We start from the raw sequence: 72,089 nt of genomic DNA on the forward strand, positions 1-72,089 counted from the left end.
ACACTGAATCTGTGGTCTCATCTCACCCAGACAGAAAGTCTTTGGCCCTCTATCTCCTATGCCAAGATGTCATCTTGAAAGAACAGGGAAAGTAGAAGATCTAAAAGATATAGCATTGGTCAAATCTAAATAGAAACAGTTTTAAACCAGCTCTGAAACAGAAAGGAAATCTGAATTCACTGGAATCACTGAATATTAAATACAAATAGATAATTTAATCGAGGAGTGATCTAAATATCATTAATGGACAAATTCAAGCTTTCTTGCTGCCCACTTGAGTGGAATGGGGATGGTAGACCAGTTAAGGAAAAGAAAAAGTCACCTTTTCTTTATACATAGTATAATTGTGTATGTATACTTGCATCCATGACATATGTGTTTATAACAAAATGTTTGGGTTTTGCTATTTGTTTAGACAATATACACACTTCTCAACTCAGTTCTGTTCTTACATGTCCATTTGCTTCCACTCATATGCGTGGGGTGTTTGTGTGGTTGAAAGAAATCAGTAGAGTACGGTGGGAGGATAAAGAGAAAGTAGAACCAAGAGGAAATGTAATGTCTGTTCTCTATCAGGTTTTTAAGTTTCAGTTGCCACGGCAAGATGGTATAGCGACAGAGATAGTGGGATCTGTTTGAGAAAAAAACTCATGAGACTCCAGGTATGAGGAGAGTTGTTACAGGTAAGGGATGAGATTCAGCACAGGACTGGGGGAATTGGAGGGGAGCAGGCCTTTTTTGGTGTTTCTCAGAATTTGACACTGAGACCCAGAATATTGGAACATTTGAGGCATCCAGAGCCAGGAAGCAATACAGCTACATAAGCGTCTTTTTTGATAGACCAGAACCATAGTTAGAGGTCTCCAAGTAGCCTCCAGGCAGCAGACTTGGACTGGGAGACTATAAAAGAGGAGAATAAAGAGCAGTGACCCAAGTAGTGGTTTTGTGCAAGCCTTTCCCTTATGTCCTTAACGTCACAAGACAGCACAAGTGAGTGGAGAGCTGAATTCCTACCACATGGTGATGGCTATGGAGCCAGAAGACTTTTAGATTATATGTAAAATGAATGAACATATAGAAAAACACTCTATGAGTTAATGTGCAAAAAAATAATTATAGTAATAATATTTTATTCTCACAGAAAAGGCCTAATAAAAAAAATTCCCTGTTTTTTTAAAATAGGTTCTTATGAGAAAAATAATATTGCCTTAAATTTGCTTTTTTTCCTGTACAGTTTTCAAATCATGTCTATACCTACTACCTCTTGATTTAATCCCCTCAGGAATCCAGCCTGTCTTATCTCTGATTCAAAGAATTAACATGAGTTGCTTAGGACCACCTGGCTATTGCCTCACATCATCCAGACTGGAACCTGAGCCTCCTAATTCCTAGTCCTGACTCTTTCTCCTAAGTCCTGTTTTTAGAGTCCTATTTCTCCTGACCATGTCTGCCCATAGCCACCTGGCATCTGAATTACTGCCCTGGGGTTTGAACACAGCTGGCACGTGATCTTTTATAAAAGGACTCCGTTTGTCTATGACTTCACAGACTCCTCTCTTCACCTTCTATTTTCTTGCTTCTATCACTCACAGCTGGGAGCAACCACATCTATCCACTTGATGAAATCTGAACGTATAAAGTGATTTCTTTTCTGTAAGAGCAGACCATTATGAACAATTTCGACTTTGGGTTGGGCAAAAGAGAATGCTGGGCTGTGAGGAATTTAATATCTCTTCAAATCTTCAGGTAAGGGCAGAGTCTCAGAGTTAGAACAGAAGACAAATTTTTTTTCCCCTGTAATATGATTTCAAGGCTGCAGAGAAAGCCCTTCACCCCACAAATGCTCCTCATCACATGCATATAATCTTTTTATCAGGGGACAAGACCCTTCCTTTCTATAAGAGAGAAAAGTGACATTCTGAATGTTCCCAATGAGGGTAACATTGTGGCCAAGTGCAGGGTTGGAATAATGAAAGAAAACTAAGACCTTGCTAAGTGCCATTCACTCCTTGAGGCCCTTTATGTTTATTATTATTCCTACTTTTCTCAACAACTCTCTGCAATAGATTTTATTATTATCCCCATCTTACAGATGAGGAGACAAGCAGAGAGAAGTGAAATGACTTGGCAAGCACAATGCAGTTAACTAGTGCTCAAGCTGAGATTCAGATCTAAGCAGTTTGGCTCCCAAATCCTCTTGCTTAAACACTACCCCCATAGTGCCTCTCTACAGCAGGATGAAAGAAAGAGAAGCATGGTTCTTGTCCTCAGGGAAAAAGGGCCCTAGCAAAAGAAAACAGGCTTTCATAACAGCATGTAATAATTACAGTGGGATGAATCATAGGCTTTCTGGCAAGAAAGTTTTGAAAGATGAGGAGGCCCAGCTCGGGGTTACATATCTCAAGAGAAGATGGCAGATTAAATGAGAAGGGGATAGTAGCAGAGGCAGAGTGAATAGTTATGGTGATCAGGCAAGGCTAGAATAATGGTTGTCTCCAAAATTTGCCAAATCCCTGTTCCTCCTTTCTAAATTCATTTTAAAAATAGGCTTTACTTTTCTAGAGAAGTTTTACATTCATAGAAAAATTGAGCAGAGGGCAGCCCGGGGGGCTCAGCGGTTTAGCACCACCTTTGGCCAAGGGCGTGATCCTGGAGACCCGGGATCGAGTCCCACGTCAGGCTCCCTGCATGGAGCCTGCTTCTCCCTCTGCCTGTGTCTCTGCCTCTCTCTCTCTCTCTCTCTCTCTCTCTCTCCTCTGTGTGTTTCTCATGAATGATAAAATATTTTTAAAAAAAGAAAAAAAGAAAAATTGAGCAGAAAATACATGGAGATTCCATATACCCCTGGTCCCCACCCTCATAATCACCCCCACTATCAACATCCCACACCAGAGCAATTTGTTACAACTGATGAACCTACATTGACACATAATTATCACTCAAAGCCTATAATTTAAATTAGGGTTCACTCCATGTTGTACAATCTGTGGGTTTGGACAAATGTATAATGACATGCATCCACCATTATAATACCAGACAGAATAGTTTCACTGCTGTAAAGGATCCTCTGTTCTCTGCCTATTCATCCCTTCCCCTACTCCCTATCCAATGGCAACTATGGATCTTTTCAGTCTTCATAGTTTTTATCTCTGTTAGAATATCATATAGTTGGGATCATATAATATCTAGGATTTTTTTCCCACTTAATAATGTGCATCTAAGTTTCCTCCACGTCTCTTTGTGAGTTGATAGCTCATTTCTTTTTAGCACCAAGTGATTCTCTATTGTCAGTTTTATTCATTCACTTACTGAGGGACATCTTGGTTGCTCCCACGTTTTGGCTATATGAATAAAGCTGCTATAAACACTTATATGCAGTTTTTTTTGTGTGTGTGAAATAAATTTTTTTTCATTGGCTTGTTTCTTTATTTGCGGTTCTAAGAGTTCTTTACATACCTAAGATAGAGTCTTTTGTCAGGGTATGTCTTTTGCAAGTATTTTCTTCCAGTCTGTGGTTTCTCATCTCATTCTCCTGATAGTGTCTTTTGCAGAAGGTTTTAATTTTAATGAAGTACAGTCTATCAATTATTTATTTCATGGATTGTGCTTTTGGTGTAGTGTGTAATCATTGTAAAACCCAAGGTCTTCTAGATTTTTTTCTATGTTTTCCTCCAGGAATTTTATAGATTTGCATTTTACATTTAGGTGTATGGCCCAATATAAGTTAATTTTTATGAAAAGTGCAAAGTCTGACTCTTAGATTAATAATTCTGCATATTTATATCCAATTGTTCCATTACCATTTGTTGAAGAGACTTTTTTTTTTTTTCATTGTATTACCTTTGTCAAAGATCAGCTAACTAAATTTTGCGGGTCCACTTCTCAGTTCTTCTACTCTGTTCTGTTGGTCTATATGTCTTTGTTTCACCAATATGACATTGCCTTGATTATTGCAGTTTTATAGTAAATCTTGACAGCATAGCATCATTCCTTTGACTTTGTTCTTCTTCCTAAATATCCTGTTGACTAGTCTGAGTATTTTATCTCTTGGTTTCAAAGAATGATTTGGGAAGTATTTCCTCTGATTCTATTTTCTGGAAGAGATTGTAGAGAATTGGTGTAATTTCTTCCCTAAAGGTTTGGTAGAATTCACCAGTGGACCCATCCGAGTCTGGTACTTTGTGCTTTTTAAGATTAGCAATTATTTATTCAATTCCTTCAATAGATACAGGCCCACTCATATTGTCTGTCTCTTCTTGTCAGTTTGGCAGATTGTGTCATTCAAGGAATTGATCTGTTTCTTTTTATGTCCATAGAATCTGCAGTGGTGTCCCTACTTTCACTTCTAATGTTAGTAATTTATATCTTCTCTCATTTTTCTTTTTTAGTTTGGCTAGAACTTTGTTAATTTCATTGATGTTTTCAAAGATCCAGCTTTTGGTTTCATTGCTTTTTTCTACTGATTCTGTTTTCAATTTCATTGATTTATGCTCTGATATTTATTATTTTCTTTTCTTCTGCTTACCTCAAATTTAATTTGCTCTTCTTTTTCCAGTTCCGTAAAGTGGAAGATTAGAATATTGATTTTAGGTATTTCTTTACTTGCAATGCATGCATTCAGTACTTTAAATTCCCCTCTAAGAACTGATTTTGCTATCTCCCACAAGTTTTTGTTGTTGTATTTTCATCTTCATTCATTTCAAATTATTTTAAATTTCTCTTGAGATTTCTTTTTCTGAAACTTGGATTATTTAGAAGCGTGTTGTTAATCTCTAAGTATTTCAGGGATTTTTTTTCCAAGCACTTTTTTGTTGTTGATTTTTAGTTTGATTCTATTGTGGTCTAAAAGCATACATTGTATAGTTATCTATTCTTTAAAATTTTTTAAAGAATGGGTGTCTTATGGCCCAGAATGTGATATATTTTGGTAAATGTTTCTGTGAGCTTGAAAAGAATGTAAATCCTTCTGTTCCTGGATGAAGTAATCAATCTAAGGATATAGAATATATACCTTTGATTGATGGTGATACTGATTCCTATTTCCTTACCAATTTTCTGCCTCTTCAATCTGTTGACTCTGATAGAGGAGTTTTGAAGTCCCCACTACAATAGTGAACTCAACCATTTCCCCTGTAGAAATATTAGTTTTTGCCTCATGCATTTTGATGCTCTATTGTTAGAATTCATCTTTGATGTTCTGGAGTCTAAATATGATATGACTAGCTATAGTTTTTTTGTTTGTGTTCTCCTCCTATCTTTGCAGTTTGATACTCAACATTATTTTGAAGAAATTCATTGTCACTGTTTCAAATGCTTCTTCTGTTCATTTCTTTCTTCTGCCTCTGATATTCCCATTATGCATCTGTTAACATTTTTTTATAGTTGTCCCACATTTCTTAATATTCTTGGCCTATTTTTTTCACTCATTTTTGTTTGCTTTACAACTTTAGAAATTCCTGTTGACATATCCTTAAGCTCAGAGAATCTTTGCTCAGCCATGTCCAGTCTACTGATAAACCCTCAAAGGTAGTCTTCATTTTTGTTAGTGTTTTTTATCTTGAGCATTTCTTTCTGATTCCTTCTCAGAAATTTCCTCTCTGCTTACAATATCCATCTATTCTTGTATGATGTCTGTTTTGGCAGGGGTTATTGTTGTTGTTAGAGCTCTTCATTTATTAATCATTCTTATTTTAAAATCCTCATCTGATAAGTCAAGAGCCCTGCCATGTCTCAGTCTGGTTCCGATGTTTTCTCTGTCCCTTCAGTCTGTGTTGGTGTTGTTTTCCTTTTAGTATGCCTTGTGATTTGTTGCCAGAAGCCAGACATGTTTATTGTGTACATGGAACTGTAGTAAATAGGTCATTAGTAATATAGTGGTAAGGTGTGAGGGGAGAGGATGTTCGTAGAATTAGTTCTCAGTCTTCTAGTGATCTTATGCCCTGGATGGCTAATCTCAGCTGGACAGGATGGCTAGCATTGGGTATCACCCTTCTCCAACATGGAAGGCTAGAGGAGGCTGAGATATTTCCCTTTCCTGTGTAGAAGGCTACGGCAGGCTGGAGTTAGGTAATTCTCTATCTCTACATAGGTCTACATAAGGTCGGGTAGGCTCTTATAAACCCCAATAGATTAGGCTCTGATAAGAATTTCTCCTAAGGACAGGCCTTATTAAGAACAGAATGCTCTGGCAGATTTCAAAATGGTTACATTTCTCTCCTCCTGCTGGAAGTACAAGGGGATTTTTCTCTGATATGCGCTGACAGTTAAAACTCACAAAAGTGAGTCCTTTAGATTGGGACCCCCTAGAGGTCATAATGCTCAGATTCACCCTTCACTGAGCCATTACAATTCAGGTTTTCTTACTTAAATATTGGTTATAAGTCTCCACTCTGGGAAGTTGTGAATTTCTTTTATATGCCTGTCTATTTCTCCAATTTTGGGTTCAGCAGTTTCTCCAGTGACCTACGTTCTCTGACATATCTAAAAGGAGTCTTTTTCTCTCTCTTTTTTTTTTCCAGTTTGTTCAGCAATTTACTTATTGTTTTCAGTTTGTTCAGCTATTTACTTCTTAGCTCCTTACATGCTGGACCCTCTAAATTTCCAATAAAAATGTGCTAACTGTAGGTCATATATCTTTCTACTGGTTCTTTTCTCTCCCCTTGGAAAGACCAGGATTTCACTAATTTGTACTAAAATATCTGGAAATTCCTTAGCCCCCAATCATGTCCACTAGATATGGCTCAACTAAAACAGTAGGACATTGTTGTCACTAGGGCAGTCTTATTCTGAAACTTGAAGGGAAATGAGTGGGGTTCTCTCCTGATGGATCACTAAGTCTCTCCACATGGAATCATATAAATCATGATGAAAAATGGACTGTGAGGCCCACTTCATAAATCCTTGCCCAGTTTCCAAAGGTAGCATCTTGCAATCTCAAAGTCAGTGCTCAGCATTTCAGATGCAAACCTGCAGCCTGACTCCTGCAGGAGTTAATGTGTTAGCATTTTAACAAATTGAACCACTTCAGTGGCCTATTTATCAGTTCAAGCTATTTGGAAATGTTGCGACCATATGTCGTCCATTGAAATGAACACTAAACACTGCATTTATAAATGGTAATTTATGACTCATAAATGTCTTTGCTATTAGAGCCATTCTGCCACTGTGAATGGAATTGATAGCAGGTTCTAAGCTCTGTGGTATGTGTATGTTTTTTTCCCTTTTTAGGAATGTTGTAGATATTAAAGCTTTAGTGCCTCATGGAAATGTTATTTTTAAAAAGCTGTGCATATCAAAAAGATTGTGTTTTATGCTAGATTTTCATATTCATAAATTTGACAGGCAGGTTAAATATATGTGTGCATGTGCATATGGTGAGGATTTTTTACATGCTTTTATAGACAAAGATTTATGGAATTATAACTCTACAATGTGGAAGTTATACCTCACTATCTGCCCAGGCCTTAGATTTAACTCATGTAGTTGCAACTGCTCATCATATACTAATATGTCTTCTCCCTTTCTTCCTTAGAAAATAGAATGCCTGACTTCGAATTTGACATGTGATCTCCTAATACTGTATTTCTCACTTCTCTTACAAATAGCATGGTAAAATGTTAGGCCAACACAGGCAGAAAGATTATGCAGATGCTTCTGAGAAACCACATTAAGATATAGCTGGCTTACTTTGCACATTTTATTGTTCCTTTCTTTGCTACCTGGAATATAGATGTCAAGGCAGGAACTTAATCAATGACACTGACAACTATGGACTGACCATATTACGCCCAGAAGAAGCCTAGGTCCCTGAAAAACACATAAAGCCATATGTTGGCCCTGGAAAGCCTAGCTCCAGACTTAATTTATGTAAAAAAGAGAGAGAGCAAAAAAAAAAATCTGCCTTCTTTATACAGTCATACTTATTTTTTGAAGCATGAATATATAACTTAATTGATACAATGAGGTAAGATATATTATTCTGATTTAAGGATTGAATCACACAAGGTCTACATAACTTATTTCATATGTTCAAAGTTACAGAGTTTGTTGTACAAATTTCCAGAATCCATACTTTTGAGCTTTGGTTCATTATTCTTGCTATTTATATCATGCCTGCAGCATTTAATGAGGTCTGTATAAGAAATATCATGCTTTAGTATAGCTTGTAGCATTTGTAGTTGGCAAACCTAGGCACCTGGCAAGTCAGAATACCTTCTAGGAGTAACTCTTGAGGAATTTGCTGGTAGCTAGGAGAGAAATTCATATTTAAGAGTAGGAGTTTTAACAGCTCATCACATGTTATAATTTATCCTACATACATCGAAGCCCAATTATATCTGTAACTATTACATAACCAGGTCTGGATCATCAAAAGTGAGTATGATTAAATATCTATAAATATAAATATACACTCAGTACATTTTCCACAGTGAGATTTTTGGTGTGCTGTTATGACGTTCTAATTCTTTGTGAAATTTGTAAGTGTTGTTTTTAATATGCATGGTTAATACCTTGACATTTATTTCTTAAGATTATTGAGTATTTGAGATTCCAGCAAAGTGGTGAGATGTGAGAACCAAAAGGTTACAGCTAATGAACTTCTAGAACAGGGCATGGAAAAGAAGTCCTCATTGTTAAAAGGTAATGGAATGTTCCAATCTTTGGAGGGGACGATTCCAAGCATCAGAATTAGAATAGACTTTTATCATTGATTTTCAACATCAAAATGTGATCCTTTATCAAATCCCTACCCACTTCCACCCCCCGCCCATACACTTGTCTTATTCACAAAGGAATTTTAGTCTTCTACTGCACCTTCTTACCAGATGCTGGGAACCCTCTTATGGCATGTAATTAATTTGAAGAGTACCTATTATATGAGCATTACTGTTTCAGGAGCTATGAGTTATGAAAATTAAATAAACCAAGGCACTTTGCCTTCAAGAATTTAGTTTAGTACCAAGGAAGACACAGGCACTGTTATTAATGAATTAGATGAAGTGAAAAATTCAGTGTTTCAACTCAATCAAACTTCTCCACTTGTGAGAATATCAGAAACTCAACTAGTGGGTCACACCTTGTTTTTCAACTTTGGACTATAGATATTCATACCTTTCTTACAGGTTTCATATATTGATTAGTGGCAACATATGTAAGTGGCATAAAATGGTCCATGACATGCATTTGACGTTCAAAAATGATTGTATTAACTCTGATGATAAGAGTTATGAAAATGCCAAGAGGCTGTGGTTAAACAAGAATGAAAAAAAGGTTGAAAATGCTCAGCTAACTGGGTGATATGCTATACGTTGGCAAATTGAACTCCAATAAAAAAATAAAATAAAATAAAAACATTTACCAAATCTTAAAAAAAAAGAAAGAGAAAAAAAGAAAATGCTCAGCTAAGAGGAAGGATTTGAAATGAAACTTGAAGACAAATTTATTTTTATCTAATTGGGAATATTCATATATAAAGAAGATAAAGAATACTATAATGGACATCTATGTGTTAAGTACATAACACAATTTCATTTTAATAATTTGCTATATTTGCTTTACAGTATTTGAGGAAAAAATATTGGTATATTTCAAGACATCTACCTCTTAAAATAAATATGTCTGTTTCTAACTATTCCTGGAGTAAATATTCCTGCAAATATTATTACTTGGTTATCATTCTACTGCATGGTATGGGCAGAATTCTAAGATGGTTCCCAAGGTCTCCAGCATTTGCTGTACATTCACCTCCTCCTATTATTCAAACACTAATTTAGGTGCTGTTGTGACTGGATTTTGCAGATGTAATTAAGATCTCAAGTTAGCTGACCTTAACAATAGAAGTTTATTTGCAAAGAGCCTGATCTATTCAGAGATCTCTTAAAAATATTATTCTTGGTGAAAGACATTCAAAATATAATGACAATTCAATTGTCATTTGACAATGATGACAGGGAATTCTCTATCCTTGGCTGTGAAAATAGAAGGGGCCATATGACAAGGAATGCAGGCAGTAAGGACTTCAGCTAATAGGGCAAGAAAACAGGAGTCTCTTTATATACTACAAGGAACTAAAATTTTCCTTCAGATCTGAATGAACTTGGAAAAGAACCTCCGACCTCAGTTAAGACCCGAGCCCCACCCAATACCTTGATATCAATCTTGTGAGACCCTGAACAAAGAATGTAGTCATTCTGCACTCATATTTCTAACATATAGAACTGTGAGCTACTATGTTTGTGGTCATTTGTTATGCAGAAAAATTAAACTATACATGTTTTCAAAAAAACTGTGTGTATATATGTATATATGTGTATATATATAAAATGTATTTGTACAAATAAGTATTATAAATAATGTTTATTATGTATTATGTTATATTTATATGACATATTTATTATATAAATATAATAAAACTACATATGTAATATTTCTCAAATATCTTAAAAGTCCTAAAAATAGTATAATATTTTGCAACTGTTTTCCATGGGGCATTTTGCTTTTTCCATTTTCATGTGGATATATGTAGCTCCACTTTCATAATTTTTTTATGTAGCAGGGGTCTGCAAACTTTTTCTGTAAAGGGCAAGATAGTAACTATTTCAGTCTATGTTATGCATTTGTGTTGCAGCTACTCAGTTGTGCTTTTATAACTAAAAGCAGTTACAGACAATACATAAATAAATTGGGGGCCATGTTACAATAAAACTTAATTTACAAAAGCAGACAATAGGACAGATTTGTCAATTCCTGGAATATAATACTCTATACTGTATATATGCATAGTACAGTTTGGTCATTTTTCTTTAGCTCCACATTTGTTTCCAATTTTTCACTCTGACAAACAAACCTTCCAATTATTCTAACCTATTTCTTTTTTTTTTTAACATGTGAAAACTTTTATTTATTTTTTATTATTTTTTATTTTTTTTAATTTATTTTTTATTGGTGTTCAATTTACCAACATACAGAATAACCCCCAGTGCCCGTCACCCATTCACTCCCATTTCTTAAAAGTGCGAGAACTTCTCTAAACAATTGATGTTGACACCCATCCTCGATAATATATTTGACAACAAAATCCAGTACATACAACAGTGTGGTGTACAAGCATGCTAAGTTTCTCACTGCTCAGATACAGAGACACAACTCACATAAAAGTCTTGGGTGCTTCCTGCCTCCTCTAAGTGTGCCCAGTTGTACGTGCTGGCACAGTACACACATACATAAATTTTATATTCACAAAACAATTCTGTTACTGTAATATGCTTTGACATTCTCTTTGCTCTTCTATTCTCTCCCATTGTTCTGTTCTGAATTCTCAAAGATTCTAAAGTAACCACTAAATCAATTTAATTACCCATTAATGGATTACAACTCAAAATTTGAAAATAATTCCCTAAAGTATATGCCTAGAAGATATTGTGTTGGGGAAAAGAGCATGCTTATATTAAACTTTACCATATGTTATAAAATTGTTCTTGAAACTCTCCAACAATTAATGAAAGTTTGTTTTTCTACATGTCTTTCATTATTTCTTTTTAACTTTTAATTTTGAAATAATTTTATACTTACATAAAAGTTGCAAAAATATTAAATGAGAGTTTCCATATGTTTTCATCTAGCTTCTTTTAAGGTTAACATCTTATATAACCATGGTGCAATTATTAAAACCAGGAAGCTAACATTGGCACAATACAATTCTCCAAACGTCAGACTTTAACTCAAATTTCACCAGTTTTTCCTCTAATTTTTTTTTTTTTCCGTTCTAGGATCCTATTGAAGATCCCACATTGCATTTAGTTGCAATTTTTCCTTAGGCTTTTCCAATCTGTACCATTTCCACAGTCTTTCCTTGTCTTGACAGTTCTGAAGAATACCGATCTGTTATTTTGTAGTACATCCCTCAATTTGGGTTTATCTCATGTTCTGTCAGATTGAAATGAGATTATGTGGAGGTTTTGTGAGGGGTGCAACAAGGCTACAGACATGACATTTCCATGGTGCATGGAATCAAGAGATTTATGACATCAACATATGTTGTTGACCTTAATCACTTAGCTAAGGTGGTGTTTGGGATTCTCCACGGTGAAATTACTCTCTTTCACTTTGTAGTTAATAAACACTTTGAGGGAAATCTCTAAGACTATGCAAAACCGGTTTCTCTTCAAAATTTCAACTACTTTTAGCATCTATCAGTGAGTATATCTTGTCTATAACAGTTATTATTGCAGTGTTTGTCTAATAATGATCTGTTCCCCTCTTCCTATTTTTGTTTGACTAAAATAATGATCTGTTCCCCTCTTCCTATTTTAGTCAAACAAACGAATATAAAGTGGTATCTGTTGTTTTAAAATCATTTAGAGATTACAAGGGAAGCTGAATATCTTTATTCACATTTATTGGCTGTTAATAACATTTTCTTTGAATTGTCTCTTAAATTTCCATCATTCTTTTTTCTATTCAGTGCTTAAATATTTTAAATTGGTCAGTTGTTGCTCTTTATATGTTGTGGATTCTAATATTTTGCCATATGAGTACATTGTAAATACATTTCCCTTGCATGTAGCTTGCATTTTAAATCAGGTATGATCTTTTGTTGTACTTAAGAATTATATTTTTATGTTATAAAAATGTGAAATTTTGCATTATATTATATAATATTTTGCATCTTGTTTTCATAAATCCCTATCTGAGGTTATAAAGTTATTTTATATTTTCTTCTTTAAGAAATTTTATTTTTGTGTTTAGATATCAATCCATCTGGAACTTATTCTTGTATATATGATATAAGGTAAGGATATACTTGTGTTTTTCCCACTGGTCAGTCTATTTTATCAGAATAGTCTATAATTTCTCCTACTAATGTAGGAGATATTTTGATATTTTATCAAATATGCAAAATCCATACTATGTGGATCTACTATTATGTCCTCTACTTTGTCCAGTTCTTGATTTTGCTTCCTATTGTCAATAACAAATAACTTATTCAGGATCTACTATTATGTCCTCTACTTTGTCCAGTTCTTGATTTTGCTTCCTATTGTCAATAACAAATAACTTATTCAGCTTTATTATAACTCTTGACAGTTTGGGAAGCCCTCCCTTTTTGTTTCCCTGCTTTCGAAAGACTCTGTGATCTTCCATATTATAGTTGGATTCAGCTGATTTACTGCATAAACTATTCTTTCACAATTATTTTTGATATGTATCAAAGTTACAGATTAAGTTAGTGAAAACAGAGTTTTAGGATACTTAAGTCTTTCTACTTTTGAACATACTAAAGCTCTTCATTCATGCATGTATTCTTTTATCAAAGGAAATTAAATATTTTCTATGTCAAATGTTGTGGAACTTTTGTAATACTATACTTTAAAATAAAGAATTCATTTCTATGTCACTTAAAATCAACATGCATTTTTATGTATGTCCGAATGCATAAGAAAGACATTAAAAAAAACCTATTTCATCCATAGTATAAAAACTATGAGAAATCATGAGGTATTTTATGAAGGAATGTCACTCTGTAAAAATTCCTTGTTTTTTTCCCTTCAAAGGTATTGTAGCTAAGACAGAAGAGTTACCTTGTCAAAGAATAAAAATATAGTAGTTCTATTTCTGCATAATTTGTGTTTATAAATTAATATTCAATTCAACTCCAGCTGCTTATATTTAACAGAAAACTTGTATTGAGTTTGGGGAAACAATCAGAAAAGAATATATGAAGATTGTGCAAGAGTGCAGCAGGTAACTTATTCTTGGTGATTGTGTAATTGTAAATAGCTCATTTGGATCTATCTGTCTCTCTGTTGGAATAACTGGCCAGATCTCCATGAATAAACGACCTCCTATAGGAAGGTATTTGTGAAATGAAGGAATTTGGCATGGGGGCATGACCTTTAATTTGACCCTAAAGCAAAAGATCTATTTGACCTTACACAACTAATATTTGCAATAAATTAGGAATTGTATGTTACACTGAAAACAATTGAAAAATAGTGTTTTAAGGATAAGGTCAATAACAATGCAAAGTAAACATACAGTACATGGAAAATTATGAAAACAAGCTCTTAAATGAGTAGTTGTGACAGTATATTAGTTCTAGAAATGGTCTAGAAGAGTAAGTAATCCAATCCTTCTCATTTTACTTATGTAAAATCAAGTAAGAAGATAAATGCCTGAACAAAGACCACAGACAACTACACTTTTCCAGTTACCATTTTTTTGTTGTTGCTGCTATTGTTTTTTAATTGCAGAAAGACTATTGTCCTTATCAGTAGGTCTTTATTTTTCACTGAAAAGTACAGTAATTGGTAAACACATGCCTGACAAAACTAGCCACAGAAATGAGACAGTTTTGTACATAGTAGAATGTAATTGGGAGCTACTCTATTATAGGTCTATTTCAGGAGCAAATGAGTGTGGTCAAAAAGTCAAGAATCTATATATAGTTTCAGAAAATTAGGAGCAGTAGATGTTTGTTTTCTAAGTGAGTAAGAAGTATCCCAGAAAGGGATAATATAGCTGGATTGTGGGGGTTCAAGCAGTGAAGGTAATTTAAATTCCAAGACTGTGAACAAGGACAAAGAAGAATTTATAAAACAATAAAGAAAGATCACTACTTATAGAGTTGAATCTTCTTATCCTTAGCCTGAGATAGCTCAATGTCCTGCTTCAATATACCATTGTTTATGGATACACAGAATTTTAGTTCTAATCAGCTAAAAAAACTGTTGAGCACCTACATTGTATGGTCACTCCACTCAGAATTTTGGCTTTTCCAAAAATGCCCAAACTACTGCATCGGTTCTCAAGGAATAGAAAAAAATGTAGATGCAAAACAAACAAACTATGATATAGTACTTAGCTGACCTGGACTCCTCTTCTGGAAAACATTCACATTCATCAAACAATAAATGAATAGAGTTTTTAGAAAAAAAATTTATAGTTCAGTCATGAAGGACACAAATTACTTATTCTGTTCATTGTCACTGCTACTTGAAAAAGACTAACCAGCATACGATGATCTTTTTTTTCTCCATTGGTGGAATTACACATAAAATTTACCCCTAAAATTTTCTCTAGTGGTTCTGTAACTCTTACATTTGAATAGTATTTAATTTTTTTCTTCTCTTCAGGGTATCAAGAATCAACATTGTTAATGTGCTTGATATTGCTGACTTTAGTAATGAATGTTTGGATATTAATCTCGTTTTTATTAAAAGGATAAAAGTAATACATGCTCATTGTTATTTAAGGAAAATCTTCATGGAGATATGTACTAAAATAAAATAAAAGTATAATTTATCATTATTTTCCTATTCTTTTATCTCCAACCCAAATCGATACATTTACACCTTAACAAAGTAAAATCTAGATGTCTTAAAAACCTAACTGTAAAATAATTGAAAACTTTAGAAAATACATAAGATAACTTATAAGCATATATCTTCAGAATGATCACATTCAAGACATTACTTACATATGCCTAATCATATAGAAATATTTTGATGTATTTGCATTAAAATGAAAATGGTTTCTATGACAGAAGACAAATACCAATGTGAAAAGATATACCGCAGAGGGAAGTACATATTTGTACATGGTACAAAGTGTTAGTACAGACTCTACACAGGAGTTCTGGAAGTCAGTAGTGAACAATAGCACAGTGTAAGTTGGCAAAGATTATGGATAGACAATTCTTTTTTTTTAAGATTTTATTTATTTATTCATGAGAGACAGAGAGAGAAAGACAGAGACATAGGCAGAGGGAGAAGCGGGCTCCATGCCGGGAATCCGATGTGGGACTCTATCCTGGGACTCCAGGATCACGCCCTGCTGGGGCTAAAGGCAGATGCTCAACCGCTGAGCCACCCAGAAATCCCCTGGATAGACAATTCTTAATATATAGATAGTTATTGCCAATATATATACAAAAGTGCTAATCTTCACTTATCCTGCGTGAAATTCTTACTAAGTAATTTACTAACCAATAAGATTAGTAAATTGTATTATTCACCAGGCAAAACAATTAAAAATCTAACTATATAAATTCTTGGCAATGACCTGGAGTAAGGGAATGTTTATGTATTTCTTGTGGGAGTTTGAATAGGATCAATCTATTTGGAGATCTCTTTGGCAATATTCAATATTGATTCAGCAATCCCCTTTCATGTACAGAGTTATGACACAGTCTCATACATGAGGTACTTGCTTTTAATGATGATCTGAAAAGAGCTATCAAGAACTGTCTTAATGACTCCCAGGAAAGTGTCTACAAACTCAAATGAGAAAGATCAACTCTACATTAAGAATAGAAGAGAGCGGGATCCCTGGGTGGCGCAGCGGTTTAGCGCCTGCCTTTGACCCAGGGCGCGATCCTGGAGACCCGGGATCGAATCCCACGTCAGGCTCCCGGTGCATGGAGCCTGCTTCTCTCTCTGCCTGTGTCTCTGCCTCTCTCTCTCTGTGTCTATCATGAATAAATAAGTAAAATCTTTAAAAAAAAAAAAAAAAAAAGAATAGAAGAGAGCAACCAAATGACTTCCTATCAGTATATAAAGCCTTGTGGCCACTCTAGATATATGCAAAAATATCTCTATATATACACAAAGAAACAAGTACAAAATGTTTATCCCAGCAACGTTTGTAATAGCAAAATGGAACAAAAAGAATCTTTAATGTCCACTGATACAGGAATGGGTAGGTGTGATTGAATTCATATGTAGATTTAAAATTAATGATCCCTTTTATCATATCAACCTATACAAATTAGTAAATAGGTTTCACAAAAAAGCCATTTACAAAGTACTACGTACAGAACCTCTTTATAGAAATAATTAAACACAGACATCAATATTATGTATTTAAGGGTGTATATATACACGTAAATATATATGCACACACTCATATTATATTTATTAGACACATATAGACATACGTGTAGGCATTCAGAACATAGAACACATAGTCCATTACTTTTAAGTAGAATCATTTTAGGACAGTGGTTTTCTCTGGGAAAGCAGGAGGGTTTTGTCATATGTATATGTTTTTTCCTAAAAGATATATCTAAAACAAATATAAAAAATGTTAGTGTTTGTTGGAGCATAAGTGTTGTTATATATTTTTTCCTCTACTTTTGTAAAGTGTTATAATTTAAGAAACAACAACAGAAGTCAGAAGGTGAAAGATATTATTAAGTGCTATAAAAGTACAGAGGAAAGCACTAAATTTTGGTGAAGAGAAAACAGGGTGTTTACAGAGTGGATGAAACTCACTTTAGATCTTGAATGATGCAGAGAATTTCAGCAGATAGATAAGAGGACCGGCCATTCTAAGCTGAATCAATGTTTGATTTAGGGTAGAGAAAAATATTTACAATGATATTTAAAGAGTGATGAGTGATATTAGAAGCATATTCAGGAAAATACCGCTTGAGAGAAATTTTATGGATTTTAGGAATATGAAGGCAGTAGGAAGAAGGAATTGGGTCAAAGTCAAATGTTGATGAAGTGTAAAACAGAATGGAGGCTGAGAGTAAAACATTGAATTTGAACTGATAAGAAAAGAGTCTCGGTACAGTTTGATTTAAAAGTGCAATGGGTGGGGAAGTGGCAGCAGCCATCACAGGCCTTCTTTGAGTATGCTTATTAGAGAAGAAAGAAAAAGACTAAAGTAACACCTCAGCTGGCTAGATAAATTTTGTTGTTGCTGTCATATCTTTTGTTTTTAAGCATATGGGATACGGGTATATTTCTACTCTGAGGGGAAATAATCAGAAGAAATAATTATGAGGCCAAATCCTAGAGGACCTGGAGGAGATGGACAAGGTTATTATTATCCATAGTCCATAGCAAGGGTGGAAGAGTAAATGGGAAGTACAAATGGGAAATGACTGGGAGTGATAAAGTGATAGTCAGAGGGAAAGAAGAGGATTGAAATGCTTGTAGTAGAGGACGTAGAAGTTTGCAGTAAAGTGAGAAAATAAAAAGAGCAGAGTCAGGGTTGCCACCTTGGAGAATTAGAAGTAGTTTGGAAAGAATGCTAAAGGGAATGAAAGAGGACATTGAGTGCAGAGACACAGCCTCCTTGACACACCAGACCTCATTCCATCCTCTACTGAAGTTCCCCTCTGGTTTGTGGTGACCCAAGCTGCACTACATTGTGACAATTTGTATACCCACTTTCCTTTCAGAAATGCTCACCTACATGTGCCAGGAATATAGTATGTACTTAACAAACAATTCTCAAATGGATAAACAAAACATTGCTTTAGTTCATAAATTATATTCAAATTCTCTGTCTCTGATCCATTACTCGGGCATCAGGGACAAGCTCTCTGAATTCCCATAAAAATATTGGGGGAAAACTATTAGAAATAGGTAAGAACCTGAGCAGATGTACTGCTGGCATTCCCTATTCTAAGAGGGAGGCTTCAAAGGAAGGTATTTTAGAGTATAAAGCTGAAAGACTGTTACCTCCTAACAATATAGTGACATTGGTCAAGTTGACTTTCATCTTTGAAAGGAAAAGTAGGCTTGTCATGAGGACAGTAGTCTCTCATAGTCAGTGTTCATAAAATCTTAGCTGTTTTACTATTATTTGAAATAATTTTATTCCCTTAAGCTTTGTCCATCAGATGCAGTGTATAATCACTGAGCACTTCCTGTGTTCATAGTACAGCTTGAGGTATACCTCAAGGTTACAAGGTTAGGTGAAGGTAGTGAAGTGTTATGTTATATCACTAGGTTGCTACTTGGAAAGCTCTGTATATTTTGGAATTGAACTTATGTGTATATTCAGCTAGTGACATGAATTAGAACTAAATCCCCTTACCCTGTCAATAAGCTTTGTCATGCTGCCTTTTAAAGAGCTTATATGATGTACAGGATGCGATTTGCAAAAGTTTAAGTGAAAATTTAGGCAAAAGAGTTAGACATTAAAGGAGGAATACAGTGGCTAACTAAAAATACTCTCAAGAACTAAATTGAATATTTACTAGATGGATGTGCCAGGTTTAGCAAAATTAAATTTTAAAACCGTGCCTATAACAAATCTATGGTAGAGAACAGGAACCGGGCTCACACAAAAAATCAAAGGGTGGAGTGAAGGAGAAGCACACCAGAAGCACTCAGTTTATATTTCCAATTATGTATGTTCCATTCTAAGAGATCTAACAACTTCAATCCTCTGTGACTTTTGTCTATTCCTGAAGTAACAAGAGGCCACCGGTGTGGTTGGTAACTATTATATGATTTTCCTTGCAAAACTCTTACGAGTCTTAAAGGAGTTTGGTGCTCCTTTACTCAAGAGAATGAACTCCAAAACATAACCTTAAATTTTCTTTGTCCTCCATCCCCCAAGAAGGAATTCTCCCCTTAAGCAGAATAATAAACGTGGGTGTCGCTTCACTCAGATATCTAAGTCAAAAGGAACAATATTTTGTGATTCCATGACAAAATCAGAAGCAACTTAAAAAGAGATCAGAATATGAAATAAGAAAACAAGAAGTTCAAATGATTTATTTGCCTATAGGAGGTGTAGGTGAAAATATTCTCTCACACAAAGGGAAAAATCAGTTCTCAGAAAGGATGAGATGAAACTTTCACAGAGAGAAAAATCCTTGGAGCACAAGTGTGGAACAGGACCTGTCCTAAGATGACACTCCCTGGAAGACAGCCCCAGGGGAAGATGTAGAAATCAGATGTAGAAATCAATCCTCTCTCCCTCTTTCCTAACCTGCACAAGTGACCAGTCAGTGACATCAAAGCCCTGATCATGTCTCCTTTGGAAAGTGGGTCAAGTCACACTTGACACACCTACCTAATAAGGCTGTCCTAACACAGAAGATAAGGAATCCTTGGAAAAGTATAAAACATTAATGAATTGTGCGAGTGAGGATTGATTTACGTGGTCAGATCACAGGAGCGATGATAACAAAGCTAATGGCAGTGTTTACACAGCAGAAAACAGGTAGATGTAAAGTGAAACACTCACTGTTCAATCAACCTGATGAAGGAACTGCAGAGTGCCAAACAGCTGGGTATTTGGAAACATCTAGACGTTGATAGCACAGTTCCTCAATCTTTTTAAAAAATGAATTTTTCTTCAGAGCCAGAACATATTCCCTACAAGGAAAGCGGTTTCTATCAACACCTTTCCCTCTCCCTCACTTTTTTTTTTAATCATAGTGGGATTACTTTTCCTTTTATCTGAAATGTCTATATTGAAGGAACTATCTATTGTTTAAAAAAAAAAAGCAATGACATCTTCAAAGAGTCAAGATTTGTCTTTCTTCAGGATATTTAGTAACATCAGAAGTGACAGGTTCTGGGGAGCACAATTATTAAAGGTGTCCAATAATGGTCCAATGATGAAAGAGACATGCAGCTTCAAAGGGATGGTTAGGAGGACAAACTCATTTGGCTATGTAAGTTTGTTTCTAAAAAAACACATTACCTCTGAGTTTTGTCACTTCAACCGAAATATAAGATCTATATTTTCAGGAAGGGATAATCTTGATTATTATCATTGTACTCAACCCTCTGCCTCCTATATACACATAGAATTAACTTTATTGAGACATACTCCGTACTTGTCTATGGATTCAATGGTGACCTGAATCTCTTTCTAAAATGTATTAGAATAAAGCTTGCGCAGGAACATCTACCATCTGTAGGGGGGGAAAAAGAAACAACATTTTAATTCCAGAGCATGTGGCTACTGGAACTGAAGGTCCTTAATTGCGTCTTTAGAATAGGCAAGGGCATCTCTATTTATTAGGCATTTACATTCAATGCACTGCAATGTCTCTTCTCTTTGCACTTTCCTCAGTAATTGGGTGTTGACTCTGTGCCTTCAGGCTAATTCAATGCTTATGTTGTTAAGATATAGACTGGCTGCTCCCGTGTGAATACTCCCTGGCTTTAGTCCATTACCCATCCTTTTTCCAGATTTCAATAATAAATAGAGTCCTTCACTCACTGAAAGAATGTCCTTGGACTTGTTTATGCTCCATGATGCTCATACACTGCACTGTTTCCTTGGCCTTTGACTTTGCAGCCTGCAAAGTTGTCCAGCAACTGGTTTCCTTTACAGGCAGCCATGTGCTGTGGTTTTGTAGAGCAGCAATCCCTTCCTACCACAACCTAATTCTAGTTTCTACACACACCCTTGCAACTGCATATACTTATCTAAAACCATTGCTTTCACATGATACTTCCTGTTCAAAAAGCATCTGTGGGTCTTATTTTGATAGAGTATTGTAATATAAATCTTCTGCTTGGTTCTCAAGAATTTCTATAAACAAAATTTGGCATCCTGCACTTCTTTATGTCTGAAAGTACTGTCACAAGCTTCTGTCAAATATAGAACTTCTTCTTCACTTTCTTGGGAATATATCAGAAATCTGATATATATACACACACACACACATAGACATATACATACATATGTATATTCTGTTAATAAATGTTAACACTCATGAAAATATTTGTATCATTTTTCCATTAGTTTTTTTAAAAATGAGGTATAATTTGCAAAAGTGAGGTGCATTGATTTTAACTGTATAATTCAATGAATTTTGATAAATGCTTACAACTGTATAATTCACACTGCTATCATGATATGAAACATTTCTACCACCTTTGAAAGCTCCTTTATTCCCCTCCTAGTATGCTCACCAAAAACTGCTCAGCATTCTAACACTGCAAATTAGCTTTACCCGTTCTATACTTCATACACATGAGTTATTAGAGCATGTATCCTTCTGTGTCCAGCTTGCTTTCACTCAGCATATTTGTCAATGGTGTTTCATCAATCAATAGGCTCTTTTTATTGCTGAGTATTATTCCCCTGTATGAACATACTATAATTTGTTTATTCATTCCCCTATTGATGGACACTTGAGTTGTTTTAAGTTCTGGCCATTATAAATAAAGCTGCTATGAACAACCATCAGCAAATCTTTGTGCAAATATACATTTTCAATTCTGGCAGAAAAATACATGAGAATGGAATTACTGGATCACAGGATAGGTGTAACTTCTCAGGAAACCAACTAACTCTTTATTTACCAAAGTGGTTTTGCCACTGAGAGTCCCAACTCTACCACTAGTAGAGTCCCAATTCCTTCCTACCTTCATAATTTGGATTTGTGTTGCTTTATAGCTTTAGCAATTCTGGTGGATGTGTAATGCTACCTCGTTGATTTTATTTTATTTTTTAAAAGATTTATTTATTTTAGAGAGAGAATGAGGTAAAAGGGTAGGGAAGAGGGGAAGAGACAGAGTGAAAAAGAGAGAATCTCAAGTATATTCCCCACTGAGCACAGAGTCTGATGTGGGGCTCGATCTCATGACCCTCAGATCATGATCTAAGCTGAAATCAAGAGTTGTATGCTTGAATTAAGCAAAGTGGCAGGATATAAAATCAATGTACAGAAGTCAGCTGCATTTCTATACACTAACAATGAAACAGAAGGAGAAATTAAGGAGTTGGTCACATTTATAATTGCACCAAACACCATAAGATACCTAGGAATAAATCTAACTAAAAAGGCAAAGGATCTGTACTCAGAAAACTATAAAACACTCATGAAAGAAATTGAGGAAGACAAAGAAATGGAAAATCATTCCATGCTCATGAATTGGAAGAATAAATATTGTGAAAATGTACTGTGCTGCCATTGCATACATTCAATGCAATTCTTATCAAAATATCATCTACTTTTTTCACAAAGCTGGAACAAATAATCCTAAAATTTGTATGAAATAGGAAAAGACCCCATATACCAAAGGAAAGTTGGAAAAGAAAACCAAAGCCAGTGGCATCACAACCCCAGACTTAAAGCTCTATTACAAAGCTGTAATCATCAAGACAGTATGGTACTGGTACAGAAGCAGATGCAGAGACCAATGAAACAGAACAGAAAACCCAGAAATGGACCCCCAACTCTATAGTCAATCTTTGACAAAGCAGGAAAGAATATTCAATGGAAAAAAGATAGTCTCTTCAACAAATGGTGCTGGGAAAATTGGACAGCTACGTGTAGAAGACTGAAACTAGACCATTTCCTTCCTTACACCATACACAAAAATAGATTCCAAATGGATGAAAGACCTAAATATGAGACAGGAATACATCAAAATCCTAGAGGAGAACATAGGGAGCAACCTCTGTGACCTCAGCAACAGCAACTTCTTGCTAAACACATTTCCAAAGGCAAGGGCAACCACAGCAAAAATGAACTACTGGGACTTCATCAGGATAAAAACTTTTGCACAGCAAAGGAAACAGTCAACAAAACCAAAGACAACCAACAGAATGGGAGAAGATATTAGCAAATGTCTTATCAGATAAAAGGCTAGTATTGATAATCTATAACGAATTTATCAAACCCAATGCCCAAAGAACAAATAATCCAATCAAGAAATGGGCAGAAGACATGAACAGAAATTTCTCCAAAGAAGACATAAAAAGGGCCAAAAGAGGGATCCCTGGGTGGCGCAGCGGTTTGGCGCCTGCCTTTGGCCCAGGGCGTGATCCTGGAGACCCGGGATCGAATCCCACGTCGGGCTCCCTGCATGGAGCCTGCTTCTCCCTCTGCCTGTGTCTCTGCCTCTCTCTCTCTTTGTGTGACTATCATGAATAAATAAATCTTTAAAAAAAAAAAAAGGGCCAAAAGATACATGAAAAATGCTCAAAATCACTTGGCATCAGGGAGACACAAGTCAAAATCACAATGAGATACCATGTCGCACCAGTCATAATGGCAAAAATTAACAAGTCAGGAAACAACAGATGTTGGTGAGGATGTGGAGAAGGGGAATCCTCTTATATGGTTGGTGGGAATGAAAGCTGGTACAGCCACTCTGGAAAACAGTATGGGGGTTTCTCAAAAAGTTGAAAACAGAGCTACCTATGACCAGCAATTGCACTACTGGTATTTACCCCAAAGATACCAATGGAGTGGGGGGTACCTGAACCCCAATGTTTATACGGTAAGGTCCACAATAGCCAAACTATGGAAAGAGCTGAAACATCTATCCATAGATGAACAGTTAAAGAAAATATGGTATATATACATGGGATACTACTCAACCATTTAAAAAAATGAAATCTTGCCATTTGCAATGATATGAATGAAACTAGAGGGTATTATGCTGAGCAAAATAAGTCAATCAAAGAAAGACAATTATGATATGATCTCACTCATATGTGGAATTTAAGAAACAAAACAGGATAATAGAGGAAGAGAGGAAAAAATAAAACAGTATGAAATCAGAGAGGGAGACAAACCTTAAGAGACTCTTAATCATAGGGAACAAACTAAGGGTCACTGGAGGGGAGGATGGAGTAATTGGGTGATGGACATTAAAGGGCATGTGATGTAATGAGCACTGGGTATTATATAAGACTGGTGAATCACTACCCTCTACCCTTGAAATTAGTAATACATTATATGTTTAATGTAAATTTAATCGAACTTAAATTTAAAAAAAACAAGGAAAAGAAGAAAGAGTTGGATGCTTAACTGACTGAGCCACCTAGATTCCCCATTCTCATTGTGATTTTAATTTACATTTCCCAGATAACTAATAGTATTGAACACATTCATATATGCTTAATGACCATTCATATTGCATTCCTTCTTCCCTTTCATATGGATAAAGTGTTCTGTTTTTCATTCCCTAGAATGTTATAGGCTAAAGGAGTTTTAGATGACCTTTATCAGATTGAGATATTTTCTTGGCTTCTTGAGGATTTTCATCACAAGTGTGTGTTGAATCTTGTCAACTGCTTTTTCTGGATCTGTTGAGAAACTAATATAAGTTTTCCTTTTTTATATTAATGCAGTAAATTACATTAATTGATTTTTCAAAGATTGATTAATCTTGCATTTCTGGGGTATACAACACTGATCAGGAAGTATTTTTTTATATGTTGCTGGATTTAATTTGCTAGTAAAGTTTTGAGGATTATTGTGTCAATGTTCATGACATATATTAGTTTGTGATATTCTTTTGTTGTAGTGTCTTGTCAGGTTTTGGTATCAGGGTTATAATTATCTCATAAAATGAGTTGAGAAGGGTTCCCTCCTCCTGTATTTTCTCAAAGAGTTTGTTAAAAAACTTTTACTACTTCTTTCATAAATGTTTGATAGAATTTGCTGCTCTTTTGTCTGGCACCTGATATTTTTCCTGGCTTTATACCAGTCTATCTTTACTTTGTAACTACCACCATTTCACCTCTTCTGGTTGTCCTACAGTTTCCATTCATCACAAAAGTGTTTTTGTCGATCAAACTTTCCTTAATGCTGTGAGCTGAGAATAATAGTTCATATCCAAACTTTCATAGCCCTTTATCCCATTGATTTGGTGCTTATTCTTTTTGACCTTTGCATTTCAATGATTAATCTTCGTGTTTTATATTCCTTACAAGAGAGTAAGCTTCTTGAATGTACCTTTTTTTCTTGAACATATCTTAAAATTGTTTTGAATCAGCAGTACACAATACAAAATTTTGCATTGAGTTAGTAATTAATTTTTTATTTAGTTAAAACTAATGGAAACTACTTCTAACCAATTTAAAGTACTAGGGATAGTGTTTACCTTATGACCTGAAAAAAACTGTACTTCCCCATCCTAATGGCAAAATATATGAAATAATAACTTTTAAGACACTGCAGATCAGCATTGAAGGTGCAGGGATCCTCATGAAATGGAAAAGAAAATGAATGTCCCAGCTGACTGCCCTGGATACTTTCTAATTCACAGCACTGAAAAGGTGGAACCGATGCCGAGTCCAGTGAATTCCCTGAGTTGAGACAGATCCGAGAGGTCCAGGGAGGCCGCAGTGGCTGAAGTTCACAGCAAGAGAAAAAAGAACTTCAGAGGGAGAGAACTTTGGAGGTCTGCAGAGGACTCCCCTCATGTATTCAGTGGAGAGTTGCTCAGTGAATCTGTGTGAGGAAACTATCCAACATCAGGAAGGTAAGAGTGACTGGTGCTGACACAGGTAGAAGAATCACACTTGTTCCTCTAAGTCATCCTGGAAATCTTCATTCTTCAACAGGGCATTGGGTAAAAAAACCCAGAAGGGTCTTGCTTCAATAATGAGAAATAATTAGCCCAAGTCTAAATGCTGCTCTGGTTTTTAGGTTGGTTTACCTAACAAATTACTGTTCAATTATACTACAGTAAAGCTGTTCAAAAAAATTAAGGCAGTTGAAATCATTCAGTTGAAAATACTTTGGAAAAATTCCTCTGTAATGTAATCTTTGACCTAGTGGATATTTGGGAGTGTTTCGGGTTTTGGGTTTTTTCCCCAAATGTTTGTGCTTTGCTCTTTTTTCATGTATTCTTTTCTTGCTAATTTAACATTTAATTCTGCTTTGTCAAGAGAACTATTCTGTACATATTAATTCTTTGGATTTCATTAAAATGATACTATTATCTTAACTGAGGGATAATTTGCTGTCATTGTTTCTCATTTCAGGATTCTAAACTTTATACTAGCTCCTTCTGTTTTCAGCACTCACCAGAAAGTGACCCTACCCAGAATCTGCTTTCATTCCTCGCTTAATTCTGATGTCAATGTTCAAATTAGGTTATTCTTTCCCTTTAGCTATGCCCAGCTAAGTTTGTAACAACACCAGTACTCTTCATGTCTCATATGTCACTCCACAGAGCAATTAACAATAGAGACATTGAAATAGAACATTTGGGGGTTTACTTAGCTTAGGTGTGATTGACATTGCATAGGATGTCCAAATTGCATTCAAGCCCATGTATTCAAATCCATCAAAGAAGGTAAACTCCTTTTGGGGAAACTTCAGCCATTAGAGCAAAATCATGTTACTTGTAGATTTCTCTTCTTCCTTTCCTTACCCACCATAGATTTTTGTGATGTCTTTTATTATGCACATTTTTATGTTCTAGGCCATAGAATAGAACCATATTTAGCAAATTCTTTGTTAAGATGAGTAAAAAATACAGGCCATTAATAATCACTATCTTTGTTTTAATTAAGTTCTGCTAAGTTCATTTAGTTTATAAGTAACTGTAAGAGACAAAAAGACCATATGTTTCTCTTTCCACATATACATATCTCTACATATTTAAGAACTTCCCCACACTTCTTCCCATACTTAATTTTTCAATAATTAACAATAGCAGCAAGAACCTACTTCCTGACAGAATGCAAATCTTCAAATAAATGAAAATTCATTTACCTTCTCCTACAAATGGATGGCCCAAGCTCCATCTATATTATTCCTTCCAGGAACTGGAATTAACTTCCATCCTGTCTTTATAACCAGTAAAGTTTGCATTAAGTTATAGTTAGTCACAATCACCCTGCTATATGAAAATGGTAAGAAAAAATAAATTATACACACATACATATACACACATATATATTAGATAATTTATTATCTAAATCTATTTGCATATTAAGATCTATATATAATTAAGATATTATAGATAATATGTACATATATATATGTCACACTATTCTTATATATAGAGAGATATAGGTCTATAGATACACATCTAGATGGATAACTGGATAGAGAGAAGGAGAAAGAATAAAAAAGATAACAGGTATGTCCTAGAATTCTCATTTCTGCAGCTGGCCACATAGCTGGGTTGATATATTTAACTTATTTTCTTCACTGTTCATTCAACATTCCACTTGTTCTCAACCAATATCCAGTTCATCAGGAGTCCTTTACTAGTAGGACAATCTGTATCACAAATCCTGAAGAATCTGAGTCTCTGATGGTTCACAATGTGATTAAGATCACTATACTTATACTTAACCTGAGAAACTTTTGAGTATGAGAGCTCTATTAATAATTATGCTAGTAATGGGGTACCTGGATGGCTCAGTCAGTTAAATATCTGACTTGATTTTGGCTGAGGTCATGATCTCAAGGTCATGAGATTGAGCCCTGAGGCAGCAGGCTCTGCATTCAGTGGGGAGCCTGCTTGAGAGTCTCTCTCTCTGCCCCTCCCCCTGTTCATGCTCCGTCTCTAAAATAAACAAACAAACAAATAAATAAAAAAATTAAGTACCCTAACTGACATAGGGGCATGGAAGAGTTGCCCCTTCTATGTCTGATGGCTCAATGTCATGAGAAGCCAAAAATAGCTATGTGGCAATTCAAATATCCAATTAAAATTAAGTATTGTATTCTAAAGAAAGGTTCCTTCTTGGGTATGAAGATTGCTAAACCTGAAATTTCTGAATTCAAATTATTAGTATGTAGTACAGAGAAGTGCGTATCACACTTCCATCCTATGTTTCTCCATCACTGTACTTCGATTATAGGAAAGAAACATCATATATTGGAAAGTATCTCTTAATTGGCTTGTAACTAATTTCTCACAAAAGTAGATCACTGTTTTTCAGTTCAACTTTTTCTTAGTGACGATGAAGACAGTGAATTGCATCTGCGTAAGCTCATTACTGGACATTTTTGCTGCAAAGTAAGTGCCTTGATCAGAAGCTATGTAGTCTGGGATGTTATGGTGGTGAATAAGACACTCTTGAAGAATGTCAGTATTGTTGGCAGATGTGTGTTAGGAAGTCAATGCAAATACATATCTAATATAAGTGCAGTTCAAATGAGGATGAATCATTGGCCAGTCCATAGTGAGTGGTCTCTAATATAACTGTCCTGGCAGCAGATAATTAGCTAGTCTCCCTGGATATACTGATAGATTGGGTACTCAGTAGTGGTAACCAGACCGGCTTTGTTGGGATCACCCATGTTTTTGAACCTATAAATAATTTGTCTCCTCTTCATTTTGGTCTCTTTTTTTAGGATTCAAATGAACCAGCACAGAGGTGGCTGAGTGCTAACTAATAAGATAGAAAGATAGATCCCCACTTCCTGAAACAAGGCTCCTAAATCACTTGTAAATAAGGATGTTAGGAAAACCTCTTGTTCTAACATTTAGTTTTCTACCAGTTCCCGTCATAGAGCTCCTAAAACTCTTTATTATTTCCTAAGTGATAAAGGCACTACGAGCATCTTTTGTCCTAATATTTTGTCTTTGACCTTGGTTCCTGATGCAGAGCTCCTAAATCCCTTGGAATTTGCTAGGTACCTTTTGTTCTGAGACTACTGAAGAGTTTCTGGATGGTTTCTGGATGGAGGCTGGTCACCAGCAAGATCAATCCATGATTAAACTTGGAATTTTAAGCCCTTTCCTCCATTTTCCAGAGAGGAGAGAGGGGTTGGAAATGGAATTAATAATCAATCATGCCTACTGAGAAAGCTTTCATAAAAATCCCAATAGTATGGGGTTGGGGGAGCTTCCAGGCTTTTCATATGGATATGAAAGCATCCATATACTGGGAGAGTGACATATCCTAACTCTACAGGGTAAGAAGTTCTTGTACTTCCAGATCTTGTCTCACAATTAATGTTATCATATCCTTTGTTATATAATAAACTGGCAAATATACGTGTTTTTCTGAGTTCTGTGAGCTGTTTTAGGAAATAATTGAGTACAAATGAGAGGTCACGGGAACCTCCAATTTGTAGCTAAGTCAGGCAGTTGTCAGTAAACTGGGGACCTATTACTTGCAACTGGCTTCTGGAATGAGGAGGGCAGTTTTATGGAACTAATCCCTTAATCTGTGGGGCTTGCACTAACTACTGTTATGTCAGAATTAATGTGAATTGTAGGGCACCCAGTTGATGTCACAGAGAATTTTTTGATGTGGGGCAAGAAACACTCCACACATCTGATGTCAGAAGTGTGGTATGTGTGGTAGCAATGTGAGAGAAGAAACACAGGAAAAAGACTTTGTTGTTGCTATATACTGAGAAGAAAGTCTCAAAGAGTTATCTTGTCTACCAGATTATTGAGAAACCAGTGAACATGTCATGCAAAAATGCATCATTTATGTTGTCATATATTGGGATTATTATCGCTACTTTCAATAAATTATTTAATAAATATTTTAACTTTTCTCAATTTTGGTTTCTAATGTAGCAAGTATCAAAATATACAACTCATAGACACATAGATCAATGGAACAGAACAGAAAACCCAGAAATGGACTCACAACATATTATATGGAAAATATCCATATAATATTGGAAATAATATCCAATGGGAAAAAAGGTAGTCAAGATAACAAACAAATGATGTTGGGAAAACTGGATACCAACATGCAAAAGAATGAAATCAGACTGCTTTCTTACACCAAACAAAAATAAATTCAAAATGGATTAAAGACCTAATGTGAGATTTGAAACCAGAAAAATCCTAGAGGAGAACCCAGGCAGTAACTTTTTTAACATCAGCCGTATCAACTTTCCAGATAGTCTCCTGCCACAAGGGAAACAAAAGCAAAAAGAAAAAACAACAAAAAACTATTGGAACTACATCAAAATAAAAAGCTTTTGCATAGTGAAGGAAACAAGCAACCTATAAGTATCTAATAATGATTGGGGAGTCCCAGCAAGCAACAGGACCAAAAAGAAGCAGGAGAATCTGGACATTGCTCTAGAGATAGATGGGCTAGAGAAGAAGATGTTGCAGTGTCAGAGAGACCCGGAGGGTATAAACTCCAGGCTCTACAGGGCAAAGCTAAGTTCAAGAGGCCAGGAAGTCTCTGGAGAAGGAGAAAAGCAACCCGATGTACAAAGCCTCCAACTATGAGAAGGAGCTAAAGTTGCTTTGGCAGGAGAACCAAAGGAAAAGAACATGCTGCTCTCTGTGGCTATCTTCATCCTCCTGACCCTCATCTGTACCTACTGGACCATGTGAGCCTGAGACTTCACAGTCAGCACAGGGTTCCTCTTGGTTCCCTGGTCACAACCAAACAGGCTCTTTAAGCTTCAAGACTACAAAGGTGCAGGCGCATTTCTCTCCAACCCAGACACTGGAGCATGGCTTCCTGACAGCCTAGCCCCTCTTGCCTCCTGGTACAGTTGTGGGGCCTGGGTCTCCAGAAAGACTTTGTGCTGGCTCCTCCCTCAGCCTAAGGGAAAGACAACAAAGAACAACAAGGCTTCTCCTGTCTGGAAAATTTTTTAAAAATTTAAAAATTAAAGGAAACCAATGGAATGGGAGAAGATATTTGCAAATGATATATCTTTTATATCATTATAACCCTTTTATTATAACCCATCTTATAACCCTTTGGATAAAGGGTTAGTATCCAAAATATATAAAGGACTTATAAAACTCAACACCCAAAATACAAATAATCCAATTAAAAGTGGGCAGAAGATATGAATAGACCTTTTTCCAAAGAAGACATCCAGATGGCCAACAGACACATGAAAAGATGCTCAACAGCACTGATTATCAGGGAAATGCAAATCACAACTACTAGGAGATATCACTTCATACCTGTCAGAATAACTAAAATCAACAACACAAGAAACAACAGGTATTGTTGAGTTTGTGGAGAAATGGGAATCCTCTCACATTGTTGGTAGGAATGCAAACTGGTGCAGCCACTTTGGAAAACAGTATGGAGGTTCCTCAAAAAGTTAAAAATACAACCACTCTATGATCTAGCAATTGCTCTACCAGATATTCACCTAAAAAATACAAAGACACTAATTCAAAGGGATATATGCACCTTGATGTCCATAGCAGCATTATCTATAATAGTCAAATTATGGAAGTAATCCAAGTGTGTGTGTGTGTGTGAGTGTGTGTGTATTTATAGTGGAATATTACTCAACCATAAAAAAGAATGAAACCTTGCCATTTGCAATGACATAGAGCTAGAAAGTATTATGGTAAGTGCATTAAGCCAGTCGGAGAAAGAGAAATATCATATGATTTCACTCATATGTGGAATTTAAGAAACAAAGGAAATTAGCAAAGGGAAAAAAGAGAGAGAGGGGCAAACCAAGAAACAGACTCTTAACTATAGAGAACAAACTGATGGTTACCAGAAGGGAGGTGGGTGGGAGATGGGTTAAATAGGTGATGAAGAATAAGCAGTGCACTTGTGATATGCATTGGGTGTTGAATCACTATACTGTACACTTGAACTATTATTATACTGTATGTTAATTAACTGTAATTTAAATAAAAACTGTAAAAAAAGATACAGTTCACATAAACACAAGCTTTTGAAGGATTTCAATAAATGTTAAAAAGTTTGGGGCCAAAATGTTTGAGAACTCCTTCTCTAAAGCATAGTAGTTATCTGCTGAGGGCAGCAGAGTTTTGCTCTAGGTACAAACTGCTTGGCACCTACATTGTGATATTCTTGTCAGGGCTTTTCAGGGCCTGCTTACAACACTCTAAACTGCCATTGCCCCGTAAGAGCCAAATGGCAGAGATGCTTGAATTGAAACCCAGGCCAGGTTAAAAGCCTTATTTTTCTCTGGATCTTACCCAAAGTTGCCAGTTTTGGGGGCTTCTGAATAAATAGTTAGAAGCAAAACAACCAGATATATTATATGTGGCCTCTAAAGTCCTAATATCCCTGCCCATAAATTGATACTTTCTATGGTAGTTGTTGCAAGGTATAACAGTTTTTTTTTTTTTTTTGCTTTTAAAGGGAATATCACAATAGACCACAAATGAATGATTTCTAAATATTTCATCAAGTGGCAGGCCCCTGAATTCTAATGGAGTTTATCTCCTGACCCCTGGATGATCCTAACAAATGCAAGTTACTAGAACACAAAATTCCTTGCTACTTTCAGCTTACCATGTCCTGTCAGCATGAGAAAATCAATGTAATAGACCAACGTGTCCTGTGGGATGGAGAATATCAAATTTCTTGCAGACTAATTACAGCTGATATAACTCTGATATAAGAGAATAATGTTGCACCATTGCCAAAGTCAGGTGAAATCTAAACTATGCACATTTATATACAGTAAAATGTGCTCAACATATCAATAGCTACATATCAGATGTTACTGACTTGCTGGTTTGCTCTACTGAGGAGGCTACATGTAGCTCAGCTGCAAGTGACGTCACTGACTAAATTTATGGTAATTGTTCTCATTCTTCAAGATCCATCTATTTTCTGCACAGTCCTCATTGGTAAGTTAAAGAGAGATATGATAAGGATAACCACTTCATGTCTTTTAAATGATTGATTATGGCACTAATCTCCAAGAAGCTCTCATGAATGAAGGATTGCATTTGTTTTATTATTTTTCATAAGAATAGGGAGCTTCTGGGTTTTTTTTCCTTACTTAGCCTTTTCCAAAGCTCCAACCTAATGGGTCAGAGACTCAGTATAGGAATTTTGTCACTTGCTAAGTGCATCCAGTCTAACTATACACAGAAGGACTGGGGAACAGTCATATGGTAATTCTTCTTTGAAGTAAACTTGAGCCAAAACTCCATTTACCTCCTAATCTCATAAATTCTCGTTCTGGCCAGTAGATCACGAGGGCTTTCTGGGTCCCCAAAGATTAATAGTAACTCAGATTCTGGACTCAGTTATTCCAAAAATGTTGGGTATTTTCCTTTCCCTAGCACAAACCACCCTGCTATGCCTATAACCAGCATTATGTAAATATCGATTACGTTGTAGAGGAAAGTTTAAGCAAAGAGGAAAATAGAAGCACATATTTGGAAATTATTGCAAAGGTCTTCATTAAGCTTCTCCAAAATCCCTCTGCCTCTTTTTTTTCCTTCCTAAGAAAAACTGTTCCTTATCATTTTAAGATATAAATATTAAAAAAAAAGATATAAATATTGCTGGAGAAGAATTGGTTAAGGAGCTACAATTCAGATTAAGTTGGATTTTATTTCTAGGGATCTCATGATCAATGAGACATCATAAAAACATTCTGATTGCCACCCCTACTTTGTCTCTGACAGTTAAGTGCTACTGCCTTCTACCTCCTAGAATTTCTATCATCTGACCTACAATCAGTAGTCCTATCATGATACTAGCATCTTTTTACTTGCATCTATAGTCTGCAGAGAATAAATTCAAGGATGCTAGAACTTCTCTCAGAAGTTTACTTCTCAAAAAAAAAAAAAAAAAAAAAGAGGTTTACTTCTCATGACTTTGTGGAGGGAATTTCTATAAATGGAGTCCGGGCTGGATGAGCTGGTCACATGCAGTAAATCCACACTTGTTCCTCTTGATTGAAAGAATAATAATGATAAAAAATATATATTTAAAAGAATAATTTTCCAGGGCACCTGGGTGGCTCAGTCAGCTAAGCGTCTGTCTCTAGATTTTTGGTTCAGGTCATGATCTTAGGGTTGTGAGATTGAGCCCCTTGTTGGGGTCTGCATTCAGCAGGGAGTCTGCCTAAAATTCTCTCCCTCTGCCCCTCCTCCTAACTGCATGCTTGCTTCCATGCTCTCTCTCTAAAATAAATAATCTTTAAAAAAAAGAATAACTTCCCACTTACAGGGTCTCTCTGGTTGGCCCTTCCTTTCGAAAGATTGACTACTCATGATGCTTGATTGGTCTGTCTATCCAAATGAGCAGCTGAAGAAATAAGCAACAATCAAAATACATTTAAGCATAGAACTGATATTGGTCAAATGGAGACCAGTTAAAAAATAAATGTGTGCCATCTCAACCCAGACAATTTTTAAAAGTAAACTTTTAATTTTTAGAGAAGTTTGAGTTCATAACAAAACTGAAAATAAGGGTCAGAGATGTCCTATGTCCCCCTTGTCCCTACCCATGCACAGCCTCCCCCAAGACCAACAACCTGGACCAGAGTTAGACATTCATTGCAGCTGATGAAACTTCACTGACACATCATGATCACCCAAAGTCCATGATTTACTTCAAAGTTCACTAATGGGTTGCACATTATATGGGTTTGGACAAAAGTATAATGTGATATCTACTATTATAGTATCATACGGAATAGTTTCACTGCCCTAAAATTTCTCTGTGCTCTATCTATTGCCTCAACCCTACTCCTTATTTCCTGGCAACTACTGATCCTTTGACTGTCTTTACCATTTCACTTTTTCCAGAATGTCATATAGTTGGAGTAATACAGGGTGTAGCCTCTTCAGATTGGTTCTTTCACTTAGTAATAAAGCTAAGTGTCTAAGCTTCTATGTCTTTTTATGAGTTGATAACTCCTTTTTTTTTTAAGTGCTGAGTGTATACCCCATTGTCTGGAAATACCAGAGTTTGTTCATACTTTCACCTACTGAAGTTTAGGCAATTGTAAAGCTGCTATTAAAATATGTGTGTTTCCAGATGTGTGCTATAAACATCCGTGTGACTTTTGATGAACACAGTTTTCAACTCTTTTGTGTCCAAGGAGCACAATCTTTGGACCATAAGAGAAGTGTATGTTTAGTCTTGTAAAAAGCAGCCAAAATGTCTTCCAAAGTGGTTGTGACATTTTGCATTTCCACTAGCAATGGACGATAATTTCTATTGTTCAACATCCTTACCAGCCTTTGGTGTTGTCTGTTTTGGATTTTGGCCATTCTAATAGGTATGTAGTGGTATCTCATTGTTTTTTAATTTGTATTTCTCTGATAACGCATGATGTAGAGCATCCTTTCATATGCTTATTTGCCATCTGTGTATCTCTAGGGTGAGATGTCTGTTAAGGACTTTGGCCCATTTTTTTTTTAAAGATATTTGGAAGTCAGAGAGAGGGGAAGGAGAGAGGAGAGGAGCAGAGAAAGAGAATCTTTCAAGCAGACTCCTCACTGAGCACAGAGCCGACACCGGGCTAGATATCACAATCCATAAGATCATGACCTGAGCTGAAACCAAGAGTCAGCTGCTTAAGTGATTAAGCCACTCAGGTGTCCCAAGCCCATTTTTAAAATAAGGTTGTCTCTTATTCCTGAGTTTTAAGACTTCTTTGGATGTTTATTTTCCAAATATACAAAAGATGCCCAATGAAGATACTTTTTATCATATCTATATTTGCAAATATTTTTTCCTAGTCTATGGCTTGTCTTTTTACTTTCTTGGCAGTATCTTTCACAGGGCAGAAATTTTTAATTTTAATGAAGTCTGGCTTACCAATTCTTTCTGTCATAGATTGTGCCTTGGTGTTGTAATCCAGGCCATTGTTGACTGAAATATTCAGTTAATTAAGCAAATGAAGAACATAATTTATCTGAATTATCATTGCCATAGTCATATACTATATGCCAGTGATATATATATATTCCTGTTTCTGTATTTCAGCAAGGCCAATATTAGCATTAAATTCCAAGTTGTTGAAATAATCCATATAAGTAATGGAATGTCATTGTTAAGAGTACTTTATAAATTAAAAATATAGGCTAAATATATGTCTTCAGAATATTCAAGCAAGAAAACATAAGCACATTTCACTGTTTACTCACAGGTTCAATTTCACTTTAGGGAACCTCTCTGCAAATCCCTTTAAAGTGCTGAGTTGAAGGAAGAGAGCTTGTTAGGAGCCTAAAGTTGGCTAAATTTAGATATGTAAATGAATCAGCAGGGTTTGCTTATACTCCATAGGCAGTCTGTGCAACCTCTCTGTCTTTTTCCTCCTTACTCCATCCTCGATTAAAAGAGTAGTTCAGTTACTGGGTCAAATTCCCTGTGTTGACCTAGCTTTTTGGCTGCTCTGAGAGGGTAGAAGCCTGTACATCACAGAGAAGTGGCAATTATCTCTCTTGTAATTAAGAAGTGAATGAGACTACTGAATGGAGGTGGACATTTCTATTCTGCTGAGGGGAAAACACGGGATGAATTAAGGAGAATTTTCTTAGCATAGTATCCCCTAGAAATAGGTCCACCATTTCTCCTAAAATGGCATACAGTCCTGGGATGATGCCAAAAAAAAATTACTGGAGTTTTGAGTTAGACTGGGAATTGGAGAAACTCACACAGACCTACTCATAAAGAGAGGCCCTTGGAACAAATTGGTGCCATTTGTAATGAGATAAAAAGGTCTGTCAGCCACCTAGAATAGAATTTTAATATACTGTCGGGTGTTATTTTAGAATCAAAGATTATTGGGTACAGAAATGTATAAATGAAGTTATTGTTTTTAGCCTTATTTCAAATTGCCAAGTGGTTAAATAACAGAGGGGTTTGTTTTGTTTTGCTGCAGACAGCAGAGAACCAGTCAACTTATTTAAGTAATGGAGATTTTTATTGACAGAATAAATAGCAACAGAAAAGTATCAGGAACCCAAGTAGCTGTACAGGTTGTCCAGTAACTTCTCATTGTGTATCTGAATTTTTTTTTCTGAGTTGAAATCTCTTCTCTCTTCTAATCAGCTCTGTCTGCTAACTCAGTGTTTTCAGTCCATGATAGCTTTGACTTTCACAAGGTTCTCAGCTTGCCATACTTCTAACTCTAGGTCCTTCCATTGGTTGCTGCTTTCTAACTAACTGGTTCCTTCACTTTCATATTCCTATGAGGGAAAATGTAAGGATCAGCTAACTTTGAAGGTCAATATATCCTAATTTTATATAATTGACCTGCCTCAATTTTTCTATTATACCAACTTCTGTTTTATTCCAGTCTGTACCTATCTTACTGACTGGAAAGAGGACTGAATGGGCTGTTTTTTATATCATCATAAATATTGCAGTTTTGTTCTTTTAGCTTCAAAATAGGAAGCAGGTTTTGACCAAAACTATGAAAAATGTCTTTCTTATTTGTTACACAGCATTCTCTAATTTCTCTAGAAATCTTTAAAAAATACTGTTAAGAGCTATTAGACTTCCCAAGTTGCACGCGCACACACACACACACACACACACACACACACACACACACTGTGACTTACATTGTTTTTCTTTTTTGTTTTCAAAGATTTTATTTATTTATTGAGGCGGGGCGGGGGGCAGAGACCAGGCAAAGGGAGAAGCAGGTCCCATGCAGGGAGCCTGATGTGGGACTCCATCCCAGGTCTCCAGGATCACACCCCAGGCTGCAGGCGGCGCTAAACTGCTGCGCCACGGGGGTTGCCCTGTTTTTCTATTAGTAGCCTAATTGACCTGGAGGAAGCTTCCCCCTTCCTCATATTTATCTTTCTTGGCTACAGGGAAACACTTGGGTCTTTCCTCACCATACTGGCAGCTGGAGTACATGGAGATGGTTTGAGGCCAAATGACCAGACATCTGTACTGGTCTGCTGGACAACACTCAGTGACTTTTGATGATTAGCATTTACTTCTTGTATGTGTGTGGGGTCAGCTATTTTACCTAGAATAAAAGTCTCACAGTCAATGTTAGTTCACTGCTTCTCACTGTACACAGCTTCTGAAAGACTGGCTACCTTCCAGAACTACCTTAGGGAAGAGGGCTGTGGATCTCTATTATTCCTTCTCTCCACCTTACTCTATTGTTTTCCCTGACCTACATCTCCAGGAGTTTTAGAGGCTCAAGAGGGAGACTGTTCAGCCTCCTCTTTGCCTTCCCCACTCAAACACAGCTCTCTAATTTAGAGGTATCTCTTTTCTAGCCCAGTAGGTAGATATGTATTTAAATTCTTGGCCTCCTCAGGAAGCTGTTAATTTTGTTCTATTTTTCTTTATCATTTTGTTTTTAAATTGTTTTCTACAATGAACATGTTATTTTTGTATTAAGTTAAAAGAAGAAAGCCCACTTGATTTTTATATAAAAAATGCTTAGTATATGATATCTGAGTCAATATGCCCATGTCATGAATCAAAGTTGGAGAAATAATTTATTTTATAAATAAATCCATGAAGATGTGACATTATGCATTTAGAAAATCCCACAGATAATCTAATGTCACTTGACAGAAGTCACTTGTTTTTCTATTTCCTGACTGACAATGAAGTAGTCCCCTCATAGCCATCTGACCACCTCCAATTCCATCCAGCTACTATTGACCTCTGCCCTGCTCACAGGATTCACATCATCTTATTAATAATGATGCTTTATAAAACATCAGTATATACTATTGAGAAAAGGCCTAGTATATGCCCTAATGCCTCAAAATAAATGTGAGTTACTCCATTGCCCCTCATAGAGGGAGGACTCATTTTGTACTCACTTCAGATAGTGAAAGTAAAGACTTTATTTTCTTAAAGAGAACTGTAGTCAGTATTTATCCCCCTAAAGAGGTGTTTTGTGAAGTCCTCAGTCATCCTAGCACTTTGGAAATTTCTCCCTTAGGGAACCTCTCACTCTGTGTATGTATGAGCGTGGCTCTGTTACTATAATTAGCCAAAGGAAAGGAAGGTAAATGCTTTAAAACTAAGGAACCTATAAAAGTAATGTTAATGTAAATAGCAGATTTTTGGCCATCAATGTTTTAGCAATTGGAGGTATACTCTTGGCAACTGGCAATCACAGATCAGCTTTATACTTCTCTCTTATAGCCACTCCTCCAAATGGATGTAAACAGATGATGCTGAAGCAATGGTGCCCAAATGATAAAAACAAGAATATATCCCCAGCATCAAATTTCTAATCATAGTCATTTCAGACATGAAAATGAATTTCCTTGTTTAGCAGCTACATTGACTTAATGATTTTATGGTAAAATAGTACATAGATACCTTAGTTATGTAGTTGAATAAATAAATTGAAATACAGAGTAAGTATGGGTTGAAAACCAATCATTGGAGATATACATAAGGTCACATCTTATAGCAAAAATACTAACAACACTCATAATGAGACCTTTGTCCTGAAATTATGCTAAATGAACTTGGGAGCCAATTCTGTAAGTTTTGTGAGTTTTCCTTTAGCTTTCAGAAGAGAATAGCAAGTAGCTACATACCTACTAGGAAAAACCACAAAGACATATGTGTATCTGTGCCTACACATGCCTATTGATACAAACTTGTATCTACATAAGCAGTCTAATGCATAAATCAGAAGTCATCAGTTCTTTTAACTCCACCACTTGACTGGAAAGAGGACTGAATGGGCTGTTTTTTATATCATCATAAATATTGCAGTTTTGTTCTTTTAGCTTCAAAATAGGAAGCAGGTTTTGACCAAAACTATGAAAAATGTCTTTCTTATTTGTTACACAGCATTCTCTAATTTCTCTAGAAATCTTTAAAAAATAAATATGCAATGAAATAAACAAGCAAGCAAATAAATTTTACATTTTACACTATGTAATGCTTTTAAAACTAAAAAAAAAAAAAAGTTTTCATACAACACAAATTTCATCAACAAACCAGCAAACTCCAAGAGGGAAGGGACTTGGATGGCTGCTTGTTTGGTTAGTTTATTTTATTGCTATATTCCAAGTACCTTAATCAGTTTTTAGCATATGGTCTAACACTCAGTAAATATTTGGTGAAGGAATAAATCCCTCATGAATGAATTCTTTATGATATTTTTTTCACAAAATTCATGGTCAAGAAAACCCTATTTTTGGGGGGGCATCTGCATCAGCTTTCACCACTAAAAAAATGTATTTCCCAAACCAGAGAATGGTAAGAACTGTGTGCCACTGAGTCAGACTGTGACCACACTTTGATAATTCAAGCAAAGCAAATGGACACTTGGGGTTATTTGGATCAGTAGATTAGAAGGATATTTAACACTTTTAAAACTAAGGAAAGTTTTCACACATCAAATATTTCATCAGCAAGTAGCAGGAGATTAGAAGTATATTTTCAATCAAGATGCTTCTTCTAACTATGGAAAGAACACTGTACCTGTGAAGAAATTAAAAATTTAGAGGAAGTAGAGACATATGTAAAATATGTTAAATATAAAACCTTTAGCTAAAGGACAGTCAGTATCAGGATTTTAGCATAGAGATCATGGGGAAAATAGCAAAAAGAAAGAGAATATAAGAATATGGGAAATCATCAAAATAACAGCAAGGGGCAGTCTCACCTCACTTCCACAAGTTGCCAGGTTGATTGGTTCTCAAAAGAAGTTGACGGGCACTGGGGGTTATTCTGTATGTTAGTAAATTGAACACCAATAAAAAAAAAAAAAGAAAAAAAAAAAAGAAAATGCTTCAAAGATCTAACAAATAAAAAAAAAAAAAAAAAAAAAAAGAAGTTGAGGACCTGAACCTTTGAAACACAACTCAATAGAAAGTATTGATTCTAGCACCTAGGACAGTGCCTGCCACGTAGGAAAAACTCAATAAATATTTGTGGAAAGGCAAGATGATGAAATTCCCTTATTCTCAGTCCATCTGTTTTCAGGGATCCAAAGGAAAAAACATAATTATGATTATGGCAACTTAATTACCATGGAAAATAAAACTGTAGTACTTCATGAGGGCATGGACTTAATCTGTTGTTTTCCCACTGCATCCTCAATGTCTTGAATAGTGCCTGGCTCATATAACATGCTAAGTGAATATTTGTTAATAATAATAATAATAATAGTAAATTGATAATAACAAATATCAAAAGTCTACATAGCTTGGAATCAGCCTACATTATAATAGCATAATGCCCCCCATCCCTGCACCTGAAATAGTTCCTTTGGTATTTCACCATTTGCTAGAGTATAGAAATAATTCCTTCAGATGAAACACTGTTCTTTCTCTGTAAATCTCACTTAAAATGAAAATATCCATTACAAAAATAACAGAATAATTTCCTATCACTTTAATGTTAACCTTTGCAATGAAATTCTCATTTCCTCTTAGGACATGGAGCTCCCAGGTGAGTTTCTAATGTTTCCCCTTGGGCCAATGTCTCCTAATTCCTCATGTCAACCAGGAAAATTATAGAAAAAGGAATTTCTATTTTTCCATAAATCATATTTGAAAAATGGCATTGAATATTCCATGCCAGCGGTCGTGCCTCATTAGGATAGGATAAGAAGACAGCTGTTTCAAGCAAGCTGCAGAAAGTAATTAAGTGAGAGACAGTAGGAGAAAAAATTCTTTTTAATCTTTAACTTTGGAGTATCCAGTGTTCTAATATGCTAAGTAGTCTTGTCAACTAATCAACTTTAAAAATCCCACTTGCATGGCCACTTAAAAGAGAGCTTTTCATTAAACTCTGTTCCAAGATTCTAGGGCATCACTTCACATCTGTCTTCTTTCTCACATCACATCTGCCTTCTCTCTAAGTCTGAGATCAGAGTGATCTGTTCCTGGTAATCTTCCCTCTTAAATCTTGAAATTGACCAAGCAATTTAACAAACTCTTTTCTTATCACTTGGGATTGGTGAAACCAGTGTCTGAGTGTAATAAACTCCCCTATCCTGAGTGTTTCTCCAAGGTCTGTCTGGAGACTAGATCTGGCATTCCTGTCTAGCTCAAGAATCAGGTCCCCATAGATGGTTTATGGGTTAAAGGCAATGCACAGAGTCATTTTGAAGGCATGAGCAGGATAATGCAAGAAAAATTATAAAGTTGGTCAAGTGTGTCTTTATTATCATCCTAGCATCTCTTTAACCTTTTCCATATATATTTTTTAAAAAGTTTAATTTATTTGAGAGACACAAAGAGAAAGAGAGCATGCCTACATGATGAGGGGAGAGAGAAGGGAGAGAGAGAAGCAGACTCTTGAGAGAGCAGGACTCAATCCCAGGACCCTGGAATCATCACCTGAGCCAAAGGCAGTCACTTAACTGAGCCACCCAGATGCCCACCTTTTCTACACTTTTTGGAGCCCTCCCCTAAACTCCATATGCATACAGAAGCATACTGAACATCAGTGGTGAACTTTATTAGCAATCTCTTTTTTGGTGAAATCATTTTGGCCATCCCATCACAGTAATGTCCCCTAACCCTCTTGGGTGCCTAATCCAGGACTAATGGGTTTGCCAGACATGGGATGTTCCCTGATAAAATGAGGAAAGTCCTGGGCAAAGTAGAATGGTTGGTCGCCTTAATCCCGGGAGAAATGATTTGCCTAGAACAGTGCTGTGCAATGCCTTTATTTACTGCGATGCCCTCTCCCCTCCTAGCCACACATGCTTCATCTAGATGACCTTTACTAACCCTCTAGCCTTCATCCAAGTCATCATTTTCTCTAGGAAAACTTCCTGGACTTCCCTAAGACTGGCATATGCCTATGTTTACAAGTTTGTGCCATTACCCTGGGTTTAACTCCTTTGGTAATACTTAACTTTTACCTTAATTTACATCCCTCAGTTTCTTATGGCCAGGCAACTTATCATGTTTATTACTGTAACCTCATATTTACTACATTTTTTGAGAGATGACAGCGAGGTCTGATAATATCTGCTATAAAGAAAAAAAAGCTTTCAAACAAGAGAGGCAAGAATGGGCTAATGTCACAGTGGTCTAACAGGGAAGTGGACTTGAGGAAAAATGGTGAACATTAGGTCACTGGAAATGCTGAAGCAACCGTTAGGAGGTTTTGTATGTGACCCATGCTTTAGTTACATTTTCAAAGTTATTGAACCCCGAAGTCCATTCACATTGAAGTCATCTGAATTTTAGAACAATCTCCACAACCACAATCTACAGTATCAGAGTTATCTGAATCCCCAAACTCTGATGCTATAGGTATGGAATCAGACCAATGCATTTCTGTAGTTCATAAGCCTCCCTAGAGATTCTAATGTACAGCTAGCTGGTTTCTCACAGTGGCTGCACCAATTTACACTTTTACCAACAGTACACAAGGGTTCTCTTTCCTCTACACCCTCACCAACAAAGGAGCTATGTGCTGCAGGAATATTTAAAACAAAAGGCATATAGTAGTTCTTGTTTAATCGCTACTATGGATCTGGGAACTTCTCACAAGATAGAATGTATTTAAGTTCTAGTTTGACTGGGTCTAGACTAAAATGAGGCCTACTCCAATTCAAAATTTGTCAATTCTAGTTTATTACCCAGATTCATGGATCTAGAGTAGTGGTTTTCAATCTTGAATGAACATTGAAATCTCCTGGGGAACTTTAAAAATATATGGATTCTTAGCTCTGATCCTAACGTAATTGGTGTGGGGATGGCCTTTCCAGTTGATTCTACAGTTCAGTCTAGAGGAGTCTAGAGGAAGAAAGGCCTAAGCTGAGATCTGAAATGTAAGAAGGAGTTAACTGGTTAGGTGAAAGGTGTGTGTGTGTGTGTGTGTGTGTGTGTGTGTGTGTGTGTTGGGAGAAATATGGTTAAGTGGCATGGTAATGAGAGAGGAAAATCTAGATAAAGTTTTCACCTGTGAAGAGTTCTAATAAGCTTTTGTAATGGGTAAAGGCCTATGACTGAAGTTAGCTGGAGATAATGTATGTAAAAATATTTTGTAAAAAAGAAGGCATGGCTTAACAAAATAAACTGTAGTTAATTTAACTGAATTTTTTTATCTTTAATGATATTACTTTTAACCTAAAGAAATTAAAACTGCTAAAGATATTTAAGAGATCAGCTCCTCACACATGAGTCATCCTTTATGATAGTCTCTGGTTATTTCATTCTATCTTACTTTATTATGGGAAATAGATCTACCCCAGATCCCAATCACCTTGAATCCCATTTGGCTATGGAAAACTTTCATAAGTGTGTGGTTCTATATTCTTACCTCATTAATTCCTATCTGGTGAATATCACTGAATCTTCCTTGAATAAATGAGTAAGCTTGTGATCCCTCAGGGACATCAATTAAATGTATAAGAAATTCAGGGAGTATGTCCCAACCCCAGGACATAGCTAAGAAGTGGCTTTTTGGGAGAATTGCTAAATCAGCTCCCTTTACTGTAATCAGCTTCTTTCTCCTCAAAGAAAAATTCTGGGGGTGGGGTATTTAACTATATGTAACTGAATTAGTTATATTCCAGTTCATTGCTGTTTCCTTGCACCTGGTAAGTGAAGGTAAAATGTAAGGCTCTTCTTGAGCAACTCTTCATATTGAATGACCTGTCTCATGGGTCCCCTAGTGAGATATTAAAAACACCTCTGCCAGGATCACCTGTGCCTGATGAATAAACACCAAGCTTCAGTACAGATGTTTGTGCCATGGAATGGTGTGCCCTGTGCTGTCTTGTGTCTTTCATATCAAGGATGATGTGTTAACTTTAGAAGAATACAGGCTAGCAATCAGAACACTTGGGTTTCAGACCTAGCTTAACCCACTGACCAGAGCCTCAGAGACCCTCTCCTCACCTTTCAACTAGGGAATATGTAACTCCATGTTTTAATTTTTTAAAAACTGAGTTAAATAAGATTCTCAAATATCGATAAGTCTTCTCAAATATCAACAAGTCTCTTTTATAATGGAAGACTGTGGAACATCTTAAAATCATTAATAAGTAAACTTCTGACTTCCAGGGGCTCAAAACATCTCCCATCCTTTGTGTGCGATGAGGGCAAGAAATCTTAAGTCCTAAGTCCTGAACCTATGTGCTTTACCTTCCTGTTCTTTGTGAGTTGACTTTATCTGGAATTTCCAGGGTGTTCCCCATCAAGTTCTTCCAAACTTTCCTTTGTTTCCCAGTGTAGCAAGCAGCCTATAATATGGCCCCATGGAACACTACCCCTGTTTTTTTATGGTCCTGTTCAGCCCTCTCCCCTTGAGTATAGGCTGGATCTAGTGATTCCCTTATAATCAAGAGAATACATGAGAAGTAATGGATATCAATTCAAAGATTATGTTAAAAACAGACTGCCCTTCTCCCTGCTCATGCTCTTTATTTCTCTTTCTCTAAAGTAAATAAAATCTTAAAAATAAAACAAAACAAAACAGATTGGCTGCTTCTTTGAGCCACTGCTCTTAGAGAAGCAAGCTGCCATGTGTGTAGCCAGGAACTGATGTTTGTGGAAACTTGTCAACAGTCACCTGAGTGAGCTTGGAAGAGGATGTGCTGAGGTCTGCCACCATATACATATCTAGCTTGGAAGCATACCCTTCCCAACCCAGCCTTGAGATGACTGCAGTCCTGGCCATTACCTTGACTATAGCCTGTGAAAGATCCTGATAAAGCGGCTTGTAGCTAGATCTTACTTGGATTCCTGATCCACATAAATTGTGAGATAATAAATATCTGGATCTAAGCCATAAGGTTTTTTTTTAAAGATTTTTATTTATTTATTCATGAGAGACACACAGAGACAGAGACAGACAGAGAGAGAGAGAGAGAGAGAGAGAGAGAACAAATTAGGCAGAGACACAGGCAGAGGGAGAAGCAGGCTCCATGTAGGGAGCCCGATGTGGGACTTGAAACCGGGACTCCAGGATCACACCCTGGGCCAAAGGCAGACGCTAAACTGCTGAGCCACCCAGGGATCCCGCCATAAGGTTTTGAAGGAGATTGTTATACTGTGATAAATAATTAAAACAGTCTCCTCAGTTCCAGTGAAACACCGGCACTGGTCCTTCTTCCTAAACTACGACCCCTAGACTATGACCACGTAGAACCTGGACTTCAAGACCTTCTCTTTCTATCTTTTAGCCCTAATTGAGCTCAGCCTACGCACTCATCATCCTAAACCTGAGCTCCAGTGCTTCTTAGCTCACACAGAAGGGATATTTGGTTATTTTTAACAACTCATAAATGACTCCCCTTGATTCTTCTAAGATATGGTAAGATAAGTAAGGCAAGTAGGAAGTAGGATTTTTGACTCTAGGTTCAACAATATTATACTGAAGCTGTCTCTGTTTTAGTTTCTTCTATATCACAGAGAAGCTATCACAAGTTCCTAAACAAAAAGAGATTTGAAAAATATCAGACCATCTGTATTAAGTGCTGCATGAATTTACTTGTTTTTAATTGCAACAAAGTATCAAATTACTATGCAATCTTGTTATTAATACACACATATGTATATATGCTTGTGTGTGATTTTTTTCTGTTTGAATCTTGTGGGAATCCACACAGTTAACTTTCAATTAAAATTTCCTCTAATTCTTGGGATTCCTGGGTGGCGCAGCGGTTTAGCGCCTGCCTTTGGCCCAGGGCGCGATCCTGGAGACCCGGGATTGAATCCCACGTCGGGCTCCCGGTGCATGGGGCTTGCTTCTCCCTCTGCCTATGTCTCTGCCTCTCTTTCTCTCTCTGTGTGACTATCATAAAAATAAAAAAATTTAAAAAAAAATTTCCTCTAATTCTTGAGACTCATACATATTCCTTATTTGTACATTTGGACATCCAAATTTGAACCTATATGTATAACTAGATATGATGTATTTTTCCTTTGAATTTCATTGCTGAAGTTATTGATTTTTATTTTTATTTTATTTTGGTAAAGATTAAACAAGAAGGGAGTACCAATGTCATAACAAATGTGATTCATAATGAATTCTTTCTCTCTACTGCTCCTGTTAAGGGACAGGGGAAAGAGAGATTTTTAGCATAAACCATCCCAGATCTTTAAATTTGTATGTAAAACTGGCACCAGTTCATCACTGCTTTTGCTGAGAAAAAAAAAAATCAAAGTCGCCCACGAGGATTTCCCCCCCCCTTTTCTTTAATAATGGATACTTTCAGAGACCTCCTAAGGTCCCATTCCCCCTGTCATGTTTAAAGGGTTTATTGTTTCCAGAAAAGCTTTTGCTGCTCCCTCTGGAGACTGAGCTGATCCAAGGTAATATTAATTCTGTGCCTCTCTCTTGTCGGAACTCAACTTCAAATGGAATATATGAGATGAAAGCTGAAAGAGAGGTTATGTGGGCTGTCATCCGCCATTGTGTCTGAGGCATCAACTGTGCTCAGAACAAATTAGGTGTCAGTCTGGTAAATCACAGTCAGGAAGGCAAATCAGTTTATAGAAGACTTATTTGGTCTCCTGGAAGGCTCCACCACTCAGACAACAGTTAGTCTTTCTTTTCTTTTCTTTTTGGTAATTAAAAAATTTTTTTTGAGATTTAGCTGGTCATTTTTATTGTCTCCTCAAATCCCTCTGCCCTCACTCCTTGTTTCCCCTACAGAGATGAAGAGCTATTGCTGTAAACGACTAGACTAGTAGTTTTTAGAAGACAATTCACAAGGAATGTTTCATTATTTTAGTTTAATTTCCTAAATGACAGAAGACCCCAGATAAAGAAGGAGAGTGAGTCTGAGCAAGGGGACGATGTTCTTTAGCTGCTGGCCTTGTGTGGGGAATGTTTGCAGATCAAGGAGAAGCAGTGCAGGAAGAAGCAGACAAATTTCGCTCTCATGGGATTTGTTTCAGTTTTTTCTCAAATCCTTCTTGATCCCATTAGCCCCTCATTAAGAAGTTTGGATGGCAAAAGAAAGGGAATTTTTTTTTACCTTGGAATGTAGAATTTTGAATCTGTCACACCTTTAACCTGAAGAAAAAAGAGATAAGAAAGAAGAAAAATTGTATTTGCCATATTAGTCTATGCATTTTGCTTTAATATGAAATTTTAAAAATTTACCAAAATTTATGAAGAAATAGGACACCAAAACCAAATCAAACCATACCAAACAAAAACCAACCCTAGACCAGGAGTCACTAATGTTTTAGTTTTGACTAAAGCCAGTAATTTCAAGACCTTGAGATAATTACTTTAATTTGCTAGTTCACCTTCTTTCCATCTACAAATGATGATTATTATTTCTATCCTGGCTTTTGCTAACATTGTTATTATGTGGATCAACTGAGAGGAAATCATAATGAAATATAACATGTACGAATCAAAGTTGATATTTTTACAAAGGCCCCACCACTTGGTCCCATCTGTGCCACCACTTTTCACAAGCAATTTTGTTCTCAAAGTTCATCCAGTGTAATTTCAATTTCCACTTTGCCTGTATTTGCCTCCACTACCAGCTCTCCCAAACATACTCTGGGTACATGTGACTTGCTTCTAGAGGTATAATGAGAGAGTACACCATTTCAACTTTAAAGGATTCCCTGGGTTTTGCCTAACAGTTCTGCAGAGAAAAAAGCACTGGGTGCCAATAATTGCTAGTTATTTCCTCATTTGATTCAGTATCCTTATCTGAGATTTTGTACCCTTTCTTAATAACCCATTTGCTTGATTCAACATCAACCTTTCTACCTGCTCGTTCCAGTCTTGTCTCTGTCTGTCTCTTTTGCCAAACATCTTGACTCCTGATCCTCCTTCTGGCTTTAGGATCTAAATTCAATCACAAGCCATATGTTCTAGATAACTTTTTTTTTCTGTTCCATTTGTATTGAACTTGTAGCAACTCAGATGTAACATCAAATTTTCTTAACTGTCATGTTGCTTGTTCCCATTAGCTTAGATTCTGATTTCCCCTCCTGTTTCCCTTGAATTACTGAAACATTTTAATAGAAACCAATTCATCCATTTGGCTTATGGGCATGTGGCAAAGCACACCATGTCCCCTTCCTTAAAGCCTGGGTGGAGGCTGCAGCATCATCATATCAAGGAGAACTGAGTACAAAGGTTCTAGGTGGTTACTAACAGCTAACATGGCCAGTGTGAGAAATGGGAGCCAAGGTAGTAACATACACTTTCTCTTCCAAAATTTCTACAAAAAGATGCTCATGGTTGGGATTGACATTTGTGATATATTCAAGTTTTCCTTCACCTGCTACTTCTCATCTGTAATCTTCTTCTCAGACTACAAAGGTATCACCCTATTGCTATTCTCTTCACTTTGAACTTGTTTTAAAGATCATGTACACTCTAATCTTCAGTTCATGATCTCTCACTTACTCTCCCTCTGGGATTTTGCTTTTTCCAATCTCTCTTCTAAAATGGCTCTTCTATTTGTACTATTAATCCTCTAATTACCAAATCTAACAACCCTCTTTGTTTCTCATACTCCTGGAAATCCTTGTGACATTTACAATATCAGGTACACAATCTGTGAAATGCTCTCTTGTCCTAGTTTTCATGTCCTAAACACACCTGTTTCTCCCTCATTCCCGATCACTCGTTTTCTACACCCATCACTTCCCGCATCCGTCTATCCTTGGATCTTCCCAACTCCTTCCAAAGTACATAAATTTTAAGTTCTGGGCTTTGTACTTCCTCTGTCATCAAGTTTTCAGGCCTTCTCCTCTCCTCACATCCTGATCGATATTTCCAGCGACTGCTTAGGCATTCCATATCCATGCCATATGGGTGTATCTGATGCAATATACACAAAACTTAACTTCATCAAATCACTTTCTTCTGTATTTTTAGCCCTATGTTTCACTCAACAACTCTAACTAGAGTGTTTAGAGTTATTTGCAATTCAAGCTCTCCTGATCCTACCTCTCATGTACATACCAGGTAGGTCACTCTTTTGTCATCTGTAGCCTCATTGTCATCTTTAATTAAGATTATTGTCATTTCTCAATCTGACTCCAAACATCCCCTTCTAGTTTATTTTACCTCTTCTCTATTCACCCTCACCTCATGCAATACATACTCTACCATATGTTCTTTCCACAACTTTCAGAATATGTCATGCTTTTGTCTGCTTTCTTTTTCTCATACGGATTCTGCTCTGCTAAAAATGCTCTTTCTCTCCAGGTCAAAGACTTTGTGAAGTCTTCTCTGAGTTTTGGACCCCCTTGAGTTATCCCCACTTCCAATTTGCTTCAAATAAATTTGGCAACCTGCAAAGTATTTACAACTTGTTGCTATCTCTAGTTTGAAACAGGTTCAAGCTAAAGTCAAGCACATCTTTTATTTTGCCTCAGAGCTCCTAATATAATCCATGACTTTTTCTGATGAGAGAAACTATGATTTCCCTTCATTTTTCTTTTCTTTTCTTTAAGTAGGCTCCATGCATGGAGCCCAATGTGGGGCTTAAACTCATGACCCCGTAATCAAGACCTGAGCTAAAATCAAGAGTCAGATGTTTAACCGACTGAGCCACCCAGGTGTTCCTCCCTTGATTTTTCTGATGAGAGAAACTGTGATTCCCCTTTACTTTTCTTTTTTAACCCAAACACTGACTCTGCCATCTTAGTAGAAAGCGGATTTATTTGTTTGTTTCAAATTTTGTGGTTGTAATTCAATCCTACTTGAAAAGTGATAATTGTGACTATTAAAATCTGGAGCAAGGCAAACCTGGATAAGCCAGTGGAGCTACATGAGGCCCCACGGGGTAGGCTGGAGCCACCTGGATTTATTTATATCTATTAAAAAATCCTCTTGTATTATGATAGCTGGCTTTTAGGAGATCAAAGGAGCCAGTGTGGAAATGTTTTTCTGACTGTGCAACACACAAACATCATTTAAATGTCACCTCAACATGTGCATATATCCAAAGCCCATCAGAGCATCAGGGAGCAATGGGAGCTGGCACTATGCCCGCATTGTCAGCCTTGCTCCATAATGATGGAAATAACAGGCAAAACAGAAACAAATAGGAAGGAAGGAAGCAGAATGTATTGTGGCTTGGGGACACAGTGCTTGAATTTTCAGTTTTGTCTTGGAAAAGTAAATCAATCTGAGGGTGGCTCTCTAATTTCCATGGCTGGAGGTGATTTGTCAAAAAGCTCCTGCTCTAGTCTATCTGGAGATGGAGCTCAGTGGCCCTACAAGGTCTCAGCATTGAGATCAATCCCCCAAGTTTGGAAGACAGAGCAGCAAAATAAGCAATCTGCTTGTCTAAGCAGGTCAAATGCCAGAGGCTAAAGAGCAAATGATCAGCAAGCAACAATGTTTCTGGTCATTCTTCTCCTAGGATGCTGTTACTTTCAGGATATTGTGAATGCACTTCATGGATGATTTTCATGACCTTTACTTATCAAATATATTTTGGTATTCAAAGCACATTTACATTTATTCACTCATTTGGAACTCTCATATCTCCTGTAACATTATAAAGCATTAGAGCTGGAAAATTTGTTAAAGATCATTTCTCTAACACCAGCATTTACTAAGATCAAAAGAGATCTCAGTTTGGCTAAAATTCTGTAAGTAGCTAGTATTACTGGATCATATACCACTGATTTTTCACTCTAGTAGCTTTTTCCAAAAATCCCAAAGAGCCATCCAGGCAATAATTTGTTCATCATTCTTTACAGGGTATAAAAGGAGATTATGGTTTCTGCAGTTGGGGGAAGGTTGTGTGGAACACCTTCGGCACCTAATCTAGACAGGTTGGTGAGTGAACAGTGCACAGTGAGATGCTTTTCAAACAAATATATGCCAATTACACAATTTTTATTTTTGGTATTAAATAGTGGGACTAGTATTCTATCCTGCCTTGTTTTCTCTCTGTGGCTTTATTTTAGAAGAAATAATCATATATAGAAATATGAAAATATGAAACAAGCATGACCCTAGTATTGAGGTTTGCTCTCTCCTTTGGGCATTACTGAGGTAACTCCCGACACAGGCAAGTACACACTCTTTAGGTCATTCTCTCTGATGTGTTGAGTTGATTATCAGTCCTAACTATCTGATAGGTTAGATTGCAATGATATTCCTTGACAATTCCTCAAACTTACTATAGAATATTTTAAAAGGATGAAACATTTGGATTTCTGATCTCAGTGGTAAGAAGTGATGCTTCACTATCTTAGCAGATATTTTTTCCTTAGCAGATTTCTTTCTCTAAAATTCTTTCATCCAAATAGTTTCCCAAATCCAGTAGAAAATTCTATTGGGCACACAGAAGACACCAAAAACTTGTCACTGACACACAGTTTCCTCTCTTGAAATGCTTTTATTTCCTACTTACCTAAATTTCACCTATTGTTTCACATCCAATCAATGTCACATATCTTATATGAGACATTTATTGAATATAAAACAAAGGATTATCTGGATTTCTATAGCACCAAAGAGTTCTAACTACAAACCTAGCATTGAAGGATAAATCATTTTCTCTTTTTCCCTTCCTAATTGTATCATGGGATTTAGTTAGAGTCTCACTAGAACCCTTGGAAATTCAAATTTTATGCCTTTAAAATATTCTATCAGAAGCTTCTGGAATTGTCAAGGAAAGCTTCGTGATCTGGCCTTCAAGGACATTAGGGTAATTGATTTACCACCTCTAGGAAAATGGCCTATCAGCATGCCCTGCATGGGGAGTTACCTCAGCGAAGACCAGTGGAGATCCTCTGCATGTTTTTTTTTTTCTCTTTCTTATGTGCTGCAGTGCTCTCAGTGCAGTAATGGACCCAGAGTAAAAGTAGTTGGTAAGTTTCTGTTGATTTATTTTACTTCCTCAACTCCCAACATCAAAAAGAAAGATTCTGATAACTCTAGCTGATAAGAATTCTGTTATTGCCCATGACATATATTATTAGGTATCAAACAACTACAGTCCTTCCCCATGTCTGTCATGTTTTAGTTACATGAAATTATACAAACCATCTCACTCTAAGAACATGTTTATCTTTAGTTCAGAAATAATAATTTTTGCTCTGCTCATCTCCAGAAGCTGTAGTGAGGAAAAGAGTCTTAAGGGAAATGGCTGTAACATTTCTAAGCTTTATACATATGACAAATACTAATGTTATAACATTATCATTAATGCTTACCACTATACATTTTGAGTCTTCATATTTAGCTTAATACTTTATGATATTCTATTTCATTTCTTCTATCCTTTCTGCTCTTACATCTCATTTCAGTTTTATACATGTTAAATGCAGACAAATATATATATATATATATATATATATATATATATATATACAGTGCAGACACACTCAGTGCAGACACTGAGTGCAGACAAATATATATATATATATTATATATATGTATGTATTTCAAAAATCTGTTCTTAGAACAAGTCAGAAATCTCAGGAAATATCATTATTTTCATGGATTTGAATGTATCATTAGACTCTGTATTGAGAAGAGATATTGGTTTCAGTATGTGAAAACAGAGGTGTAGAATAAGAAGTCATTCAAATTTTTCAGTTGAATTTTATATAATGGAAAAAAAGAAGATGATTAAACTATATATCCATAGGAGATAACATTACATGAAATAAAAAAAAAAGCTTGTTATGCGTTTGTGGGACTCCATCTGCAATCGTTGCCACCCCGTCAAGAGGTCAGGAGATGTGATTATGGAAGAGGCAGCCTTGCCATCACTATTTAATCATGCACACAGAACTGCACACAGTAATCAGGAGCGACAGGCGGAGGGCTGCTATCTGTGTGGGGTGCAGGGAAGCCGCCCTCATCTGTTGGGCTTTTCAGGACTCAATCCCTCTCTCCTCCCCTCCAAAGGGTCACCGGCTGAACTGAATACACTGACTGTCACATTGCCATCCCTAGTTAACTGGTAGATGACTGAATTCTTCATGCAGGGATGCTTCATCTACCCTTCTTGTCCACCTCCGCCCCAGCCACCAGCCCAGAGAGCCAGAGGAGCATAATTGCATTGGCACTGCTCCAGCACCCCAAGGGCTCATTGCTTGCTATCCTCTCTCATCTCCTCTATCAGGCAAACAGAAAGGTTAATGGTTAATGATGTCGAGCTTGATTGCTCTGCTAAAGCACAGGTGTGGGGGATGCATAGGTTTCAATCCAGGAATCAGGATCTTGTGTGTCAGAGATAAAAAAGTAAGATAGCTGGCATGGAAAGGAGGCAGCATGACAATGTACTTCTGGGATGGGAAGCCAGACATGAAGCTTGTGTTTTAGCTTTAAAACTAGTTCACAGTGTGATGCTGTGAAAATCATGTAATCTCTTTCATTTAACCTAGCTCTTTCCTTTGTTAAAGGTGGCATTTAGTGACAAATAATCTCTAATTTCTCTGTGATCTCAAAAGGAGTCTTTAAAGTTTGAAAACAGAATTTTGCACAGGGAACCTCTCTACTTGCCTGCTATTCGATGAAAAGTTGTAATATGAAATAATATTAAATGGTTCTAATATGGCCATTTAAGATTAGCAATGGAAATTATTGTCTTAAATAGTCTATTCCATTAAAAAAATATTCAGAGGGATCACATAAAAAGAACAAGAAATATTATTCACCACCTGCTATGTGTTTACCATTTTCTGTGTTTCTGTCCTCACCAAGATTAATAAGATTAATATGTAGGAAATAATTTAAAGGCAATAAAATTATGTATAATTAAACTATGTGGCAGCCATGAAAATTCATTCTCTTCCTCTCACAGACTTCCACCTCTAGGGAGTATAGCTGATCAAGGGCCTCACTTTGGAGTCAATGTCTGTATTTGCTAAAAGACCATACTTCAGCAGGGCTACACTGAGGGCTGACCTATTTTGGGGGAAACGTAGGGCTCCCCTAATGGCTATGCCCACATTCTGTGGATGGCATGGCACTCTAGGATCACTCCCTCTGTACTTCACTTGGGATCTGATTTGTATCATAGTTTTATAGTCCTCACAGCCTTTCCTGGCTCTCTCCCATTTTCCCCTCATGCAGGCATCCCCAATAAAATCCTTGCACAATAAATCTTGCCTTGACATCTGCTTCTTGGATCATTTTAACATAGGCTAAAAATTGTGTAAGCTCTGTAGATACAAATAAATGTACAAATAAAGCATAAAGTAGAAACTGAGAATGGTAAAGATTACCCTCTGGGCTCAATCACCAGTCTGCCAATGACTAGATATGTAATCTAGGTTAATAATTTATCCTCTCTGGTCAGTTTTGTCCCTTGTAAAATGGAGATAATCATGTTACTTACATCTAGGTCTTTAGGGAGTACAAAATAAGCTACATTCTGTAAAACTCTGAGAAGAATTCTGATTATATTATAAATATTATGTAATAGTTCGCTAAACAGATAAGGAAATAGAAGGCCAAAGAGTTTAAAAAACAAAACAAGACAAAACAAAAACCTTTGTTTAAAATCTAAGAGATAACCAAGTAGAGGTAACAAGGTAAGTGCTTGGGTTTCCCATCAGATGCTCAGTAGATTGGTTTGTTTTAGCTTGCTTATTTTTTTTAAGATTTTTATTTATTTATTCATGAGAGACACAGAGAGAGAGGCAGAGACACAGGCAGAGGGAGAAGCAGGCTCCATGCAGGGAGCCTGAGGTGGGACTCGATCCCAGGTCTCCAGGATCACGCCCTGGGCTGAAGGCAGGGCTAAACCGGTGAGCCACCAGTTAAGCTGCCCATTAGCTTGCTTATTTTATATTTTGTTCTTTTTGTCATCTGTATCCAATTATATTAAAAATCTTAAGAAATATCACTGGCAATAAGTCGAGATTGGCATGTCCTTTAATGATTAAGCTTGATAACTAATAATTAAGTATTATCAGTCCCCTTATCAATTTCTGTCACATAGATGTGCTATAGGCAGAATTAACATGGGATTAGGACATAGGTGCTAAAATTATAACTAGAAGTTTTCCATATATGAGATTAAAATCATTTTGGTTCTTATTTCTGGAGGCTTCAACCCCTTTCACAGGACCTGTTTCATCTCCCTGACTAGACCATGAGGAGTAGAAATGCAAATCTCTCCCTCTTCTTCAGCTGGCCCTATTTATTTTGCTTTGGAGTTTTCCCCCAGTTCCCCAGTGCCTTGATTGAGTCTTTGTATTGAATTTCTCCACAAAGTTTCTTTGAAATTGAATTTTTGGTGATGGAGAACTTATTGGAAATCTAAAGAAACCAAGTTCCCATAGTGCCTTTGGTTTTAACTGGTAGCCTCATACCTAGAAAGCAGATTTCTTACCTCTGAACACCAGGTTTTCACACCTGGATTATCTGTATCTCCTAGCAGACTAGAGATAAATGCCTACACTTCCAATTGTCTGACCCTTGTAACTTCTATCACTTGCACACTTCTTTTGGGCTATCTGGCAAAGAGAATTTTCTTTTTTCCTGAATTTGGCCTTTTAGAATTCTCATCTGGTTGGGATTTATATGTGAATTATCTACCTGAAGATCCAGCTATCATATTATGAGCCTGTGAATTATGTTACATCTATGTTACCAAAACTGATAAAACTGTAAAACTATCTTGCATGTACCAGCTTTGCTGTTTCATAGACTGCATATCTATATAGACTTCCTTGTTATAATCTTTCCTTAGATTATATATTTTAGTGCAATTTTCCATTAATTTTGTGGTTTGTTCAAAAAGTTGCAGTGAGGATATATGTAAAGGACTTAGGAGTATGAGGTACTTAATAGGTACTTAATAAATGGGAGCTAATTTTATCATTTTTTGAATATTTGTTAAGTATGAACTAAAATTTTAAAAAATAGCTAATGATTTGCCAAAGTTTATATACTTACCTATATACGTTATCTAAATATGCTGAAATAAGTGTGGAAAATTAAGATAAGATGCTACTTTTGCCTTCCAGGAACTTATAAAGAGATGCTAATTTCTTGGTTCTTATCCTTATTGCCCTCAGGGTGACTTTGTTATCTGCTCCAAACCTTTCTCATTTCACACGTTAATTTATTTGAGGTTCATTTATTGAGATTCTTCTATTGGCTATGGATGGTACTGGAATACAGTATTATATGAAAATGCCTTGAAAAAGAAAAGCAAAGCTGGAGGCATCATAATTCCAGACTTCAAGTTGTATTAAAAAGCTTTAGTCAAAATAAAAAATAAATAAATAAATAAATAAATAAATAAATAAGCTTTAGTGACCAAAACAGTATGGTACTGACATTAAAACAGACACATAGATCAACAGAGCAGAATAGAAAACCCAGAAATTAACCTACAACTCTACGGTTAAGTAATGTTTGAAAAAGTAGTAAAGAAAATCCAATGGGGAAAAGACAATATCTTTGACAAATGGTATTGGGAAAACTGGACAGCAATATGTGAAAGAACGAAACCGGAATACTTACTGATACTAAACATAAAGATAAATTCAAAATGGATTAAAGACCTAAATGTGAGACCTGAAACCATAAAAATCCTTGATGAGAGCACAGGTAGTTACTTCTTTGATATTGGCCCTAGATATGTCCCCTAAGGCAAGGGAAACAAAATAAAAAATAAGCTATTGGGACTACATCAAAATTAAAAAAAAAAAAAAACTTCTAAAAGATAAATAAATAAAACTTCTGCACAGCAAAGGGAACAATTAACAAAACTAAAAGGCAACCTACAGAATCAGAGAAGATATTTGCAAGTGACACCTGGTAAAGGGTTTGGATATATTTATCTCCAAAATACATAAAGAATTTATACAACTCAATACCTCAAAAACAAGTAATCCAATTTTAAAAATGGGCAGAAGACACAGACGTTTTTCCAAACAAAACATTAAGATGTCCAACAGACTCTTGAAAGATCTTCAACATCACTGATCACCAGGGAAATTCAATTGCTGGAGGGGAGGAGGTTGGTGAGGATGGGGTAACTAAGTGATGGACATTAAGGAGGGACATTCGATGTAATGAGCACTGGGTATTATATAAGACTGATGAATCACTGACCTCTACCTCTGAAACCAATAATACATTATATATTAATTAATTGAATTTAAATTTTAAAAAATTAAGTAAAATAGAAAGATATTACCTCACATCTGCTGGAATGGCTAAAATCAACCACACAAGAAACAACAGATATTTTCCAGTTTGTGGAGAAAGGGGAACTCTCTTGCCCTGTTGATGGGAATGCAAAGTGCTGCAGCCACTCTGGAAAAGAGTATGGAAGTTCCTCAAAAAGTTAAAAATATAACCACCCTATGATCTAACAATTGCACTACTAGGTTTTACCCAAAGAATATAAAAATACTAATTCAAAGAGATACATGCACCCCCAATGTTTATAGCAGCACTGTCCCCTGTAGCCAAATTATGGAAACAGCTCAAATGTCCATTGACTGACAAATGGATAAAAAAAGAGGCGGTATATAAAATGGAATATTACTTGGCCATGATAAAGACTGGAATCTTGCCATTTGCAATGACATAGATAGAGCTAGAGAGTATTATGCTAAGTGAAATAAGTCAGCAAAAGACAAATACCATGATTTCATTCATAAGTGGAAATTAAGAAACAAAGCAAATGAGCAAAGAAGAAAAAAGAGAGTGAGAGGCAAACCAGAAACAGACTCTTAACTCTAGAGAACAGGCAGATGGTTACCAGAGGGGAAGAGGGAGTAGATGGATGGGTGATACAGGTGATGGGGATTAAGGCTTGCACATGAGCACCAGGTGTTGTATGAAAGTGTTAAATTACTATATTGTACACCTGAAACCTGAAAATACTGCACTGTATGTTAACTGGAATTTAAATAGAAACTTTATAAAAAGAAACAAAAATATTACGTGAAAATGATAATGAAGATGGATAGCATTTAATAAATAACCACAATGAGTCAGGCCATGAATTATATGAATTATTTAATTTAATGCTCATAGCAAGCTTATGAGGTAAGTTTCAATATTGTCATTTTAAGTTGACAAATGAGGTACCTGAGCAGAAACTGTTAAATAATCAGTCTGAGGGTGTAAAATAAGCATGTACAACAAATTCAAGAATTCTAAATTAAAGATCAACATTCTTCAGATAGACATTATCCTTGCCCTTCAAAGGACTATAAACTTGACAGAGCACATAGAGTCTGATGGGTGTTTCACAGACCTTGGTTGAGGTATGTGAGAAACTGGGAAGATTTTTGCAATTCACTGATGTATTATACGGATACTAAAGGATAGCAGATTGGTCAGAGTTTGATGAGGGCTAAAGTATCTTTGTCCATGGTAGTCCTCACTTCCTCCATGAAATCTTCCCTATCAATAGATAAGGGACAATCTTCTTCACATCTGAATTTATACGGTTTCTTAATACTTAGGAAATATATTTTTATATTGAACTCTAACTTTTAAAGTATAAATTTTATTAGTCCATTTACATTGCAGTTATTTGAGGACAGGGCCTACTCTGGGTGCTCTGTGTAGATCTCTATCCAGGGAAGTTTCCCAGAAAATATATTAAAATAATAGTTCAATTCAATTATATTCTCATCATGAGTGATTTACTGGGTACTTACTAATTTTCCTTCTATGGACAAAAGATGTGTATCAGATACTGTTCTTGTCCCCACACAGCTCTAGCTTCTCTCAGGGAGAAAACATTTACCCATTTAAGAGTAGGAAGCCTTGGGCATCCCTAGTGGCCCAGTGGTTTAGTGCTGCCTTCAGCCTGGGGTGTGATCCTGGAGACCCAGGATCAAGTCCCACACCGGGCTCCCTGCATGGAGCCTGCTTCTCCCTCTGCCTGTGTCTCTGCCTCTCTCTGTGTCTGTCATGAATAAATAAATAAAATCTTTAAAAAAAAAAAAAAAAAGAGTAGGAAGCCTTGTTACTTTCTGTATTTCCAATCTTTGCTGTGTTCCATGAACATTCAAACTTAACATGAAAGTTCAAGTGCCAAAAAGTGAAGGTGGTGGGGAGTCTTTCCAGTAATCAGCATGTGACTGAAATTGAAGGCCTTTCAGAGATCCCTGTTTAAAATCTGTTTTATTCATTCAGCAGCAGCAATTTCTTTAACAGCTACAGTTATAATTGAGAGGTTTGGGGCAGAGAGAATTGATTTCGATAAACGTTTTATTCTTTTACCAGTAATTCTCTTAAGTGGACTTCAGTGAATTACCTTTGTTATGCAGCTATTACCAGGATAACCTCAAAATAACTGGGGCATCAGCCAAGGAATGTCTTAACTATAGTAAGGGGATGTAGTCCTCCTGAGAGAGGTAGATTTTTACCCCAGTGCTGGGAATAATAATCACAGCACAGCATTTGCCTTTCTGTAGAACTGGGCATTTGAGTCTGAGACTACATAAATTAAAGCTCTTAACAGAAACTAGGAATTTTTCTTAGAAAATTTGTGAGGGGTCCTAGTTTTGCTCTTTTTGTCCACCACAGTGGCAATTAGTACCACATGGCCTATTCCATTACAACCTATACAGAGCTCTGTATTCCACCAATTTTTCTACCAAAAATATTCTGCCTAGATATCAAAGAAGGCTCTTCACAAAAGATGATGTTGGTGCTAGGTCTTCCAAAACAAACAATTATCAGCCCCTTGATTTTATTTCAGTCAAATGAAAGCTAAGGATATAATAACTTAAATGAAGTGTTTGACTAATAGACAATAGAGCTTGAAGATAGAGTATATATAAATTATTTTGAAATGAGAAATTTAGAGAGAAGAAAAATAATGTTATTAAGAACATGAACATAAGTTTAAACTCAGCAGTAGTGAAAAAAAAAACAACTAAACATTTCCAGGATTAGATATCATAACACCAGTTACATTGCAAAATGTTGGTAAATAAGTAGAGATATAACACAGCTCATAAATTTCTGGTAATAGGAAATTGCTGTTTCTATCCTGCAGAAGAATACAGTGAATGTTATTAATTCAAATATAAATAAACCATGTCCTCCTTTTGCTATGAAGAAGGACTATTAAGAAGAAATTATTAGATGAAAGCTCATAACAAGAACTAGAAATGAAAAGCAATGAATAACTATTTGAAAGTATGAAAAAAGCAAAGGAATAAGAGCCAGAACTTGGGAGCTAAGATCCTGAAGAGCAAATATTCTAAGATGAGTTTAACATTTTGCAAATAATTTCCCCTTGAGCAATTTGCTGACACCTAAATTGCACATGGATATGGTTACATCCAAAAAAAAAAAAAAAAAAAACCCAGAAAACATGTTTTTAGGGACTAAAAAGCTAAATAGATTTTTTTTTTTTTTTTTTAGTTTAAAGTCATGAAGAAATAGAAGCCACTCCTCTCAAAAACCCTAGAGTTTAGTTGTAACCTTGGAAGAAATATGAAGTGGTGTTAATGACAGATAGAATAAGGGCATACCAAACATTCCCTACCTCACATACTTCCTCTCTGGAGATAATATAATGACATTTAGACCCTCTATATTTTTTTCACATATATTGTACAGCATAACAATAAACTTTGCCAGCCATACTAGGAAAAACAACAACAACAACAAATGATCAAAATTCAAATGAAAAAAATGGTCAGTAAATTTAGGCTAATGGATAATCAAGATATTAGTGTTCAGACATGAACTTAAAAATTAATATGATGATATTTGCATTCAAAAACAGATTTCAGAAGATACGAATTCTATAAGATAACTGATCTATAAAACAATCAAATGAGAAAACTGGAACTTCAAAAATCAATAATTTCAATTAATAATTCAATATATGAGTTTAACAGTACAATGTATAGTGCAGAAAATAAAATATCCAAAAGTAAGATACATAAGTGCTAAATATCAGTATTGAAGCAAAAAAAAACTATAAAATGTAATCACAGAATATTGGATAAAAAAACATTATAGAGATATCAAACATGTATGAAATTTCAATCCAAGAAACAGAGGGTATATTTGAAACAGACGAAATACCTGAAAATATACTTGTCAAGATTTTCTCTAAACTAAGAAACATAAAGCCAAAGAATGAAGAATCTATACACTTACCAAGTAGTATAAATTGAGGGAATGAAATACTTATACACATTAGAATAAATTTCTGGAAATCTAAAGATAAATTAAAAAGTTTAAGAAATCAGCCAGATAAAACATTTACCTTCAAAGGATAACAAAAATATGACAACTGACATCTCAACAGAAACAACAGAATCCAGAAAGCACTGGAATGCTAATTTTAAAACACAGAAATAAAATAATAGTTAAGTTAGAATGCAATACCTATTGAAAATAAATTTCAAAATAGAAGGTAAAATACAGAATAATCAGGAATAGTAATTGCTGAGAATAGATCTGCACAAAAATAAAAACCTTATCTAGGGAATTTCTTCACATGGAAGAAACAGGATTCCCAAGGGAAGTAAAGCAATATAGAAAGAGATGAAAAACAAGTAAAGGAGCAATTATGTGGGTAAATATAAGTAAACACTCACTATTTAAACAATAGTAATGATACCTTCTGGGATTTAAAATGCAAATTTGAAATGTATTGAATTTATACAGTTAATAACAATAGACAAACACAGAAATAAATGGACCTAAAGGTCCATAGGGTGAAACGTCACTTAGGATGTGGTAAACATCCTAAATAATGTTTTAATTTAAAGTAATCTCTAATAAATCAAGGATGCATGGTATTAACTTAAAGTAATCTCTAATAAGTCAAGGATGCATGCTTGTCTTCAGGGTACCCACTAAAAGAAAAAACAGCATAATGTTTAAGTTACAGTTTAACGGGGGTATCAAGCAAGGATAGGATGAAATATTAAGGCAATATAAGAAAGAGGAACAAAAAATGAGGCAAATGGTAACAAATATTGAAATAGTAACTACAATTCAGATATAGCAATAATTATACCTAATATACTGTAAATAAACTTAAATATACTATAAAAATATATGACAAACATTGTAAGCTGGATATAAAAATAAGTCTACTACAAATGGCTTACAATTCTAAATTATGAGGAAAAGAAAGTTTGAAAATAAAGGAATGACAAGTTAAACCTACAGATAGCTAATATTATAAGTAAATTGTAGTATCTATAAAAGTAGATCTTACAAATACAACTAAAGATTAAGAGAAAAAGTACATTTAATAAAGAGTCAACTTAATAGAAAGTAATTATTATATTGAATTGATTTATGAAATATGATTAAAAATGCTAAGTATGTGCTAGAAAATTCAAAGCAATTCACCACATTAATATAAAACATTAAAAAGTGTTTGCATCTACGAAAAGCCCACAGCAAACATAATTCTCAATGGGAAAAAACTGAGAGCCTTTCTTCTAAGATCAGGAACACAACAGGGATGACCACTTTCACCACTGCTATTCAACATAGTACTAGAAGACCTAGCCTCAGCAATGAGACAACAAAAAGAAATAAAAGGTATTCAAATTGGCAAAGAAGAAGTAAAACTCTCCCTCTTTGCAGATGACATGATACTGTATGTAGAAAACCCAAAAGACTCCACCCCAAAATTGCTAGAACTCATACAGCAGTTTAGCAATGTGGTGGGATACAAAATCAATGCGCAGAAATTAGTGGCATTTCTATACGCTAACAATGAGATTGATGAGAGATAAATTAAGGAGTCAATCCCATTTACAATTGTACCCCAAAGCATAAGATACCTAGGAATAAACCTAACCAAAGAGGTAAAGGATCTATACCCTAAAAACAACAGAACACTTCTGAAAGAAACTGAGGAAGACAAAGAGATGGAAAAATATTCCACACTCTTGGATTGGAAGAATTAATATTGTGAAAATGTCAATGCTACCCAGGGCAATTTACAGGTTCAATGCAACCCCTATCAAAATACCATGGAATTTTTTTACAGAGTTGGAACAAATCATCTTAAGATTCGTGTGGAGTCAGAAAAGACCCTGAATAGCCAGGGGAATATTGGAAAAAAAAAAAAAAAAAAAACAGAGCCAGGGCATCACAATACCATATTTCAGGTTGTAGTACAAAGCTGTGATCATCAAGATAGTGTGGTACTGGCACAAAAACAGACACATAGATCAATGGAACAGAATAGAGAACCCAGAAATGGGCCCTCAACTCTATGGTCAACTAATATTCTACAAAACAGGAAAGACTATCCACTCAAAAAGGACAGTCTCTTCAATAAATCGTGCTGGGAAAATTGGACAGCCACGTGCAAAAGAATGAAACTAGACCGTTCTCTTACACCATACACAAAGATAAACTCAAAATGGATGAAAGATCTAAATGTGAGACAAGATTTCATCAAAATCCTAGAGGAGAACACGGGCAACACCCTTTTTGAACTTGGCCACAGCAACTTCTTGCAAGATACATCCATGAAGGCAAGGGAAGCAAAAGCAAAAAATGAATTATTGGAACTTAAGATAAAAAGCTTCTGCACAGCAAAAAAAACAGTCAACAAAACTAAAAGACAACCTACAGAATGAGAGAAGATATTTGCAAATGACATATCGGATAAAAGGGCTAGTATCCAAGATCTATAAAGAACTTATTAAACTCAAAAGCAAAGAAACAAACAATCCAATCATGAAATGGGCAAAAGACATGAATAAGAATTTCACAGAGGAAGACATAGACATGGCCAACAAGCACATGAGAAAATGCTCTGCATCACTTGCCATCAGGGAAATACAAATCCAAACCACAATGAGATACCACCTCACCCCAGTGAGAATGGTGAAAATTAACAAGACAGGAAACAACAAATGTTGGAGAGGATGTGGAGAAAGGGGAACCCTCTTGCACTGTTGATGGGAATGTGAACTGTGCACCCACTCTGGAAAACTGTATGGAGGTTCCTCAAAGAGTTAAAAATAGAACTGCCCTATGACCCAGCAATTGTCCTGCTGGGGATTTACCCCAAAGATACAGATGCAGTGAAATGGCGGGACACCTGCACCCCAATGTTTATAGCAGCAATGTCCACAATAGCCAAACTGTGCAAACTGTGGAAGGAGCCTCTGTATCCATGGAAAGATGAATGGATAAAGAAGATGTGATATATATATATATATATATACACACACACACACACACACACACACAATGAAATATTACTCAGCCATTAGAAACAACGAATACCCAGCTTCAACATGGATGGACCTGGAATGTATTATGCAGAATGAAATAATTCAACTGGAGAAGGACAATCATTATATGGGTTCACTCATATGGGGAATATTAAAAATAGTGAAAGGGATTATGGGGGAAAGGAGAGAAAATGAGTGGGAAAAATTTGAGAGGGTGTCAAACCATGAGAGACTCCTAACTCTGGGAAATGAACAAGAGGTAGTGGAAGGGGAGGTAGGCAGGGGGATGGGGTGACTGGGTGACAGGCACTGAGGGGGGCACTTTCAGGATGCACACTGGGTGTTATACTATATGTTGGCCAATGGAACTCCAATAAAAAATATACCAAAAAAAGTGTTTGCATAGATGATAAAAATATAAAACTTGAGGCTATAATAATTATATAGAAAACTTGAAGAATTTTGCTTAATTTAAAAAAATAATTGTAATAAAATATCTGAGCAAACATTAATTCCAATTGGTGAAATACTGAAACCCTTTATTCTGTGAATTGGAATAAACAAAGATACCCAATCTTTGATAATATCACCACTTTTATTCAACCTACTGTGAGTGATAGCTAGTGCTACAAGCAAGAAAAAGAAACCAGATGCATAAGAAGTGGAAAGGAAAGCAAAAACAACTGTTGCTTTACCTCCCAAAAAAGATAGTGTGCAGAATATCTTTAAAAATCTAGAACCTTTTCAAATTAACATATGCATTTAACAAGATTAATTTATTAGTTTTTTGTTTTTATTTTTTAAAGATTTTATTTATTTATTAGAGACAGAGAGAAAGAGAAAGAGAGAGACAGAGAGAGAGAGAGACAGAGAGAGGCAGAGACACAGGCAGAAGGAGAAGCAGGCTCCATGCAGGGAATCTGACGATCCTGGGTCTCCAGGATCAGGCCGTGGGCCGAAGGTAGCGTTAAACTGCCAAGCCACCCAGGCTGCCCAACAAGATTAATTTATAAAAGACAATATACAAGACCAACTGTATTACTATATATCAGCAACATCAGATACAAAAAAATTAGAGAAATAGTATAATTTTGAGTAATAAAATAATCAAATACCTATTAATGTAATGGAAAATAAGCAAGACCTCTACACTAAAACTAGAATATAAAATTACAAAAGTTGAATGAACACATAAACACTTGGATAAATACACTATTTTCATGGATTGGAAGACTATAATGGTATCAATTACCTTAATTAAAAACATAAATCGAATGTAATCTTAATTGTATCCCAAAGATTTTTTTCTGTAAAACTGGCAAACTGATTTTAAAATTCAAAAGGCACTGAGAGAGTCTATAACGCATGCCATGTACCTATCCAAGGACTTACACCTAGATTATATACATAGCTCTTACATCTCAATAATAGTTTTTTAAAACCACAACTACTAGAAATACAGGCAAAAGGATTAAACAGACACTTCACAAAATATTCAAATCTGGAAAGTTGACCTACATCATCAGTCATTAGAGAAATGCAGGTTAAAACTGTAATGGTATGTTACTACCCCTTTACCTGAATAACTAAAAGTGAGACCAAAATAGACAAAACAGTGACAGTAATAATAACATGATTCAACATATTAGTGAGGATTTGGAGCATCTGCAACTCTATTTATGGGGATGTAAGTTAGTATATTTTTAGTAACTTTTTGACAGTGTCTTCTAAAGGTGAAAACATTTCTGTTTTTAAGATTTTATTTATTTATTCATGAGAGACACACAGAGAAGGGTTAGAGACAGAGACAGAGCAAGAAGCATGCTTGATGCAGGACTCAATCCCAGGACCCCAGGATCACGACCTGAGCCATAGGCAGACACTCTACCACTGAGTGAGCCACTCAGGTGTCCCAAACCATTTCTACCTTGACCCAGCAATTCTAATCCTTCAGAATACATTAATGTGAGAAATAAAAGACATAAAAAAATATTCCTAGCAACTATTATGCATAACAAAAAACTGAAAATAGCTCAAATGTTCATCTCTGTTAGAATGGATAAAAAGTAAATTGGTATGTTCATAAAATGGCATAGTATGCAATTTCAAAAAGTGAACTACTGTTGTATATAAGAATATGAATGAATCTTCATCATAATGTAGAGCCAAGAAGTCAACTGCAAATGTTCATATATTATTCCATCCATTATATTAGTTAAATTTAAAAGCAAATAAATCTTTGTCAACTGAGTAGTGATTAAATTTGGTGTGGATAATGACCAGAAGGGGCACAAGGGAAGCCTCTGTTGATAATGTGCTATATCTTGATTTGTGTGTCATTTTATATATTATTTTTATATATTTATATTTTATATTCATTTTATATATATATATGTTACTTTATATGTATTTTATGTATTTTATGTGTTCTGCTTGAATAATGAAACTTTAAAAGTATAGACTCAATTACAAAGTAGACACATGTATTCCCATTTTATGGATGATAAATCTGGCAGTAAAAAGGACTCATAATTTTTACAAACTATTTTCCTAATAGACTTCAAGAAATGGTCTTCAAATGGCCATTCTGAATGTTTGAAATTCATCCTCTTTCTACTTTATCTCACTGATGGTTTAATAAAACTGCATGTAAGCCCTCAAGGTGCTTCTAGAAACTCTAATATCCCATATTATTTCACTGTATAGTATCTACGTTTTGTTTTCAAATTTCTATAAATCACATCTTTTTGACTGTTACTAAGGCCTTCAAATTATATTTGAATTACATATATGTAATATATATTACATATATATTACATATACATACATTTGAATCATATTTTCCATATGATTCCTCATCCTTAGGATTTCTGAGATCTGACAACATTTTAAAGATTACAAACCAGTAAAGAGAGCTTATGAAATCTCTCACATGGTAACTCTAAACTATGCACATAACCACCGTATCAACCTGTGATTATCTGCATTCACCTGCACCAATAGTGTAAAGAGCTAAGAAGCCTTCATGGCACAAAGTTTATCTTACGTGTAGGCAGAAGAGAGAATTATCATATAATTTCAGGAATTCTAAGTATTTCTTTTTTTTAAAAGATTTACTTATTTATTTATTCATGATAGACATAGAGAGAGGAGGGGTAGAGACACAGGCAGAGGGAGAAGCAGGCTCCATGCCGGGAGCCTGACGCGGGACTCGATCCCAGGACTCCAGGATCTCGCCCTGGGCCAAAGGCAGGTGCTAAACCACTGAGCCACCCAGGGATCCCCCTAAGTATTTCTTATGCTAGAAAAATATCCCTTAATTCTCCTCAAATTACTTGAGAATAAATCACAAGTAATCCCTTTTTATAATGATTCCTTCTGGACCTATATGTCCTTGATTGGGATGCAAATTTTTTGTTGAGTTTATCTGTGTGTGTGATTTGGATGGATGGGGACATGTTTAATGAAAGGTGAACTAGGTCAAGTAATGGAAGCATTTGAATCAGTGCTTTTCAAACTCTGTGATATGTAGGGATCACCTGGGAAAATACTTTAGAGATCTGGAACCTCATATTCATAATACCTGATTCAACAGGCCCAGGGGTAGGGTGACCCAGATATAGGCAAGTTTAAACGACACCTCAGGCTTTCTGCTACAGATATTGAGGACTGTATTTGGATAGTTGCTCTGTGAGCCTTTATTATCAAGCCTTAGTGAGGTTTTTTTTTTTTAAAGATTTTATTTATTTATTCATGAGAATACACAGAGAGGAGAGAGAGAGAGGCAGAGGCACAGGCAGAGGGAGAAGCAAGCTTCATGCAGGGAGCCTGACGTGGGACTCCATCCAGAGTCTCCAGGATCACACCATGGGCTGCAGGCGGCGCTAAACCGCTGAGCCACCAGGGCTGCCCAGCCTTAGTGAGTATTGATTAGGATGCTGAAAGCAAGCCACTGGTACAGACAAGATGAGTAGCATAACAAGAAAGAACAAAGTCACAGGGAGAATTGAAATGGGTGGATCTTCTAGCCAAAGGTAATGTACCCACTTCACCGGAGCTAACCCAGCACCGAGACATCATATAACTTTGTCTAGATACTTTGCACTAAAATAATTACAAGTTTTCCCAACTTATATGTAAAAGAAAAAGAACCATCATTCTTAAAGTCAAAGATCTAATCTAATACAAACTCAACCAAGAACTGAAAATGTTAAGTAAAAGATAGTGAAATGAAATTATTCTTTTCTTTTTCTTTTTTTTAAATGAGATCCTTACTAGGTTTTAAGTTATTTTTATGGTAAATACAAATTTATTTGTGAGGAGCATGAGTGAGTATCCTCTTCTACTACCTCCTTGAGGAGCAACCAAATAATAAAATTGCAGATATGGCTACCATAAAGAACAGATAGCAGGTCTTGACAAGTTTTGCCTTTTGTTTTCTCATAAAGTAACATGAGAACTCTATTTTTTTTTTTCATTGTTCTAGTTGTGAGACAGTCTCTTTAACTGGAAACACGGATGGGTCCTTTTTACCTTTTCTATAAAAATGTCATTCAAAAGCTCAAGCTAAAGATATCAAAGTCTAAGAACAACTTAAAATGGAATGAGTCCTGGAAGAAAATTTGTAGCGTCTGAGTTAAGTTCTGGCATGCACGACCTTGTCAAATGTTATACACTTCTACTGTATGAACTTGGTTGCACCATTTATCATGTCTAATATAAAGATTCATCTTTTGCATAATGGGGCAATAATGCTGGTACTCACAGCAGTGTGGAAAGGATCCACTGAGATACTGAATGGGCCTCAGAGTTCTTTATAAAGTCAAATGCTCAGTGCAAATATTTTGTGGTATATGACATGCGATATATGACTGGGGTGAAGGTTATATAAAATAGAGGAAAGGGAAGAAAGATTATGAAGATAGTTTCTGAACAAAATAAGAGTGAGCTTGAATTCTCAAAGGAATATGAAAAACAGAACATGAGAGAAAATGTGCTAGCTAACTATATGAATGGAAATAGTAAAAAAAAAACATTGAGTTGAATATTGCTTTTGTTTTCTAGCTATTGGTGGACTAAATACACTAAACAACTCTCTCATTCAAAACAATCAAAATGCTGATACATGTATTTCTGTTTAAAAGAATTGCCAAGGTACCTTGAAAGGAAGAAATCTTCAGTGGTCAAAATAAAGTAAGCTCCAAGCCTGAGAAATAATTAATCACTATACTGGCTTTACTTAAAGGTTTATACCAAATCCTAGAGACCCCAAACTCTTGCGTTAGTGCTCTCAGAAGCTTGAAGGATACATATATACATAGTGTTGGGTATTGCCAGATTAGCACATCTAATAAGAGCCCATACAGGAAGCAGAAATCCCAAAGGGCTAAATGAAAAATAAATCTGCTGCAAAGAAAGAGATAAAGACTAAATTTCCTTGTCTCATTACTCATCCTGAGTTGATAGAAAAATAATCTTCCCTGAGAATTTCTAATGACATGACAGAATGTATACAAGTTTAACTCTATAATATTAATTCTTGTGAACATCTTTAAAACATAAAGAGGAGAATTACATTTAGAATGACTTAAGATAGTGCCCAAGAGAGGACTGACAGAAGCAAACAAAAATCCTCTCTTCATTTTCAAGGAAAATGCAACTTTAATAGAGAACACAAATAATCCCCAAGATAAATTTCCAGAGAAAAATTTTTTTGCTCAGTGTCAAAAATTATAAACACAAAAAATAAGTCACCATTAATTAAAACCACCAAAAAGAGAGTGACACAATACTTTAATATTGAAAATGTTATATCTGTATATAAAGTGCTGACATTGAATATTTGAAACCAAATTAAGTCTTGATTTCACAAAGAGGAAAGGAGAATATAAAGAAAAAATAAGCATCTCGAAAAAGGAACTAAATGTGACTTCTAGAAATGATACATACAATTGAAATAAAATCTCAAAGAGTGGTTACTTAGATTAGACACAGCTGGAGAGCAAATAAATGAAGAGGAAGATACAGTATAAACACAGCACAGAGATGCAAAGAAATGAAGAATGTGATAGACATGTGAAATTACATGGAGGACAGTATGGAAAGTGCTGATATATATCAAATCAAATTTCAAAAAAAAAACAGGAACAGGGGAAAATAGTGTTCAAACATTTTTTAGCATTAAAAAAAAGACATTTGGAAAAAAAATTCATTTTTAAAAAATATTTTATTTATTTCAGAGAGAGAGAAAGTGAGAGAGCATGGGTAAGGATGAGGGAGAGGGAGAAGCAGGCTCTCCGATGAACAAGTAGCCTGATGTTGAGCTCAATGCAGGGCTCGATCCCACGATCCTGGGACCATGAGCTGAGCCAAAGGCAGATTCTTAACCTACTGAGCCACCCAGGTGCCCTGGAGAAACAATTCTTGAATGCAAGTAGCCTAACAAAATTTCAAGCATAAAAGCAAAATGAAGGTAAATAAAGATGCACATAAAAACTATAGTAAGTCAATGGATAAGATAGATTATAAAGCAGCCAGAAAAAAAAGACAAATTCTTGACAAAGAATATTATTTAATCAAATACCAACTTCTCAACATCAGCAATAGAAGTCTGAAGATTATGTAGATTATGTAAATCAGTGATGTACCAAAACAAAATTAATGTCAACCTAAAATTCTATAATCAGAAAAACTACATTTTAAGCATGAGAATGAAATACAAATGTTTTCAGAAAAGCACCAATATACACTCACTAAAAATATTCTTTGGGGCTCCTGGGAAGCTCAGTTAGTTGGACAGCCAACTCTTCATTTTGGATCAGGTCATGATCTCTATGGTCCTAGGATGGAGTTCTGCACTTGGTGGGGAGTGTGCTTGGGGATTCTCTCTTTTACTCT

General features: G+C 35.8%; 1 long non-coding RNA gene and 1 pseudogene across 1 annotated transcript; both read left to right on the forward strand.

Annotated features, from left to right (window-relative positions):
* Positions 1–1,588: 1,588 nt before the first annotated feature.
* Positions 1,589–15,266, forward strand: LOC118355276 (uncharacterized). The gene is made up of 5 exons (XR_004817398.2): positions 1,589–1,746; positions 7,532–7,963; positions 12,112–12,194; positions 12,748–12,790; positions 13,676–15,266. It is a non-coding gene; the product is annotated as an uncharacterized LOC118355276 (long non-coding RNA).
* Positions 15,267–28,431: 13,165 nt separating this feature from the next.
* Positions 28,432–31,082, forward strand: LOC112648170 (coiled-coil domain-containing protein 167-like; annotated as a pseudogene).
* Positions 31,083–72,089: the final 41,007 nt, after the last annotated feature.

The sequence above is a fragment of the Canis lupus genome, chromosome 7 (genome assembly GCF_003254725.2).
Source record: "Canis lupus dingo isolate Sandy chromosome 7, ASM325472v2, whole genome shotgun sequence".
In the NCBI taxonomy this organism is placed as follows: domain Eukaryota; kingdom Metazoa; phylum Chordata; class Mammalia; order Carnivora; family Canidae; genus Canis; species Canis lupus.